At 38.8% G+C, this 72,089-nt stretch overlaps 3 protein-coding genes across 3 annotated transcripts; 1 reads left to right on the forward strand and 2 right to left on the reverse strand.

The window, feature by feature from the left end:
* Window positions 1–6,008: 6,008 nt before the first annotated feature.
* smyd2a (SET and MYND domain containing 2a) lies at window positions 6,009–19,730 on the forward strand. Its single transcript, XM_053510264.1, has 12 exons — window positions 6,009–6,347; window positions 6,477–6,540; window positions 8,324–8,434; window positions 8,735–8,795; window positions 10,570–10,694; window positions 12,201–12,268; window positions 12,360–12,462; window positions 13,167–13,277; window positions 15,514–15,637; window positions 16,865–17,039; window positions 17,146–17,254; window positions 19,379–19,730. The coding sequence occupies exons 1-12, from the start codon at window positions 6,190–6,192 to the stop codon at window positions 19,460–19,462; spliced, it is 1,293 nt and encodes a 430-aa protein (XP_053366239.1). The 5' UTR covers window positions 6,009–6,189; the 3' UTR covers window positions 19,463–19,730.
* A 1,762-nt stretch (window positions 19,731–21,492) lies between these two features.
* On the reverse strand, window positions 21,493–28,384 carry ctsba (cathepsin Ba). The gene is made up of 10 exons (XM_053509738.1): window positions 28,271–28,384; window positions 26,230–26,353; window positions 25,990–26,075; window positions 24,686–24,800; window positions 24,466–24,581; window positions 23,092–23,177; window positions 22,855–23,001; window positions 22,632–22,748; window positions 22,301–22,429; window positions 21,493–21,943 (listed from the first exon to the last, which is right to left on the reverse strand). Exons 2-10 carry the CDS (start codon window positions 26,350–26,352, stop codon window positions 21,870–21,872), a joined length of 993 nt encoding a protein of 330 aa, XP_053365713.1. The 5' UTR covers window position 26,353; window positions 28,271–28,384; the 3' UTR covers window positions 21,493–21,869.
* Window positions 28,385–36,656: 8,272 nt separating this feature from the next.
* On the reverse strand, window positions 36,657–39,351 carry LOC128536116 (protein delta homolog 1). The gene is made up of 5 exons (XM_053510277.1): window positions 39,027–39,351; window positions 38,765–38,825; window positions 38,323–38,453; window positions 38,022–38,163; window positions 36,657–37,698 (listed from the first exon to the last, which is right to left on the reverse strand). Exons 1-5 carry the CDS (start codon window positions 39,091–39,093, stop codon window positions 36,948–36,950), a joined length of 1,152 nt encoding a protein of 383 aa, XP_053366252.1. The 5' UTR covers window positions 39,094–39,351; the 3' UTR covers window positions 36,657–36,947.
* Between the last annotated feature and the right edge of the window lie 32,738 nt (window positions 39,352–72,089).

Genomic DNA, 72,089 nt, shown 5'->3' on the forward strand with positions numbered 1-72,089 from the left:
TTGATACTCGTGCTGTTAGACATTAGAAGGTTGGGTTTTTTTTTTAGTAGGTATAATCATAATTTAATTTTAAAAAAAAATTACATTTTAAAAGGCACATGAAAGCATAAAGAATTTAAATAGAGTTGAAATTCATTATTTGATTGTGACTTAAGCTGCATCTCGGGCGGGTGTGATGAAGACTTCTGGCATGACAGTCAAAAGAAGATGCCGCTCCAGCTGTTCGAACATAATCTTACGTGCCAAGTTTCTCCTCAAGAATTCTTACACATAACCGGTTATGGTTTTTTTTCCTCTTAAAACCACTGGGCCACCTGAGGCCCCCTCTCCCTCCCCCCTCAGCGCCGAGCAGACGGGCTTCTTACAGTTGGGCTGAAGCAGCATCTTTGCATTACACGAACAGTCTGCTTCATAATCAAACACCATCTGTCGCTACATCTGAACCTGTTTTAACATCTGTGCATTCTGCAAAGCTGTAAAAAAAAAAACTGTTCCGAACTTTCACAGTTCACTGAGCTGGATGTGTATATTTACAACCTTTAATGCATCTTTGCGCTACTTTTATGAGGTGCCCCCACTCTCTCCTGGCTAGGGGGTTGTAAGGGGTACCAGTTGTCCTGCCACGAGTAGCCAAGCGCAGATGCACGCTATGGCACAGAGGCATGCAGCAAGAGGAAGATGGAAGGAGAGCTTAAAGTGAATGAACATTTTTTCGCCAAGTAACAAACCGTTGTAACCCGTTCTGCCTCTGTTGAGGAGCCTTGAAGTTGATCATGCTTGACGTTCTATTAGAGGAACTGACACTACAGACTATTAAAGTCAATCAGGAGCATGGCTGGGGTGAAACTAAAGTGCATTCTAGGAAATTTAGGAACTGAAACATCTCTCGCAGGATGATTCAGCTGCTACATCACTACATCCAGAGTTTGTCTTGCTTCGGCTTCAGACCCAGTGAGGGGCAGAAAACAGCAGCGTACGCACCATAAACCATGATGTTGCATTGACACATGCACAGAGAACGCATTGGTTATGACTAGAAGAAGAAGAAGAGAGTTTTTTTTCTTTCTATATGTGTGAATTAATATGATCTCTAATGATGCAAGGCACTTGGAGTAGTGTTATTTCAATAGCATCTATATATTAATATTAATTGCTCCAAGATTATTATGCTTTATATTATTCGCTACAGAATAATTATTGCTAATAAAAAGAAGAATTATGACTTCAAACCTTGATCAAGAAAGGATGTCTGAAATAGAAATGATTGTCTTTACAATTAAAATGTTATTAGATTCAAAATAGGAAATCTTTTTTTTTTTTTTAAACATGCCCAAAGTATTATCATTTATTTTACTATTACTGTATTTAATTATTTAATTAACATTTTATTATTATTTACTCATAGTCACTTTTTTACAGTTACATCATAAATGTGTTTGTATTAACATTCACATTCATAAAATGCATAATAATCTATTCATAACAGACCAAAAAGCCTTACACTATAAAAATATACTTTAACTAATTTATGGTGTCTGTTGATGCGCTACACAATTTATAAATATATTCTCTGCCAATAACAGGGGCACACAAGCACACACATTATGGGCATTATATCTTTATGTGTTTGAACTGTGGAAGGAAACCAGAGCACGTGGAGGAAACCCACCAATCACACAAGAACATCCGATCGAACCCTCAACCCTGGAAGTGCAAGACCACCGTGCTAACCAGAGTGCTAACCAGAGTGCTAACCAGAGTGCCACCTATTTACTATATAATGAGCAAAAGGAATTGGCAGTTACTGTACCTGTGACCTGAGCAGTTTCACAACAGGAATCTATTTGATCCAACTATTGTTGGAAATTAAGTCGTATACACCCATAGAATAAAAGTTGAAGTGTTGCTGTTAAAAACATGACATTTGGTCAAATTTCTATAAAGTAACAAGTACTAGAGTTTAAAATGATTAAAAACCATCTACTGATAACCTGCACAGATTTATGAGCAAACATTTACATTACATTTATAGAGATTTGTCAGTTCATCTCACAGGTTTCTGCAGCGTAACAGAGCAGAGACGAGATCACTTGGTGACATCTAGTGGCAATTCAGTAATGTCTTATTTCTCTCAATGTGAAAAGATTGTGCAAAGTCAATATTCTCAAGGTTGAATTCAAATATGCATGCTATGTTAATGTTTGTTTACTGGTTTTACCAGATCATAGTAAAGATCCTTTAGGTTGTAGCCACACACACACACACACACACACACACTTGCACAGATAGACACAGGAAAGTACATAGATCTACCAGAGATTATAACTAGGAAATTGTCAGCACTCTACAGTTTGTCTCCTTTAATAACTTGGATTTGAAGACTTTCAGCACTTCAGGAAGCTCCGGCTACTATAATTATTTCAGCTCAGTTTTTCAGCTTTTCCATTTGTGTGACCACCTCGATTAAATCCCAGTAGCTAACTGCATTATAATTAAAACACTGATGCTCGCCTATAAAGACTAAAAAAAGACCCGATTTCACACAGTTCTAGACCCTCAGCAGATCACGGTCTCTCCTGCATTCTCTTCAAACCACAAGCACAGCTTAGCAACCCTCATAGGAGAAATGCATCAAGACTCCTCTGCGTTTTGGCCTCCTGGTGGTGTAATGAACCGCTGACATTTCTGCTTACCACTCTCCAACTGCTTCATGGTGTTCTCACACCGACAGCACAGCCATATGGTATTTAAGGGAGACGACAAATCACTACCCCATTTGCTCTGGATAAAGATGTCCATTGGAGATACTCCATACTAATCATTCAATTATTAAAAATAATGCTAACAAGGATTATCCAAAAAAAATAAATCTCACAAAGTATATTATTAGTATTATTATTGGCAGCCATCGGTTTGGCTCCAATAGAGCTTTAAGTACCAGAATTAAAAAGTATCATGTGTGTAAAATGAAGCCGTGTCGTCTTTCCCAACAAAAGTTATAACATATTAAAAGCCTCTCTGGTATCAATTACGCAACGTTAGATGTGAAGTACAGTATCAGTTATCAGGTATTAAAGGTGAAGCATCAGTTAGTTATCAGGTGTCAGGTCGCCAGGTACCAGACCAGGGATCAGCTTGGATTCAACGCCTTGATGTGGATGGATGGATGGATGGATGGATGGATGGATAGATAGATAGATAGATAGATAGATAGATAGATAGATAAATAGATAGATAGATAGATAGATAGATAGATAGATAGATAAAAAGTTTTTTAAAATGACACAAATATCAATTTTTACAATGTCTGATACTTCAGCGTTTTTAGATCTTTGTGTCAGATCTTACTCTGGCATACTGACGTATAAACCTTTTATAACTTTTTATAAGTGTTAAATTACATTATATTTATACCAGGATGATTTGCAGTGTTGTTCTCAAAGGGTAAATAAAGTCCAACAAAGGGTTTATAACAAAGTATTGAGATCAAATTTTGTTATTGACCAAATACTTATTTTCCACCATAATTTACCAATTAATTCATTATAAATCCTACAAAGTGATATTTTGGATTTTTTTTTCTTATTTAGTCTTATAGTTGAGGTAAACCTACTGTATGATAAAAATTACAGCCTCTCTCATCTTTTTAACTGGGAGAACTTGTACAATTGGAGGCTGAATAAATACTTTAGCCCCCTGATAGATAGATAGATAGATAGATAGATAGATAGATAGATAGATAGATAGATAGATAGATAGATAGATAGATAGATAGATAGATAGATTTAAACCAACTAGTGCAAACTGTTTTCAGTCTTGTTCAAAATAAACCGTGTATGTGTTGAAATTATACAGTGTTATTAGGTTTTAATAAAAAAAAATAATAATAAAAAACCCAGTTAGGGCAGAAATAAAGGTAGAGAAACGCCCACTGGAGGGTTTCCCCCTTTACAGCGGTTCCGCTAGCAGGGCTTTAACACTGCGGACTTTAGGACAGCGCGGGTATCTGGGGGGATGCATAGGGTTGCCAGATCTTCCATAGAATTAAGTTGGCGTGTAGACACAATATAGACGCGTGTAGGTGGATTTAAATGTAGTTTTAAAAAAGTGTTACTGCGACTTTCACCAGGAAAAACCTTTAGAAAAAATAAAAGAGTGACTTTAAAATCATAAAAATAGGAAATGACTTATTGTGGGCATTAATGGATTTGTCTGATTTATTAACATTTATTAATTTATATAATAGATGAGTCTGTTACATTCAGTATATCTGTATGCTCTTTATACAGCTTTAAACCTTCTTTATGTGTGTGTGTGTGTGTGTGTGTGTTTATTAATAGTATGATTTTAAAAGTGTGATTGATTTACCTTATTGGAATGAAATCATGTAAAATCTTTTAGGACAGTAAATGTATGTAATTAATATAATGCAGACAAATTACAGTTGTTTGTTTGTTTACCTTTAGAATGTGCATGTCTCTCAGTATTTGCACAGAACTGGAAGATTCATATATACGTAATTTATGTGAAATGTGTAAAAGTCTCACACTCATCTTATCTTCTATATGGCTTTATCCTGTATTCAGGGTCACCGAGGGGCCTGGAGCCTATCACAGGAGACTTAGGGCATGAGGCGGAGTAAACCCTGGACAGGGCACACACACTCAAACACTACGGGCAATTTGGGAACACCAATTAGCCTAACCTGCATATCTTTGGACTGTTGGAGGAAACCGGAAAACCCGGAGGAAACCCACCAAGCACGGGGAGAACATGTAAACTCCATGCACACAGAGACGGAATCAAATCCTGACCATGGAGGTGCAGGGTGACTGTGCTAACCAAAACACCACCGTGCCACCTGTCTAAAAGTCACTGTATATTATTATTATTATTATTATTATTATTTTGATTAAGATACAAAAAGGTCTATCTAAATAAAGGAAAGGTCTGTACTTTGGTCAGAATTTACTTTTTTAATGATATCTTTTACGTTTAATACATTAGAGGACCAGAAACCAGTATCAGAAAAAATAAAATAATCTGTTTGTCTGTCCATTTGTTCTATCTGTCCAGCCAGACAGTTTGTCACAGCATCATGCAAAACTGGCTGAAAAGAATTGAATGAAATTATGAAACTGTGGCAGTCTCTATAACTACTTACTTGCTTATTACTAGATGTCCATCAAAAATTAAGCTTTGTGCCATAAATAAAATCAAAATATCGAGTGGAAGTGATGTGCAATTTTGTGCTCATAAACCACAAGTTTTTACAGTGTACTGTGCGTGCGTCAACCTGTGGGCGCGTCTTAAACTCGACAGCTGGACAGAATTAAATAAATCTCCCGCAGTCCTTAGATCTCCGCCTGAAGTTTAATCTGCACCATCAGTGAATCTAAATGTGGAGTAAAAGTGATGTTATGAACAGTTATGTGTGGGGAATAATAATCTACTGTAAAATAATCTACTAATGCGCTACTGTCTCAATGTAAACAAACACCTGCACCAATAGATATTAATTAGAAAAGATAAAGTGAATATTTTGACTGGGATTAGTTCATATTTTCACTTTGGCTGAAATAACAGCGCTGAAGTGGTATAAGTGAATTTTAACACGCTGGAGTGGTTTTAAGACAAAACTTCATCTTCATCTTTGTGATTCACTCTCCGATTACCGAACAGGGAGTGTATTTGTCTGAGCACCAAAGAAGGACAACTTAGTGTAAACAAGGTGTAAGATACTCAACCTTACAGAATGGGATTTCTTTGTATTAATAAGTTAGACAGAGAGTTCTGCTGTACAGAGAGACACACAGACATGGACGTGGGCTTCAACCTCTAATAATAATCATAATAATAATAATAATAATAATATCACTGATTACATTAAAGATCAGATTATTTTTTTTATTTAACATTTTCTTTTCAGTTCTGAATGATGGGTTTTCATTGACAATTGTAGGGTAATATATGTTGACGTGGCAACCCTGTCCGTGCCGTAGCCCCGCCCAGCCTCTCCTCTCCATGTGCTGCTCTCGGGTAGAAGCTGCTGCTGGACTTTCTGTAGTTATTATCTCTAAAATCTACTAAACTCACTCTCCCTGGTGTCCGCGGAGGGCAGTTTAAACTCCCCCGGCCGTTAGCGGAGGTGAGAAGCGCTGCTCGCTGGGAGACACATGTAGTGAGGGAATGGAGGGCTGTGAGAGATTCCTGAGTCCGGGGAGAGGCCGAGGGGTCAGGGCGACCAGGCACTTCCAGGTGGGGGAGCTGGTGTTCGCCTGTCCCGCTTACGCCTACGTGCTGACGGAGAACGAGCGCGGCGGACACTGCGAGTTCTGCTTCACCAGGTAACCTGCACGGCTTTGGGGCTTCCGCAGTTTCACTGAGCTGGGCGCAGCGTTCAGCCCCGGGCGTTAAGGTCGCTCTGTGAGGCGGTGACCTGTGTGTGTGTGTGTGTGTGTGTGTTCTCTTCTCAGAAGTGAAAGGCTGTCCAAGTGTGGAAAGTGTAAGCAGGCCTTCTACTGCAATGTCGAGTGTCAGGTAAGCGTTAAAGACACAGTTAGATTTGTACACAGGTTTTGGAGAAGACGCTGAAGTTTTGAAGATTCTGTTTTTGTTCCAGTTCACCGTTCCACCTTAAATGGTTGCAGATACCGTGTAGGGCCGCTAGAGGGCCCTTCAATAAACAGTTGTTATGTATTAAAAAAGAAAATAAGTCACCCCACGGTTTATGAAAGTAGCGGCCATATAAGGTACTGCATGTCACGTGATGGTGTGAGTGAGGGTTTATAAACCGTGTGGTGTAAAGATACAAAGAAACAAAATGTTCTTTACAAGTTACAATATGATGCTAATAATAATAATCAGGTGTTATAACTCTATGTAATAATTAGTATAATTAGATAATGTAATAATGTTATAAGTATATATACGCACTCGAAATTATTCACCCCCTATTTAAAATTAGTTAGTTTTTTTGGCCAAAATGACTAATTTGCAGCTGTTTCTAATAAATCTGCAACCTTTAATGTTTGTACAGTAGATACTATATAAGGTTTACTTTATAAAATCAAGTTTTATACACATTAAATAATTCTTACAATATTGTTACAATAATAATAATAATATATTATACTGAATTGTCAAATATTTATTGCTTATTTGTTGATAATTATTTATATAATATGTTATATATTATATAATATATATAATAAATAATCATATATGTTGTTAATCATATTTTTATATATTTGGTTGTATTACAGTTGTATGGCTAATGTGATGATTATAGTGATAATAATGTATAATTTATAAGTGATTATATATAAATAATGTGATAATGAATGTTTTATGTTCACCACTTGCGATAAAAAATTAAGTATACCTAACCTGCTGTATTATGATTATTAAACCCACTAATGACTTTTAAACCCCCTCGTGCCGGATCCTGATGGTATCTTCCTGATTCTTCGTTCTCTCGTATCACAGGAACGTGTCGTGTCATTCAAACGTATCTGAAGTCGACGTTATCAAACAGGAAGTGGAAGGAATTCCTTAGCAGTGCTCTTATGTCCCTGACTCCAGAGTCGGCTCATGTGTTCAGTAACTCGATCTGGGGGAAGTTCTGGGGCTAATAATAGTCTCGCCTGTTTTAGAATGACGGCTCAGTCTGGGCTCTGTGTGTTTCTTTCTTCAGCGAATCCCGGGTGCCGTTTGAGGCTCGCGTGCACGCGCGACGTTAATGAGCAGCTGAGTGAAGACGTGGGAACGATTACAAGAGCCACATTTCACTGCAGATGAACAGCAACTTAGATTTAAATGATGTGATGGAAACTGTTCATGAAAATCACTCGGTCTCGTATGAAAACATGTAGTGTTACAACAGAATTCAGAGATCTAGCACTGAGGCATCGATCCAAGAAGCAGAGTACACCTACACCACGTGCTGAAACAACTCGTATCCATGGTCTCTGGGCCAGGAACCAGAAATCTGAGTTCTGAGAGTAAAAACTCCCTTTATTTCTCTATATAATCCCCTGATACACTAATGCACATATCCCAGTGCTTCACTAGTGTTTGGACACCATCAAGGTAAAAAGTTTTCCCAGTATACGTCTGTCTGGTTCACGTCTGGAACCGCAGCCTCCCAGGAAATCCTTTAATGACTTTTCCAAACATGTGGAAGTGTCTTGGAGCGAGATCAGGACTGTACGGGGGACGTGGCGATGACTCCCAGTCGAGTTCCCGTAACGTGAGTGTGAGTGGTGTTGATGAATGAGTGTGTGAACAGTGCCTTAAAGCTCTTTATTTTCCGTGGCTTTAGAAAGGAGACTGGTCCATGCACAAGCTGGAGTGCGCTGCCATGTGCGCGTACGGAGAGAACTGGTGTCCTCCAGAGACGGTCCAGCTCGTCGCAAGAATCCTCATGAAGCAGGTGAGCCGAGCCTACATGTAGGTGCTGTTACTCAGGACAGATACGTTTATGTTTCCCAGTAAAATATTCCTTCTACTTTTAGTTATTTTATACGTTACCCTTTTTTGATTAAACATGTAAAGGTGCAGACGGTCGGCTTTGTGTCACGTCATTTCCGTCGCCCCCTAAATGTCATGGATGTATTGCGCTGCGCTCGCTGTGATTTATTTGAACTGCTTTTTCAATACTTTTCTGTAGTACTGATGGCAAGTAATTATAGTCTGTAATATAATCTGTCATTTCCCCTCTTTTTTAAATCAGAAATGCCAGACAGAGCCGACTCAGTCAGAAAGATTGTTATTGCTGAAAGAATTTGAATCACGTGAGTATTCCGTCTTATGTCATGTTTATAGCCGAGCCTCATAGCCTCCTGACCACAACCCAGCATAAAGAAGTTCAGGTTTAGTTCAAAACCAAATAAAGCTAAAGGTTTAAAGAGAATTGCTGTTTGTTTTAGTTTGTTCAAAGGTTCTAAAAGTAAGGCAGCTTATAAATGTATAAAATCCACAATTACAGGAATACAAGGTACAGAAAGAGATGTTATATTTATTTTTATTATTTATTTATTTTGAAAAATCTACATTCAGTGCTCGTTTAAGTGCCGAGTGAAGAGGCGACACTTCAGACTTTGTTTAGAGACAGCCAGTGACCGCGCCGGTAAGTTCATTCCACCAGGAGAGAGAGAGAGAGAGAGAGAGAGGAGTACTGATGCGTGTCTTCATTGTGTCGTGAGTTGAGCTGAGGTTTGTGGTCTGAAGCGAGCGTGGAACACCATGAGGTTTAATAATCAGGCAGCCGTGACTTAAATCTGATTCGTACAACTACAGGAAGTTAATCAACACACCATGCAGCTGCGTTTGTTAGCAAATAGAGATCCTAATCTACCGGAATTATAGTTCATGCATAGTATTGTCGAAAAGACTCGACACTTCTTATTCCTTTATTAAATGATGTAGATTCAGTTAGCGACAGGCTGCAAAGTGCTAAAAGTTACGATTAAAAAAAGGTTATTTATGCAGCGACCTCATTTCCCCTCTCGTCTGTTCCAACCCCTCAGCATTCAGCAGTTACTGATCACCTCCTGATTATCTCTCATCATCTGCTCCTGATTATCACTGGGCCAGGACTTAATGTAGATGATTTTATGCGTGAATAATTCATAGGTCACCGTGTGGCCTAACTAACAAAACACATTCCTCAGGTACAGGGACTGGAGTAAACACAAGGAGAGACAAAAATGTCCTTCAGGACCCCTGGAGAACTATTCTTCAAGGCTTTGAATGGGTAGGGGCGATATGAAGGGAGGCTGAAAGGAGCTATATCAGGAGAAGGTCAGGTTCTGCCACTGACATTGTGTTCATACGCCAACTTGAATTAAGTTTGTTAGTCACAGGAGTCTGGGCAAACTTCATGAGATCGGCTCCTCTCGTTCCTCATTCTTCTCGTATCCGGTCATGAATTGGCTCGGGCGTTGGACTCGTGCTTACAAATCAAAGCAACTGTATTTTGTCATTTTTATTATTATTATTGTCAGTACAGAACACTTTACACCACCTATTTATCTATTCTCTGATTATAATAATCTCACAAAACAGTTTTGAGAGATGGAATAATTAAATGATTTATGAGATCTTGTTGTTTTTAGGCGACTGAGATGAGAATTAAATGTTAAACTGAATGAATCATCGTGTTGTAAGTGGGAAATGTCAGAGCTATTAGGCAGAGGACTTTAAGTGCGGCAGTAATTTACATTTACATTTAGGCATTTGGCAGACGCTCTTATCCAGAGCGACTTACATTTTTATCTTATTACACATCTGAGCAGTTGAGGGTTAAGGGCCTTGCTCAAGGGCCCAACAGTGGCAACTTGGTGGTTGTGGGGTTTGAACCTGGGATCTTCCGAACCGTAGTCCAATGCCTTAACCACTGAGCTACCCCTGGTATGTAACTGTGACTTTTGTTTTTGTTTGTTTTTTTTAAATTCTTAACAACAAAAGAATATACAGTATAAGCACAGAGATGCCTTCATTAATGTTTAATAAATCGTCGACTTGAACTTTTACACATATTCATGTGGTTTCTTTTATTTTGTCAAGATCTGGACAAGATGGACAACGAGAAAAACGAGATGAACCAAACTAACATTGCTGCACTTCATCACTTTTATTCGAAGCATCTGGATACTCCTAGTAACGATGCTCTTGCAGAGCTTTTTTCCCAGGTAACTCACCTTATAATGTTTATCGGTGAGTTTAATAATTATAGTGATACAGTAATCGTTGTTCTATTAAATTACAAAAAGGGCATGGTGTTATGGTTTATCTCCCGATTAAAAACTGACTGGGAAACTGACCAGGGAAACTGCGAAGCAAAAAAAACAAATAATAAATTGACGACTTGTCAAAAAACCTCACTGATGCATGATTTCCCTCTCCCATAATAAACAGTGTCTTATTTGTTAATAATTTTTAGGTTAATAACCATCGGCACTGTTTAACCTTATTATAACATGAATGAATTAATACAAAAAAATATGTCATTTTCTTAATTACATTTTATTTGTATAGCGCTTTTAAGAATGGTGATTGTCACGAAACAGCTTTACACGATTAAAAAAAGTTATGGAAGTCTGTATGAGATGTGAGTGCGTGTGAATCAGAATGATCAGATCATCCCTGATAATCGAGCCGAGGGCGAGGGGAAAACTCCCTGAGATGGTAATAGGAAGAAACCTTGAGAGGAACCGGACTCGACAGGGAACCCATCCTCATCTGGGTGATAACGGAGAGCAGGGATTGATCTGCACTCATACTGTGTGTTAGGAGGCTGGAAGTTCAGTATAACAGGAGATGTGGAGAAGTTTGTATGAATTTCAGTCATGAACTATCGAGCGACTGCAGTCACGAGTCCTCAGAGAACAGCTGTCCGCATCAGCCGAGGACAGGACCGTCTTCGTAGAAAAGTGGAACCGTCCCCAGTCACCCCACGCATCCCTGACAGACCACACGAGGCGCCCATGTGACGAGATCTCCAACCAGAAGCGGGGCACCAGGACGAGTCAGACAGCACAGTGAGATGATATGTACAATTTATTGTAGGTAGCATCATAAAATTGCACACGTACTTGTGGAGAAACATGTGGAAATGGCTCTGCAAGGACGGCGAAGGTTTTAATACCTCCTAGCTGAGTTTCTGTAATGTGCAAGTGCAGTTCCCACAGACAGACGCGACTTTTGGCCACAAGTTATGCGTCAAGGATCAGGCGTTCCACACGTTGAATGTTCATGATGTTCATGACTACAGTGTGTTTCCTGAGCCACCTCAGCCTGGATCGTCATTCACGGACGTACGGCCTTCTTTAAAACATTTGCACCGTTTAAACTGCGACTAAGAGTCTCATCACCGTACTGTGCTTGAAGTCTTCTGTAAATGTCAATCACTTTTCTGCCTTCATTTACCAGAAATCCCAATCTCATTTTAACTTAAACTGCTAACATACAAAGAAAAATCAGTCATCTATATCACTGAGCTCCTTTAAGTGAAATTCTACGCTAAGAGCTAAGCTCTGTAGTCTGAGGATTGGGTTCACTGAGCTGACACAGTCTGTGTTTTATTTGATTTGTGTAAGACTACAGAAAAGAAATACATTCCACACGGGATCAGTAAAGGTCTTGAGTGGTCGTGTGGACACACTGTTGATGTAGATCACTTGTTCTCTTTGTCCCAGGTGAACTGTAACGGCTTTACCATTGAGGATGAGGAGTTGTCTCATTTGGGCTCTGCAGTCTTTCCAGAGTGAGCAGTTACTCTCTTCATCACAATCTATTAATATTAAAATTATATTCTTCATGTATGTAGCTTTTTTTTTTTTTTTTTTTAATCACAGCGTTGCTTTAATGAACCACAGCTGTAATCCGAATGTGATCGTGACCTATAAAGGTACAGTAGCAGAGGTTCGTGCTGTTCAGAAAATCAACCCTGGAGAGGAGGTGAGTGTGAGAGCTGCTTTTTAATTTCTGTCTCGATTTGACCAGGGGTTGATGGTTCAGGAACATATTGTAGTCCCCGACTTATGAACATTTGAGTAGGAGAATTTCTGCAGATTTGAACGGATCCCGGTTCTACAAATATATGTTCTATATATATTTATAGGTTCTACAAATATATGAACAAGCCAATGCAAACTACACTGCAGTGCACCAGATAACAATATTTACAATTATATAAAATATTGTCAGTGTGTAAGTGAATGTATAAAATGTCTAAAGTCCAGTATGTAGCATGTAGCCTTTAAACGAGGTCAGCTGACCCCGCTGCGTCGCTGGAATTCCGCTTGTGATTTGAAGGCGCAGTTTTGTGAGAGTATAATGTGAAACCAAAACACTAAACGTGTGTTGTTGTTTTTTTAATGCTTTTACATTGTGTATCTTGATGTACAAGACTCACTTTGTTTGACTTATAAACAAATCCGTTTTGCGAACGTGCTTCCAGAACAGAACTCGTTCGTAACTTGGGGACTGACTGTAATATCCACAAAAAGACAAAATAAAAAAAGCGTCACAGTAAATAAATTATGCATAGGACTGTAATATCTGTTATGTTTAAGCACATTTACTAAACATTTGTAGGTGCTTATGGTTCAGCTGAATGTTTTATCATAAACTATAAATTTATTTATTTTGTTTCCTAACAGATTTTCAACAGTTACATTGACCTCCTGTATTCTACCGAGGACAGGAATGAGAGGCTGAAGGAATCGTACTTCTTCACCTGTGACTGTACAGAGTGCACCACCAAATCAAAGGTTTTTATTTTTATTTTTTATTGTGGTATCTAATAGGTACAATAATAATGCACATTAAAGCATTATCGTAATAAAGAGACCCTTTGACCTGGAAATTTTGACACCGACCAGTTCACTTTACATCAAGCAGAAATACTTTTGATCTCACCTCACCGAAACCGTCACCACACTCACTCGAACACGCCCTTCAACACAAGAGCCCTGCGTACAGTGATACCAGAGAGCTGCTGCACCGCGCCGTGGACTCGTCAGCGTCCTGGGGGTCGACCAAACCGGCCACAGTAGCGGGTTAGATCGGTAGATCTGTGCGATACATACTCTTATAGTCCCTTCACTGTCCTCACCATGACGACGTGCGTCTGCTGCGATGTCCGATTCCAGTTCTCAATAAGGATGCTTGGATTGTTTCCTGCAGTGACAGAACTGGTTTTCTCAGGCCTTTTGGAGTTAAAAGCTGCCCCTGATCACACGGTTACACACGTCCTCTAATGCTTTTATGCAGAAAAAAAGAAATTCGACTCGGACCTGAAAATGTGAGTCAAAAGTTGGTCAGTGGACCTTTTTATGAACAGTAACATCTCAAAAACCTCTGGTGAGATAAAGGTGAGTAAACAGCAGCAGAAATAGTTTAATCATCATATCTAATATAATTCATTCATATCTCTTGCATGTTTTTAGTTTTCTGTTTAATCCATGATTAGTAACAGGGTCTCTTACAGCGTTCACAGGGAAATCAGTTCAGCGTTTCAGATCTGTGTGAAGCAATCATACTTACTTTTACACGACAACAGATTTTCTTGCGTTTTCTGCATTTTGTTTTATTTATTTTGGGAACAGTTACAGTCTCAGTTTGACGGAATGTTAGGATTATAACTCACGAAAAATAGGAAAGAAGGTTGGTTTAGTCTTTAAGATTTAACAAGTACCATTTTCCAGATGTTCCTTTACCTCCTGTCAAACTGAACCACTACATCTGCAAAAAAAAAAGTGATAAACAGCTTGTCAGGAACTCAGTATAAACCAGTAAGGATGCGGAATTGTCTCACTTGACATGTAACTGCCATGCTTTGCTTAATTTTCGATATGTTTGAAAAAAGCCTGATGAGGTCGTGGTCGAAACACTATGCTGAAAGAACGTAACCTGATTGGATTACTGGTTTACTGGATTAGTAGTGATAACTCGATTTGCTCTGGTGAGCGTCTAATCATGTGAGTGAAAGGAAATTAGAGAACTCGACAGTGACGCTGCGGCTAGGAAGCAATACCCTTATGATAAATGCGCATTTTTCCAATTTCACCCCACTCCTGTTGCGTTCTTCAGAAGAAAAATTTTAACTTCACATGGCCTTCGTCAGAGTGTTGGCTCTGATGTGTGTCAAAAGGTCGGCGGTTTGAGTCCCAGCTCCGGTAGGTTGCTGCTCTTGGGCCCTCGAGCAAGGCTGTAGAATGGGCCGACCCAGCGCTCTGGCCCAGCGCCCAGCTCCCCTGCCTACTAACAAAAATGGGATATGTGAAGAATAAAGAATTTCACCGTGCTGTAATGTAATGTTTTTATGGCTTTTTTTGTGCCAATATATGTATATATATATATATATATATATATATATATATATATATATATATATATAATTTTTCATGCGTTTTAACTATTAAGGACAATATAATGTACTAATTTTGTGACATAAATATTAACGTAAATTTAGCTACTTTCCATATAAAATATAATACTGTATACATTTTTTAGTGCTGTAGAGAAAACACAAAGCCACCGTGTAGAGGGAAACTTCGGCTTGGGACAGTAAATTATTATTGTATTTACCCTACAAGTACTGATGCCATAGAAGACACACTTGCATGAATTACAGCACATATCGGGGTCACATCAGTGTTTTACATTCTGGCATTGAGGGAGACTCAGCAGTACAGTATACAGGTTTACCTTTACATTATTTTTTTTTAGCTGAGTTTGAAATGAAATTAAAGTGTTTTGGGAGCAGATTTAGGGTTTAAATTATAATAATAAGCATTTATAGATATGGTTTTTTGACCACATCCAAAATCCGTGTTTTTTCACAATTCACGAGTGCTTTAGGAACGTAACACCCAGGGTCTTTTAGGGGCCGACTGTATATGTATAACATACCTACTTTTTGACTTTCAGCCTTTTACAGTTCTGAACTTTTTATATCGATATTTAATTTTCTCGCTTTTTGTTTTCTCGGATGTGGGTTTACAGGACAAGGCTAAAATGAAGATTTGTCCGAAGCTTAGTAAGTCTCCAGAGCCGGAGGAAATTCAGGAAATGGTGCGGTATGCCAAGAACATTATTGAGGAATTCAGGAGAGCCAAGCACTATAAGAATATCCTTACCAGTCTTTCTCTCTCTCTTTTAACACACTTTGTGGTTTAGGATTGTGTACACGTGTGTGACATTCTGCCGTAAGGTACACGGAATACTAAAGTAAGAACTGTAGCAATATAAGGCACAAGTAGTATAAATGTATAAAAATCAAACTTTTGTTCAGATGTTTTCCACAATATACACGTTAAGGCAAGGCAAGTTTATTTGTATAACACATTTCATACACAATGGTTATTCAAAGTGCTTTACATAGAAGAGAAGAAAATCATCATAAAAAAAATAGAAAATAGTAGCACTAAAACTATTCAATTTGATTTAAAATAAAAACAGTTTGTAATGGCTTTTTTAAAACTAATTACAATTTGATTTAGAATCAAAATAAAACAGTTGAAAATATAAGAAACATAAAATACAACATGACATGACTACTGAAACTAAGGTCTGTCTCCAGAATCACCCCAAGCTTCTTGACTCAATTCTTTATTGTTTGACCCCTAGAGTGAAGGTATGCATTCACCTTCAGAGCTTCATCTTTGTTTACAAATGTAATGACCTGAGTTTTCTCCTTGGTAATTTCATCAATGCATTGGCAGGGGAAGTCATTTGGAGATAAGGCTAGGTAAAGCTGGGTATCATCAGCATAGTTGTGACAGGCAATTTGGTTCTTTTTCGTTATCTGACTTAGTGGGAGCATATACAGGCTAAACAGGAGCGGGGCAAGAATTGAGCCTTGTGGGATTCCGCATGTCATGTACGTCCACTTAGACTTGTGCTCTCCTATACTCACATAATAAACAGAAAGCATTCCTCTAAGAAAACATGAAGCTAGAACACAGTGTTTTTTACTTGATCCCTGGTGGTCTGACTGTTCATTCTGTGACATTAGTGATCAGTACAGAGGCGCTAGTGTTGCTAACTAACTGTAGAGTTAGTAACCAGCATGCACTAATCATTAATAAATATTATGTAATTAATTAAATTATTTATTCAGTATTAACTCATCAAATTTTCATTAAAAGTGTTTTTTCTTAAGGTCACTTCAGAATAAAATCACTATTATTTTTATAATAATTTATATTTAATTTATAAAACATTATTTTAACACGTACTGTTACAGAAGGCACCAGAGTGCAGGACAACTCTCTCTCAACGTCTCTCTCTCTCTCTCTCAACGTCTCAACATGTCTCTGGTCATTGATTTGAACAGTCCTTGACTCCACAGCACCCCCCAGTGACCTGCTAGAGATCTGCGAGTTAAGTCTGGAGAAAATGGGATCCATATTTGACGACACCAATATTTACATGCTGCACATGATGTACCAGGCCATGGGCGTCTGCCTCTATATGCAGGACTGGGACGGAGCCATGAAGTACGGAGAGAAAATAGTGGAGCCCTACAGGTGGCATGGATTATTTATATTAATAATGTTTGACGTTAGTAATAAGAGGACCGCTTATACCGCTTGTCTAGACACTGACAGTTTTTTTTTTTTTTTTCCTCCGCAGTGTGCATTACCCTCAGTACTCTCTCAACGTGGCGTCCATGTACCTGAAGCTTGGAAGACTTTATATGGCACTTGAGAAGAAAACACAAGGAGTGAAAGCTTTAAAAAAGGTATCATGTGTTTTTAAAACTTAAACTGAAACTCAAGTCTGTAGAAAACTTGCAGCAACTTAGCTGCTGGTGCTGGAGCTCATGGGTGTCGTATTCAGTGATGTAATACATTAGCTACTCTTAGACTCCTTTACATTGTATGTTCATGTCAAAGGTGTGTAAGTCAGACCTACGAACTAATCCGACCGGAAAACCTTCGGTGACGGCCTTCATTCACATGGTATATATGTAATGTAAAAACATGACATCACCGAGTGTTTTACTCAGAACGACGTGCAGCTCGTCAGCATGTAAAACCCAGTCAGGTGTCTTTAAGTACAAGTCGTTAAATAATTAGCAGCAGCAAAAATATTTAGTTCTATTCTTCTTTCATTGGTTTTTATTATAGATAAGCAAATTTAAAAGTTATTTTGTGTGTGCAAGTTATTAGAACATGAAAATGTCCACCGTCAGTAACCGTCATATTATAAGTGCCGCTGACAATATAATTATTGAATAAAGGGCGTGGCCTCTCCAGATACTACAGCACATCTCTGTAGTACACTCAGAACAACACACACTGGCCCTTATTATAGTAGTGAATACTTTCCATGTAGTGTAAATCAATAGAGCGTCATGTCTATTACATGACAATTTTTAGCAACCAAAGAGATTAGCAACCAAAAGTCTTGTGTAAATATTTCTTGTGAAATAAATAACACAAACTTTTAGTGCATACATGCAAAACCCTCCATTATTCTTTTGCTTGAAGAAAATTTTAGATTAAATCCAGCTTGATTCTGTGTTTACTACAGAAAAATAAATATTTAGTTTAAAAAAATGTGATTAGAGAGTCAACACCGACATCCATGCATCAGTGAACATTTTGATAAGTTCCCAAGATGCCCTGTAGGGGGAGCTGGTGAGTCGTTTGGCATTTCGATCCTCCAGTCTGCTGAACGAAACCATGTGAGGAACAGAGACCGATAGACCAGCAGTGTGGCACCGTTCGTCCACTCGCCGTAGTCTGTGTGTCATTTCCTCAGCTGAACTCACTGAAACCTGCTTGTGCTGTGAGATGCCACAGTGGTGCAGCAGATGTTGTGATGGTGCCTGTGCCCAGGCTGGTGGCACCTTCACCCAGAAGTGTTTAAGATGTTTACTCGTGTCAGTTAAGGATTCCTCCCTGAATAGATCCGACACTCTTGGCCTGGTCACCTCTGCCTGCCTAAAGAGCAAAAAAAGGTTCCAGGTTAAGCTGTTGATGAAACTCTTTTGAACACGAGAGCCTCTAGTGCACATGCCTTGTACGCTCCCAGGTGGAAACGTTTCCACGAGTGGTGTGCAGGACGTTATTTAAATCCAGCATGGTAGATATTGCAGTACATCAGAGCACGATGATGCCTCATAAGTTTGCCGCAGCCTCTGTGAATAGATAAAGTTCCCCTTTTTTCTCAAGAATGATCGAGAGCATGGTCCTCTCACACTATCATGATGTTAATAGATGTTGGAGTTAAATGAGTCTGGTGCACTGGGTCGAGGTCGAGGTTTCGTCCTTGTACTGATACCACCATAATGGTGGACGGAGGAACTCACTCACCAGTTCATTTTTGCTTAAACTGGGACCCAGTTGAACATCAGCACCTGCTCCAGTGGGTTTCATTGGGTTTGTTACACACAGTGACTGGAAATGACAATCAGCCTACTGTACATGTCTGCATGTCTTTGGACTGCGGGAGGAAACTGTGCAGAGGAAACCCCCCAATGCACAGACGTGGTTCGACTCCCAGCCCTGGAGGAGCGAGTCGCTAACCACTACGCCTTCTTGGGCCACTTGTGGTGTCCCTGTGTTTAAGATGTTTAAAGTTGCATACGTTCCTCTTAATAAGGGCTCGGCAAAAGTAATGCGAGTTTAAATGAGACGTGTGGAGTGTTTTCTGTATTTATCCCAGGTATATGTATTGCTTCAACCTTTTGATACCAAATTCTGTAAAATGTATTAAAAGATTTGAAGATCATGTGAAGATTAAAGTTACTGACTGAGATCTTAAACCTTTTCACTTTGTTGTTACTTGAAACTCCTTTAAAGATGTAAAGGAAAATTTTTTTTAAACTTTATTCGCTTTTTGCTCATTTTAATTTCAGGCTCTTGCAATCATGAATGTTTCGTTTGGAAAGGACCATCACTACATCGCTGAGATAAAAAAGGAAATGGAAGAGCAGAAGTAAAAGAACGAACCTCTGTAAATTCAAGAACGGCTCTATGGCATGCTAATCTCGTACCTCTGCTTGCGCACGCACGCGCACACACACACACACACACACACATACTGTTTCTCTTTGGTTGTCATTTTAAGTTTTCATTTGTTTGTTTTACAAAGGACTCTTGACCTGGTCCTGGATATTTAGTTGGTTCTGTTGTCTGTCTGTACCATGATTACATATGCACTGTGTGAACAAGGGCTAATAATTAAACATTAAATATATTTGTCCTAAAGATTGTCTGAAAGTTACTTTAAGTTTCTTTGCTGTATTATTCATCAATCATGTTTGTTTGGATACAGAATTCACTAATGATTTAGTCATATAATAATTAGAAGATAATTTAACATGAATCAAGACCTGTATTTCTGATTCTAAATATTAATTGTCTAGATAGTGTGGCAGAAGGATGGCCTCGTTTAACTGCTTCACGGAGTTACTGGCTCAAAGAAATGTGGGACGACTTAAAAAAAGGATTAGTAATGAAATAAAATTGGGTGATGGTCATGTTTATATATAAAAGCATTGATGTAAATTTAATATTATTTTAAGCAGAAGTGGAAGCCTAAGTAACTTTACTTTGTGTAAGTGAATATTTCACACATTTGTATTTTTTTTAATATAGTTTTAAAATAATTTTTACTTTTACTACACTACATCATATAGGAAATATCTGTACTTTTACTTTCATTTCCTTTGTTACGTGCCTGTGTAACGTGTTGGAAATCAGACGTGAAGCTGGTCATGAGAACAGCACTACATGTTCGAGTGAGAGGATTTACTATGAAAAGGGAAACTGAGCCAATACAAGCACTTCTTTTAACTTATGCAAATTTGAAGGTGAGTACTTTTTTGTGCAAGTATGAATGTAAATGGATGACGTCTACTTAAGCATATTTTGAGTACGGTTATACAAAGTAATCTGCTAAATGTCAGCATAATGCCCTGAGACAAAATATTTTTAAAATTCTGCTGCTTCATTGTTTTTAGAACTTTTTGTCAACTTTAAAGGATGCGTTACTTTTGGCACGACACAGGACTGATGTTAGCGCTCACAGTCATACATTACAAGAAGGGCAGCAAAGAAGCCACTTCTCTCCAGGAAAACATCAGGGACAGACTGATATTCCGCACTAGGTTCAGGGATTGGACTGCTGAGGACTGGAGGAAAGTCATTTTCTCTGAACATCAAAAACATCCCCCGAGAGCAGCTTCTCACAATCTAAGAACATTTCCGGTCCACGTCCAGGAAACTCCTCAGTCCTTAATCCCACTGAGAACTTCTGGTCGACACCCCACGAATTCAGACAAACTTCAAGCACTGAATATGTAAGAATGGGCTGCGCCATCATTCAGGGTGTGATCTTGAAAAAGGTCATCACTGTAAATATCTTTACATAAACTTAAAGGCTTTTATTGACTAATACATTAACACTTGTGAAACGCTTGTAATTATACTTCAATATTCCAGAGTAACATCAGACAAAAAGATCGAAAAAACACTGAAGCAGCAGACTCTGAAAATTAATGTTTGTGTCATTCTCAAAATTTTGGCCCCCACCGTGTGCAATCTGGAATTTAAGTAAAAAAGCTATAGTGAAATATGAAGACAACTTTTAAATCACAAATAAGGAAACTCATTTGGACAAGAGTTTCAGTTGTGACCCGCCTTCTGCACCAAGTTTGCCAGGATCAAGGGGAGGGGGAGTCTAGGGGCCTTTTTATTTTTGCTCACACACAGCCTTGGTTGAATGGCTGTAGATGGCTATCTAACGCACATTAGAAGTACTTTTGGCGAAATGGGCACTCCTCTCTTTCCAGTTCATCTTCTTTCAGAGGGCCTTAATTCTGTTTTAATCATCAGTCCAGACTTTCCACCAGGTCTCTGAAACCATTTCAAATAACCTTATTTTTGCATCTCAAATAACTGTTTGGTAATTTTACCCAGAATGTTCCATTCAAAAGATTAACATTCATAAGAAGATGGCAAACGCATCTAGTGTTGTGTCCCTTTAATCTGCACTTTCAGCATATTGGAAGACATTTGCAGAAGTCCTTTTTTTGCACAAATAAACTGCATACAAGTAATATACAGTACATACAAGTAAAACTGTGAACCATTTAAGAAACGGGATTGTGTACATTTTATTTGAAATGTCTGCAGAATCACTTAAAAAGCAACGTCCGTTTATTAATTCAACATACAAAAAAATAAAAAGCATAATCTGCAACCTGAAAATTCTAAAATGTAATTAAATTTTTTTTAAAAATAAGTCTTGAAATACTAAACACACGATTTTGCAAAATTTTGTCCCATTACATCATTGCTGCTTCTTCTGAATAAACGATCTTCAGTTTTCTTCACACACAGGAGTTACTTGGGGATCCCAGCTACCATCTCCGACTCGATTCCACAGTGATCTGAACCTCTCAGGATCTTGAAATAACCTGAAGCAGCAAAATAAAAATTAAAAATTAAATAAATAGATTAATGAATCACTAGAGTATAGGTCATGGTATTTTATGATCCACTGTTTGTCCTTCACATTAGTTTGCAAGAAAATTCTTGCTGCTTCGGCATTACATTTTCCCTTCTACTAAATATACACAAACTTTTCCTAGTGAGAAGTAGTCTGAGCATCTCGTTCATCTCATCCAGACACCAGAGAGCAAAGATCTGAACATTTCAGCTAATCTTTCTTGGTGTCCAGTACTCACTCCTACATTTAACTCTTTCGAATGTATTTAATATTGTTAAAATCTCACCCAAGCCTCATTAAAAAAAAGAAAAAAGCAATTATTTACCATTATCGCCCCAATCGGTGTTCCATGAGTTAGCAGCCAGCCAGTAGGGGGTGCCGTTTTCCTCTCCCCAGCCCAGGATCTTGATGGCGTGACCTCCTAATTCAGAGCCAGTGACGTGCTGATAAACACCTGGAACATCAGACAGAAAGACCACCATGAAAGGCTTATACAGCAAACACAAGGTCTTGGGCACTAAATGTTAGATATCAGCTCTAACAGGTGAAGAAAACGGCTGTTTTCTTCCCCAAAATGTCTTATTAGGACCCTGCACTTAGGACCCCCCCCCTCCCCCCACAGTACTGCGGTATTCAAGTCAAAATTCATGGCTCACCAGACTTGTACAGAAGAAAGTCCTCATACACAGTGAAAGCGCCCTCCACTGGACCATTCTTGTAGAGCTCTTGCATTATCTGAGTCTCATCAGGTTCAATTCTATAGGATTGTTTTCCTACAAAAGTGAAATAAGCTGCAGTTAAAGTCTCCGACTCTACAAGGTTGAACTGTATTCAGTCTTAAGTTCTCTAACAAACATGTCTAGAGGTGTAGGTTCTTACCGAAGTGCTTGTCCTGCTGGTATGAGAGACTGTAGCCGGGTTCACATTTCTGGTCACATTCTGGCGTGTCTCCGCCCTCACCGGTGCACGGAGGGCGAGAGCCGTTGATGTGATGCTCACAGGGTTCAATAGTGTACGGACGACATCCTAAAGAACACAAAGACCCATTGGAAAAAAATAATAATAATAATAATAAAGACTTTAAGATGTTAAACATGTGGACGATTATACACTTACCGATATGAGAGTCATAGAGTCCACCCGTCACCAGACCCTGAGTAGTCCAGTAATCCCAAGCAGCAGACGGGTATCCACCGTTACATCTGGAGTGATAGAGCAGAGAAGTGATTTTCGGGTCCCAGGTGTTGACCACTTATTAAAATACATCTTAAGATAATCAGAAATACAGTGGCTTGCATTTTCTTTTCTGTGGGAAACGGGTTCAAAAGGTGTGCGCGGGTGTAAGGTTGCTGACCCCTGGTCTAAATGACGTAATTAAAAATAATTCACATTTATGAGGTGGACATCATGAATCCAGATGGTAGGTTTATATTTTCATACAAACACACCAGACCGTCAGCATATCTGCATTAAAGTGCTTAAATTGTCAAGTTTAAAATATGCCCCTTTTTGTCTCTCAAACTGATGGTAAACTGTGCAATCTCTTCGAAAACACCAGACCGGTCAATTCACTCCAACACCAGCGTCACAAACAGCTTGAGCTTCTCCATAAGTTAGAGAAATAAAAGCCAAGGATTTGCTCATTCGACACGTCTGCAACATGAAACTGGTGACTGCTGCAAGTTTCACTGAAATAACTGGAAGTTTGCTCGTCAAAGCGTTGTGGTGTAACTGGACATTTACATCACAGATTAGACAAAGTTACTGATGTGCAAAACCAAGAGAAGCATCATATTCATCCAGGAACAAGTAATAAACACTCAAAATCCAACTTTAATTTAGTAACAGCAGAAAAACTGTTATACTTCTTGTGATTAAATTAAACTCTCCATTTCTACTACTTTACCCAACCAACAAAGCTCATATGGTACATTAAACTTAAAATCATTGCAATAATCCACAAAAGAGATAAAATGCATGTTAATGAGTGTATTCATCTGTAAAGAGTAATTAAGACGCTTGTTGCCAGTTTGGCTGCGATACGTCCGTGTGAAGGTCTGCAGGTTTTTTTTCCTGTAACTGAAATTATCTGAAGAGGAAACGAATGCTTTCTCCCCCCCTCTCCTACATTTCCTTCACAATAAGCATTGCAAAAGATTCAGTTATCCCTTTGCCTCAGAGTTTAGTACCAACTTTGGGCAACATTTCAAAAGGTGTCGTGGTTAGCTACGGTTGTTGTTCCAGCCAACACTGACGCCAGGTGCCGTCTGTAGCCATCAGTTACTAAAGTGATTCTCTTATCAGTTATAGTGCTAAAGTCCATCGCTCATGAAAATGCCAAGTGGTATCAAACGCAAGGCTTTAAATAAAGTGCTAGAATAACTATAAGCCTGGGCAAAGACTCCAAAACTGACACACAATATGTAATATGAACCCAATGTCCCTCTATGGTGTGTGTGGACCCCTGATAATTAAGGTTTGCTCACTCACCCCATCCCACAATCAGAGCAGCAGGTCAGCAGGTCCTGGGCAGAGATCTCCACGCTCACTTTGCCTTGACTGTGGATGCAGATTCGGTCGGAGATTGCTTCAGCTGCTCCAAACGCCTGCAAGTCAGGTGCAAAATTACTACTTAACTCACAGGATGGGAAATCTAATTTAAGATCATAGAAAATTTGGTCAAAAAAATAAATAAATAAAAGGCACATACCCAGCATGACCCACATGAACCCTGGTCTCGGATTTCCTTTAGAGTTGGGCAGTTGGGCCACTGCTCTCTAGGATCGAAATTCTTAGGAAGCTTGACTGTTCCAGCGTACTGAACCCTACATGCAGACCAAAACAAGGCACTTAATGCAGTGAGGCAGGTCAAACGTAACGACTATTCATTAAAAAAATGGTGCAAAGACAAAAGTGGCAGCTCTGCTTCAATTTCACCCCCCATAAGTAATTAGCAAAACCGTAACTCTAAAAAACACACGAGGTTTGGGTGGACAAAACGCCATGTCTCGATCATAATTTGTATAAATAAAAAGAAATAGTTGTTACAAGTTACAGTTAAAAATAAATAAATAAAGTTTGCATGTAGACATTAGAGCAACAGTATTTGTAACAAATATTACCTTGGATAAAAAGTTGCTAACTTAAATACAAAAAAGGCTCATGCAGGAATTAAACAAAAAGGACTTTAAGTTTCATTAACATTATAATTCTCAGAAACTTCCATTCTAAACTAGAGTACATTAATTATTTTCCTTAATCAAAAATTCTGCTTTATTGGACTTTTAGTTTTGCCGGAAAAGTGATCGTCTCCTCTGAAAAGAGGAAAAAACATGTGATTCAGTCATCACAAGGGACATGTAATGCAAAGCCAGAGTAACGCTTCCCCTTTCGTTTGTATGACCTTGCCATTCTCACATTTAGCAACTTCACACTGATCTACACATCATTCTCAGATGATCACATTTATGATGAGGATGCAGTAAAAAGGACGGAAAAAAAAACTAATTCAATTGAATACAGGACTTTAAATTTAACTTCCTGCAGTGACTTACAATGAAAATTACAATACATTTTGTTTATGCTTTAAAAAGAAAAAAAAAAAAAAAAAAAAAAAACTGTTTGACCAGTTTGTTTTGCAGCAAAACAGTGCAGATCTCAGCCATGTGGAATAACTTCCAGTTTGAGAGACACCAAGCATACAGTACATTAAAGAAAAGTTCTGGAGATTAAATCACTTAGCCTCCTGACTTTAGTCTCACTCTTGAACTTTCATCTCCGTGAGAGAAGGAAGCCAGTCATATGATTGATCATAAGGCTGAAGCAACCTGTGACAGATTACCCACAACACATTTCCTGCTTCACTAGAACGACACTATTGTTCCTTATCTTCAGCAACTCCAACTGACTCACCGCTCTTACAGACTCTGCATACAGTCATACCGAGACACGTTAAGGAAGTGTAGTTTCACAGGTACAGTACGTCCTGAAGGCCCTGGACAAAAATATACTCACATGACGGGGAGTTTGGGTCCCTTCAGCCACGTTCCACACAACTGCTTCACATAGCTGTAATCCACCTTCCCAAAATTATGTCCAGCCTGGAGAGAGGATCAGACAAAGTCCAAAGCTTGAAATCTAATCCAACAATTTAAAAGTGTGAAAACTTGTCTTACCACAACATATCTGCTCGTATTACAGAGTTACCCTCAGGCTCTTACACACACAAACCGATTAAAAAAAAGCAGCACTTACTGTCCATGTACTGTTAGCCTTGTTGATGTAGTCGACCATCTCAGGAGAGAGCGGACGTAGATGTGGACGAGCCCAGCACACGGCCAGTGCACAGGCCAGGAACAGCAAAGACAGGCACTTCATCCTAACACACAAACATGAAGCTTGCATTTAATGAACACGCAGAGCTGCCCAGCACTCCTGATCACTCAGTTATAACTGCACTAAAGAAGTCAAGATTATGGGCTGAACATTGAAGGGCTCCGTTTAAATTGCAGTCATGCAGACAAGTACTCCGTCTCTCATGGACGACTACACTGAGAAACCAGAACACAAATCTAAGAGGCTTTGGGAGCTTAAGGCAGTTAGGGCAGGTGTATAGTTAGCTTGATACCTATAGGTTGAAATAGGGTAAAAAAAAATAATAATAATAAGGCTTGATATCTGATCATGCTCAAGCCTAGAACGGACCAGATTAAGGTCATAACCTGGCACTCTATTGCCTACATTTGACATCCCGGGACGTGTGCCAGAGGAAAATGGAAACTGCAGACCTTCCGAGTACTATTGCTTTTAAACTCTCATGTGACACATTACACAATCTAAACTGATAAGGGTGGGGGAACATGCACACGCAAGTATGAAACATTTAATATTCTTGTCTTCCAGAAAGGAATGTTCAAGACTGAAAATAATGTGAAATCTATAAGTTAATGGCGTGTGCAAAATGCTATTAGAGGGAAAGATATGGCGCGTAGTTACGAGAGCAATAAAATGGTGTGACTACAGCGGTATTGTACATATTTTAAAATGTAAAGTTAGTCCTTGTTTATGTGTAAATAAGATCTGGCAAACATGCGCATCATATGCAAAGGTGGTTATTAGTGTGAAGAAAAACCAAACCAATCGGTTCAACACTGTCACTTTTATTGACAACTTTCCTAGCGTGGATTATTAATGCATGTGGTTAACCTGGAATGTTTAACGCAGATAAAATTACCAAGGATCTTTATAAAAAGCTTTAAGATGGAAGTTTTGATAAAAACACAGTTGTGTGCTCGAGCCACCTTCAAGTGGAACCATTTCTACAAAACATTAGATGTAAGACGTGCTAGTTTTGGCTCAGCTGGCCGAGGCTCCAAGTTGTTTTCAGACCTGAGGATCCAGGTTCAAGTCCCACCGTATGGTCACACCCCACGGTATGCAGCACCAGTCCCAATGGAGGGATTTTAAATTTAACATTTGTTAAATGTTAATGTCTGAGACAGGATAGAACGGCATATAATCTGTATCCTGTAACCAGTTTGACATTTATTTAATTTAACTCTGCTCATTTACAATGAAGGTAAAGTTGAGTATTTAAAATAGCAAATAATCATGATTAATCACAGACTATGGCCAATTTAAATAATGAGATTATCTTGGAACTTTTAATCTAGTTAATCAACTGACGGCACTAAAACAGAAGTTTAGCATAAAGGTTGCATAAAAAGTTAAGTCAAGGTTAAATACAGTTCAGTAACTGCTGTAAGTTGCAGAGAGGGGTTTCTTCTGTAAATCTGGCAACCCTGTTTCATGACGTCATCGCTTTTGCGTGGGTCTCGCTGACAGAAAACTCCACTGCTGTAGGAAAACGATTAAAACCAACAAACACTGATGTGTTTTTCGGCTCTCAGTTATTTATAACAAATATATTCCAATTTGTTTTAGTTAAAGTAATAAAGTCACGTGTGAAGCCTGTTTGTATGTTATTAAACCGCCGCGCCCAAAGTTACGGTTACAAGCGGTTAATGCAGTGAGATCAGATCACGTGACCAGAGCAGCAGCAGCACGATCACTTAACCTGATTAAAGACTGTTAAAGACTAATAACATGGTCTGTAAACAAGGAATAAAAAACAACAACAACAACAACAACAACAACCTGACTCAGATCTGATTAAATACACACACACACACACACCACCCCCTCCATGTGCTTTACAAACACTAAGTTAAATCTCTGACTCTATAAACCCCATAAAGAAGCCGCGAGCTGGTGTTAAAGAGACTCGTCCTCTTACCTGGACCACGTTCACTTTGTCTGTGTGTGTGTCAGCGTGTGTGCGCGCGCTGCTTGGACCACTTTTATACACACCACCCCGTGTTTTGCAGAAATCACGTGATTAGTCATGTGCATTTCTGTCGAAATCAGAAAAGAGCAAAGAAAAAACACGTGACTCTGGTCAAAATAAAAGCCTGCAAACATTTCTTTCTTTAAATGTTCATGAAAATATGTTTAGCTTTACAACCCCCCCCCCCCCATCAACAAAATTACCTTTAAGTTTAATATTACAATATAGTGTTATATCTTCATTATTATCAGATGTTACATTCCTACTAGAACTAGCCCCAGTCACGTGACAGCCTTGCCTGACTTGTAAAAACATGAAGTATATAAAATTGATATATTTTTGAAGCATTTATTTTGATCTGATTTCTGTAGGATTTTATGTTTAAAATACATAAATTTGGATTTGCATTTAGATGCAAATCCAAATTTATGCAACATATATATATATATATATATATATATATATATATATATATATACACGGCTCAAAAAAATAAAGGGGACACTTAGTCCTTAGTTTGACTTGAACCATGCATACACATACAGTATGAGAGGCGTTCAAGTCAAACTGGGACAAAGTGTTCCCTTTATTTTTTTGAGCAGTATATATTTTTTCTACTGCTTATTGTATAATAAAATCCCTTTTATTTTGTTTTTTTTTATACCTACCAAAATCTTTTAACTACGAAACATCAATTAGCCTAAACCTCTTTTCACTGCGAGAAACCAAAGGTTTTTGTTGGTTTATTTTTTTTTCCTTGGGCTTTTTCTTTTATCCTAGGCGTCACACCTTTGGATCATCTGATCAATAAAATCTAGTGTAGATTTTACAGCAGATGCTCATCTTATCGCAACCTTCCCATTTCCTAAGTTGCCTAGCCTGGGACCAGCACTGCATGTGTATGGAGTGTAGGGTTATGGATCTTGCCCAAAATGCAATAGTGGCACCAACCCCCTGGTCAGCAACCCAAAGCTTCAACCACCTGAGCCACCACTTTTGTACCTACTGTACCTGCTTTAACCAGATTACTTAGAGAAATCCCAAAAAGCACAGGGAAAACATACAAACTCCACACACTTACAGGCCAGGGACAAGATTCGAACCCCAAACCAACACGAGCAGAACACTGAGGCTGCAGAAGATATGCAGTGGACCCTGGTGTGGTTCCTGACAGTTGCAGTTCATTCAAGTAGGGATGTGATGTCTGTTGTGAGATGTTTTTTAAGAGAAGCAAGAAGAAAAGAGAAAAATATTAACAAAAGTTAATTTTGAAAAGGTGGTTTCCAATGAGGAAATGTTACCTGATCATAAGGGGGTTTCCAATGATGTTTGCAATATTTAGGAATAATATGCAAGTCAGCGTGACACTGCAATTTTGATGCACACAACATTAAAGTGATTTGATGCTAAGAGCGTGCATATTAAGTGGTCAAAGAAAACAAAAGGCAGAAAAACCCGAACATGGCGCAGTACTGTAGATTTATAAAGTGTGGCAGTGAGGTGAGAGGAGATTTGGTGACATCATAAATATCATACAAGTTTAGGAAATAATATCATATAAAAGTATATACTAAATATAATATTTAAATATTTGCAATGTATATTTGTTCCTCTAACACCCCCCACTCCCTACACACACACACACACACACACACACACACACAGTGACATCCTTACATATACATACTGAGATTATTTGATCATTGTCCCAAAGGTTAATTATAAGAACCCTAATTATCATACAGTACCCTGGGATGAGCTGCCTGACCGAGGACTCATCCTGAAATAATCTACAATGTGTATCTTCTATTTGGTTCTTTGATCATTAGTTACACTAATCATTATACACTGTACTGTATACAGTATGTGTTATGCAGGTGAGGAATTTTGCATCAAGGAATAAATTGATAAAATAAAGATTTTTTTATTTTAAAAATATACAAAAATGATAATTGATATCCAGCATTTAATTTTGTAAATTTGCTTTGTGGCAGTTTTGCTTGTTAAAAGCACTATGCAAATAAAATTAAATTGAATTACATTGAACTGAATTAACTCAAGCATTCGATGCCTCTGACTCTGTCACCTGACCTGTAAGTTTTCTTTTCTCTTGTTTGTACTTTCTGTAAAATAACATTTAAAACTAAATACCAGGTAGTTATTTTACAACAAAATATAAAAATGCAATTTTTTTTTTTTTTTTTTTGCCAAGTTAAGGAATATATTTTCACTAAACGATGCAAAAAAACTAGTTCATGCTTTTATCACCTCTAGGTTAGACTATTGTAATGCCTTACTGTCTGGTTGTTCAACTAGATGCATAAATAAGCTTCATTTAGTCCAGAATGCAGCAGCGAGAGTCCTCACTAGAACCAGAAGATACGAGCACATCACCCCTATCTTATCTTCACTGCATTGAACCCCTGTGAAATTTCACATCGATTTTAAAATACTACTGTACTTTTCATGTACTGTATAAAACATTAAATGGTCTTGTGCCGCAGTATCTGAGTGAACTGCTAGTGTCTTATGATCCGCCACGCGGCTTTAATAGGCCAAGAAGAAGAGGGAAAATGGGACCTATGTAATGTAATGTTACCTACTGAATTAACTGACTTTAAACAACATGCAAGAAGAAGAAGAATAGAGCAAAACTAGACTTGCGGTTTATATAAACCTTTGTGCTAACAGCTCAAGCAACTGTTTAATAAATGGACGATGACATGCAGTAGGAATGTCACTCTATAATGAAAGCTGTTTTAGATCAAGGCAAATACTGTAGAAGACTCAGTAATAACACTGAATTATTTTTTCTATTTAATCTTCTATTAATAACTAGGTGGCACGGTGGCATAGTGGTTAGCACTGTGGCCTCGCCCATCCTGAGTCGCAGGATTAATTTGTGCCTCAGGTGTGTGTGTGTGTGTGTGTGTGGAGTCTGCATGTTCTCCCCATGCTTGGTGGGTTTCCTTAGGGTACTCCGGTTTCCTCCCGAGTCCAATGATATGAAGAGTAGGCTAATTGTTGTTCCCAAATTGCCCATAGTGTGTGTGTGTGTGCCCTGCAGTGGATTGGCATCTTATCCAGGGTGTACCCTGCCTCATGCCCTAAGTCTCCTGTGATCCCCTGTGGCCCTGTATACAGGATAAAGCCGTATAGATTAACGAATGAATGATTAGTAATAAGTAGAAGAATACTCTTTAGTCAGATAATTAATTAAATGTATTGGAAATTAATATTTAAATCATAAAGATAAAAAAATCTCCGGTTTCCAGGGTGCGGTCATCTTTTCTCGAGAGCAATCATGCATTTTAAAACATTGTCCAGGGGAGTGGCTTCATATTTTCTTTATTTAAATCCATAAAGCTGCTTCAAATGAAACGTTCAGTTCTGCTATACTCCTGTTTTGGGTGTTACAGTGAGACACTATTATCTGGAGGTTGAGGAAGCCTGTATATGTCCGCCTACCCAGCAAACATTTGGACATTTGATGACCGTTGAAATGATGTCCCTCTGACACGTCCCGTTATGGTTGAAAATAGTTAAAAAATGAAAGTTGAATGGACGTGTTTAACGTTATGTTTGACATCTGTCATAAATTGTTAAATTTTTTGCTTGGAGGGTTTATATTGAACAACCCCTTAGCTAAAAGTCAAAGTAACAGCTATACATGCAACCCCAGACAACTGTAGACGTGTTCAAACATCTTTAAATGCATTTTTAGGAAATGTTTTGTGTCACATCTTTTAACCAGTTAATGACTTCCTACAGCGACTGTTTCTGGCTGGGGACACTACGTCATCGTCGGACCAATGTTTGCTGGGTACTCGCATTTTCAATTGTCTCTTAGTCTTCCAGATTAAACAGATGAGAAAAGTAATCCTGTTTTAACTGGGTCTGTGGATGAACAGTCCTGGTGCTTGTGTTATCATGACCGAGAACCTGCTTATGTTGTCAAATGCCATTTCATTCATGAGTGGAATGCAAAGTACATTTATAAAAGCGTTTTTTGTTTTTTTTTCACTTAGTGAGCATAAAGCACAGACCTGGGGTCCAAAAAACAGAAATGAAAGTCATTTTTGACTCAGAATGAATGATGCGGTTGAGGTCTGAAAGGCAGAAGTGAACTTTTTCACGCATATCTATGCTAAAAAAAAAAGTACTTATGGAAACATTGATAATAATTAGTAAGCACTAAATCCTTTTTAAGTCTAAATCCTTATACATTATAGCAGTGTAAAACTATTTTTTTCCACCCTGTGGCCCTGGAGCGGAGAAGATTAAGGGCCTTGTTTCATGTTGCAGCTCAAATATATATATATATATATATATATATATATATATATATATATATAGAGAGAGAGAGAGAGAGAGATGTGTGTAAATTTCCAGGTGTGGAGACAAGAACTATTTACACACAGTACATAGTTTTTTTCTGGGTTGCTACAATTTCATTTCATTTACAAAAAAAAAAGGGATTGTCAGAGCTGACTCCACTTTGTTCATGTCATTTCAGTATTTACATTAACATATTTGCATTGAGTTTAATCATGTAGACCTTTTAATATTCATAGCAAAAGGAAATATGATAAAATAATAATAATAATAATAATAATAATAATTAATAAACAGCACTACTACTACTACTACTACTACTAATAATAATAATAATAATTAATAAACAATATAAATAATATTTTTTATCTTAAAAAAATATTTTTGTCTTAATCACATTTATTATCCTTTGAGTGTTTTATGAATATTAAAAATGCTACATAATTAAACTCAATGCTAATATGTTAATGTCCCTGGGAACACTGATAAATCTGATAGTGCTGCTGTATCTCAGTGCAGCTTTCGCGTGTGATTGACGTGTTCACACGGTTCACGCAGATGTAAGTGTGTGTTAATCACGAGCCGACACGTCGGCTTCAGTAGACAGACACGCGATACCTGAGATCGAAACACGACTGCCCCCTACAGGTAATGTACGTCACGTGCACGGGAACTTGACCGCGGCCCGCGCGCTGCCGCAACAGCTCGTGAGATTCCTTTCCTCGAGACTCTGTTCCTAAAGTCACTCGTCTATAACTGACCTCTAGGCGCAGACACACCGTCCTGTCCGTTTATTTAGACATAACTGAACGGTTAGTTTGATTTGTCTTGATGTGTTTGTGATAACTCACATTAAATGTACATTAAACATTATGTTCTCTATATAAAATCGCAGTGAGCTGTGAAAATAATGTGATTTAAAGTCGGTCAAGTCGAGGTTTTACCTGGACCTGCTTTATTAAAGTTAAACTTGTTATAATTAAAACATACATTTTATATTGAAAATTATTATTATTATTATTATTATTATTATTATATTATATATTTCTTTTAAGCCATTTATTTGGAGTTTCTCGCTATTGTCTAAGATCAGTTGTAGTTTCTGCTCTTATCATTTCAATGTTAAACACAGGATACTCATTTGTTCATTAAGTTGCACCCTTTCACCAGGTTTTAATTAGGACTCGTCACTTCTAGTACTTCTCACATTTGTGCAGCTTCACCATATGAATAACATAAAAATAAAACAAAAACACATCACACATGAAGATCACTTGGCTGCTCCACAGATATTGAAAATTAAATGATTGAATAGTCAGTGTCCTCTTACACCAGTATTCTGTCATACAGAGTCTGTTTCAAACACTTCCACTGTATACGGTGTGTAATCTGCCCTTACCCCTACCCCTTTTAAAGACTTTTAACATTAACCATGACACACAACTGTACTTTAAACATCATCATGATCTGTTTATTATTATTATCATTATTATTATTATTATTATTATTTTAAAGCAGTGTTGCCACAAGATGGCAGAAAAACACCACAGACATTTTGACTGCAGCGTTAGTAAAACTACAAAACTATATTTGCATGCATTTAACAAACATAAATAAGAATCAAGGCATATTTCATAATCAAGGAAGTTCATATAGAACCATAGTTAATTTTAAAAAAATCAAAATCAGATTGTGCACATAAAAGAGGCCAAGAACAAAATAAAGACGTCATGGCTACAAGGCAAAATATACCAAATGTTCATTTAAATTTTAAAAGATCTGTATTTATAACTGAGTTACCTCAAAAACTTATATTCACACTAATTTTGTAGGCTAATCTGACAGGTGGAGGTGCATGTGAAGTAAATAAATAAATAATGAAAATAATTTAAGGAAGTAAATGCTTTTATTGTGCTGTAAAGCGGATTCCTTGAGTGGCAGTGTGTAATGTAGCTGGTACAGTAGAAGCACACATGCATGGGTGTGTGTGTGTGTGTGTGTGGGGGGGGGGGGGGGGGGGGGGGTTTAATAAGAGGGGGGTCAAACAAATAAAATATAAAACGAGTTATGCAATTAACAGCTATACAAAGACAGTAAGTGAATTCAAGTATACTATAAGATAGATACGATACTTTACTGATCCGGGAGAAAATTCCAGAAATAAGTAAAAAAAAAAAAGGCTGGATATATATTTTACTTGTTGGACTTTAAAGTTCATGCTTTATGTTTAAAATGTGATTCTGAATCAAATTAAAAGCATGTAACATTATAATTAATGTATATAACAATTATCATGTAACATGTATGTAACATTATAATTACAAAATCCAACTGACATTAAAATATTAGCTAATTAAAACATTGGTAGTCCATTTTATTTTTCCTTTCTTTCTTAGCCCAGTAGATTTCTTCTTCTTCTTCTTCTTTTTCGGAAGATTCGTTTATCCTCAGTATAAAGCCTGAATTAAATATTTATTCCTCACATCTAAGATTGAGAATTACGCCATATTACACTGCCACATACATCATTTCAAAATGTATCTATTTAACATGAGTTTAGTCACTATCAAGTCCAAACTCTCATCTCATCTGTTTATTCCTTTACTTCTTGTGACGTTTACACCACTTCAAGTTAACTCCAAAAAAATGTCAGGTGAGTAACGGTGGAAAAGCCTGGCAATTAATAATCAAGGTAAACTAATTCTAATGTTCAGATCCTTAAACCAATATTTTAACCATTGCTATGAATATTTTGTTTATTATCCTTCTGCCTGACACTTTCACTCATCTGTCTTTATTGGAAGAAAAGAGTGTGGTGTGTGTGTTTTCCTCCAGATTTCTGTATGAGGAAGAGTGCTGAGCCTGACTTCTTGTCAGAGCATCCTGCCCTGATTGCTCTGTGTGAGGGTGTGTATTTTTAGAAAAAAAATATAAAGCTGTTTTCATTGCTTTTCCTCAATGCTGCATGAATAAACAATGCAGCTCATAACTGTGAATATAAGAAAGATTATTTCTTACCCAGACTGAACGGTTCTTCTATTTGTTTTTGTTTTTTTTTATTATATATACAAACTCATTCGTCCATGTTCAAAGCCTGTTCATTCATTTTTAATATAAATCGTCTGGTTGAGGATCTCAAGACATGGACATTCTTTTTTTAATTAAATTTTTTATAATTACAATGTTTTTAATTAAAAAGTGCCATTTTGTCAACCAGCTTCATGAGCGATCCAGGGGCTTTCTAGGGTTAATTTTTTCCTTGGATAAACCAAGCATTTGTTGGATGCTTCTCCTTTATTCTAAATATAACCTGCTGGTATGGTGAAGGAATTTAACCTAAAATAAAATCTAAATGTAGATAGCTGTGTGTTTAACAGGATTTGAATAATGATGGAATACACTAAAACATACCTCTAGTTTTATGGATAATTGGATTTATATGCAGGTTTTACTGTGGCTTTTATATATATATATATATATATATATATATATATATATATATATATATATATATATATATATATTTCCCCCTCAATTAAATGTATTCTGCTTCACTATCATGTACTGAGATGTTTGTGTCGAATTCTCCTCTACTGAAATCAATGCAAATTCTATTTTATTATAGAGATCTGTGTTTGTTAAGGTTACTATTCAGACCATTTATTGTGCCATTTTTTAAATTTGCAAAAATATAACATCTTTTATGCTTCAAGAAGTCTAATAAGAAGATTTATTTTTATTAAGACAGAGCTACATATGAGCTATTTTAATTCATGTGTGCAACCACTATATATGTACAGTAATCTACAAAAAGGTTCTTCTTAGCCTCCTGAAATAAATACTTTCCTGAACATTTCTCCAAAAGACTCCAACGCTAATTACCTCACTCACTAATTCTTATACTGCTTTATCCTCTACAGGGTGGTGGGAGACCTGGAGCCTTTCCAAGGAGACTCGGGCATGAAATACAGCCAATCCATTACAGGGCACACAAACACACACACACACACACACACACACTCTTTCACACATTACGGGCAATTTGAAAATGCTAATTAGCCGACTCTGCATGTCTTCGGACTGTGGGAGGAAACTGAGGTACCCAAGGAAACCCACCAAGCACAAAGAGAACATGCAAACTCCAAACACACAGAACCAAGGACAGAATTGAACCCTTAACCCTGCCACTGTGTCACCCCTAATTACTTAATATTGATATTTAACAACCTAAAAGTAACAATAAAATCGTTGCTCAAAAAAACCCAAGAACAGGGGTCTGGTGTTGCAGGTGTTATATGGTTGTGTAGTGCTTCCCATAATTGGTCAGCTTGATTTTCTCAGGCAGGATGATATGCACAGAGTGTTCGTTGTCATTCGATCTTAGGAGGAAGTCTCTCTGTTCACGCATAAGCTTGCTATACTTGGCATTTGCCAGCCACGTCTCACAGCGATTGAAGTAGATGATGCTTGTGGTACCCAAGACCACCAGGCAGGTGAGCAGACCCAAAATCGCAAAGCAAATAATCTGGCTACGTGTGACCAGTGGATTAGAGTCATGCGTCGTCTCTTTCATGGTGATCTTGAGGAGCTCGTGCTCAGGGTGTCTCAAGAGCTTGTTGAAAGGATGAGCAGGGAGGCTGTGATGCTGGGGAGGGTGGCTTAGGTTTGGTGATTTAAACTTGGATTTAGTTTTAAACTCATGGATTTGGACGTCACAGGAAGGTCCTGTTACACCACGTGGACAGATGCATCGGGTTCCACCGCCAGTCTCGGTTAAGCAGGTACCCCCGTTGCTACAGGTGCTGCCAGAGCATGAAGCCAGACTGATGTTGCAGATGGGACCCGAGTAAGCAGGAGGACAAATGCATGTGTAGGCTAGTCCATGATTAGTGCACGTGCCACCGTTTAGACACGGGCTAGACCCGCAAGCGTCGGCATCGAGCTCACAGAAATCTCCAGTGAATCCAGGAGCGCACAGGCAAGACGTGTGGGCGTCAGATCCGTTATTATCCACACAGGTTCCACCATTCTGACACGGAGAACTGAAAATAAAAAAAAGGAATAAAAAAAAAAAAGAGAATTCTTTAACCAAAACAAATAGAAAAAATACTAATAACTAAACTTTAACATTTTGATAAATACATCTTAGAAAAAGCAGTTGGATCAATAACTTGATCAATATTATTGGTTCCATATTGTGGATTGTTAAATTAGCCTGTTGTTGAATCGCTTGCTTATGGTGGCCAGTGGATGATAATATTACTGTACAAAAACACTAATGGAACAACAGTACTGATAGAAATATTTACAGCATCACCACAAATTAGTCTTTCACTTTTTCATGATTGAACAGGATCAGTGTTACCCGTTTATTAAACACTGCCCTTTCTTCATCTGGCAGTTTCTGCCTGTGTATCCAGGAGGACAGATACAGAGATATCCACCCTCGTCTGTCTCAACGCAGGTCGAATTGCCAGAACAGGGCTTCGCTGAGCACAGGCGGCTGTCTAGAGACAAAAATAAATAATTAATTTCATCTTTCGTTGCATACATTTCCTTACTCGCTGCTTTACATTAATTATCCTGCTTAGCCAAGGTCAAACCATGCATAACCGCCTGAGCTAATCTAGAGGTCCACAGATTAATGACCAATTACTGGGTCTCACCCCGGTCACACTGGCTGCCCACCCAGCCCTGCTCGCACACACACTGCCAGGCTTCTTCACATGTTCCATGAACGCAGCCGGGCAAAGGAACGCACTGCTCACATGTTGTACCCTGCCAGCCAGGGTTGCACCTTAAAAGAAAAAAACATCATTTAAATGATAATGTATGGAATCATTCGTAATATATACTGTATATATAACTGACTCGCGTGAGTAAATCTCAGCTCTATACGATTGCAACAGTTTTTCTCATTTCTCTAAAGACATTAGACATCTACAGTATGTGTACAAGATATTTATAGAGTTTTATTTTTGGCTTCATTTTTCTATTCTCAAGTTTGTGAAGTTAATACACATATAGTTCATGCAGACGCATTTATCCTGCTGCTTCAGGCAGGAAATCTAAATATAGCATGTCAGAATATTTAATGCCTCAACATACCTGCACTCTCCACTGTCACAAACCCCTTTATTGAGATTGCACCCAGAGTCACATTCTGCAGCTATAGAGAAATGCATTTAAAAAGAGAAAGAGAGAGAGAGAGAGAGAGATGATGTGAAAGATTCAACATGGTCTAAATGATCACTGCGCGTTTTGGACACACAGACTGTTTTAGGAAAATCCATCCGACTTCATGCATCTATATCCTGTCTGATGGAGGGATGAAACCAGACAGTAACATTTAGATGAGGAGGTAATTTACCTTCACCGAGGGCAGCAAAGCTGAGCAGAAACGAGCAGGAAAGCGCCAGGAATCCACACACACACATCCTCGGGTTTGGGTTTAAGTCCTTATGCACCTGAAGCGCATCTCAATTACGCAAAGTTCACTCTCACCTCACACACACACACACACACACACACACACTCAATACACACTCAATACACAACCTCTGGCAGACTGTGATAAAGACACTTCCAGATGTGTTCGGTCCGAACTGTGCGCGCGACACTGGAACACCAGAGCGCGTGGAGGAGGAGGAGACACACTCACAGCCCCGGAGTGGACACGAGAGGAGACACACTCTTAGGAGACACACTCACAGGAGACACACTCTCAGGAGACACACTCACTCTCGGGGTAGGAATTATTCGAATTCTGTTTTTGAAGCTGCAATAAATCCATCAAACACAAAAGCACAGAGCTTTAGGAAGAGCCGATCGTGCACAGGAGCGCGCGCGCGGACACACACACACACACGCGCGCGCGCACACACGCGCACATCGCAGCGCCGAAAACTCCTCCCAGTCTCTCACCACTTTCAGAGACTAGAATGATGGAAGGGTCCAACACACACACACACACACACACACACCTCCTGAGTGATGAGTGTCAGCTGACAAAATATACAAAATGTTCCTTCTCTGCAAAAAAAGTCCAACTCCAAAATAGAAAAATAATAAAATTGTCTCTCTCTCTCTCTCTCTATACAGTATATATACCTATATATGTGTACATATATATACACACACACACACACACACACTGTATATTGGCTGGAAGTGAGTGGGAAGCAGGGTGTGCTGGAAGCAGAAGAAAATGTGCAAGCATTGAGAATGAACAAATTTTGATGGCTGGAGGTCTGAGTCAGAGCAACTCTAAAACTGCAGCTCTTGTTGGATGTTCGGGGGTCAGGACATACCAAAAATGACCGAAGGAAGGAAACACAGTAACCCGGCCACAGGGTACATGGACCGTGAAGTCGGATCCAATAGAAAAGCTTCTGAGCTTCTGTAGCTCAATCTTCCATAAATTGCATTAGAGAAATAAGAACAGATGTTTTGCTCCAACAAGCTGCAAGGTACCTACAGATAAAATGTATGTAACAGCCTCAGCAGCGACCTCATTTCCCCTCTCGTCTGTTCCAACCCCTCAGCATTCAGCATCAGCAGTTCTTAATCACCTCCTGATCATCTGTCATCATCTGCACCTGTTTCTCACGGGCTCATGTCTTCTCTCTGATTTTTACTGGTTCATGCCTCATGGGACAGATTCCAGCAGCCCCCATAATCCTGTATACAGGATAAAGTGGTGATCACGATCAGTAAGTTTAACTCTACTGTACAGTATGTGAAACCAGAGTCAGATATAGATTAATGAAGACATACTGTACAAGCATATGTGTAACGTATTTCTAAAACCAGTGAATGCTGACCAGTGTATAGTACTGTGGGGTATTATAAAGCATAGTGTGCAATAAAACGTGCAGCATTAAAATTACACAACACAAAGCACAGTGAAAATTAATACACACAACCATATTTTTTTTTTTCCGAAGGCACACAATGAACATCTGGGTACTATAATTATTACCTTTCAAAACCAATTTGTGTAAAAGGAAGACACTTTGCATGGTTGCAGGTAGATAACCCATAATTTGTAATCTTGCCAAAAGCAGACAGATGTAGCCAGGTAGATGATGGCAGTGTGCAACATTGATCTATTCCCAGTAGTGGTTTGAAAATGTCAGCTTTTCATTTTCTATATTAAAGGAGAAGCATGAGCCATTGATTTGCTGTTCTTTGATCTCATGTGAGATCTGTCTTTCATGCACCCCCCCCCCCTCCCTCCACACTCCTAAGGATGCTCCAGACTGGATAGCGAGCTGTGAGAAGCTACTTCATTTATTTGAGTGATCGCCAAAAGGACAAGCGGGAAATAAACAAGCGAGTTGAGAACTGTGGAACCATGTCAGATCAAGGTTATCAATCTTCATCATACGTAATTACAGCTCCAACTCTGAGGCAACAGTAATATTGTTATGGTGTATTACAGGGTAATATTGGGCTAGAACTCAGCTCTTGCCAGAGCTGCTGTCAATAATTTCTTAAACGACAATTCATGCAGCGATGCAGTAGGTAATTATATAAATATAAATAATGATACATTATAAACTCTTGTTTTAAAAGATGTCACACAGAAATCGTATTAATCCAAATCCAAATTCGGTTGTACCCCATGGGATGCGCCAGGACAAACAAGTCGGCACCCAAAGAACCCGCTGCCCATGTCCTGACGCAAGACACTACGGCACTCAACACCCAGTCGTGTGGAGTCATGGCCCAAGGGGTCTGAACTGCCCCAAAACCTAGATGGTTTTAATGTTAATGGTTTTAAATATACAGTATTGTTGATCGTGTACTGTATAGGTAAAGTTTCCCTGGGCTTAATAAAATAAAAACTAAATGTAACAACTAAAGAGGCATGAGTACTACTACCGTCCCCACCCCCCACCACCGGACTCTGTTATGCTCACATTTAAAAAGCCTGAAATTATATATTTATATAGAGTCTTTTAACATAACTGTAACAGGTATGCTACCTGACATAAAAATCTTATTAACAATGTATCAATAAATATATCTGAAAGCATATTAACTATTCGTGGTAGCATCAATAAAACTGCTTTCCACATGGGTAGCACAGTGGCACAGCGGTTGGCATTGAAGCCTCACAGCACCAGGTTTCCTTTGGGTTCACTCACTGACAAAAGCTGCCTCAATATGACACCAGATGCCCCGGTGTGTATGTGGGCATGGAACCTTACAATCGACCGGAATACCACCTAAGGTCCTGCTATTGTGACGACCACTCTATTTCTAACATTGTTACCCAACTGTGCATTATGTTCTTTATCATGCCCTTGAGAGAATGTGTGTGTGTGTGTGTGTGTGTGTGTGTGTGTAGCTTTAAGGATACTCTTTCTTGTAGCTCAGAAAGGGAACATGTGCTAGTTATTTAAAAAGAATCTGTCTTTAAATATTGTCATGACCCTGTGCATTTGAATCATTAGACATATTGAAATAAAGAGGTTTTATGGGACTTGAGACTTCTCTCTCTCTCTCTTTCTCTCTCTCTCTCTCTTTCTCTCTCTCTCTCTCTTTCTCTCTCTCTCTCTCTTTGATGATTATTATTCTACAACAAACCCCTGCTTACAAAGCTCTTGAACACGTTCCTTCACGGATTTAACTTTGAAGAGCGGATGAACAGGTGTACAAGCGGTGGAAGGATGCAATTACGGAGGTTGACACTGCTGCTCAGTGCTGTCAAAAATCCTGGAGCATCCATGCTAATGCACCATCTTACTCTGAGAAGCATTTATTTAAAAAAGAATCAATCCGCAGTTTACAGTTGTACTTCAGTCTCATTCCACAGATGGCAAATAAAGATTCCGACAGAGCTGTGATTATACTGATAATTAGAATTCAGTGGTATAATTGTTTGTTTAGAAACATGTGACTCTACTAGGGAGACATGTCCTGTGGTTAATACACTGGGAGGAAGATAAACTGGAAGTTCTTTCTTTTTTTACAGTTAAGCCAACATTCAGGATTTTGTAGTCTTTCCTAAGAAACATTTTCTATATTTCTATATGGTAAGCATTCAGACTACAAACTGTTCACTGTGCATAAAAATCTTCAAATGTAGTTTAGTGTACTACTTGCTTATCTGGGAGCTGTTCATGGTCATGACAGAAAAAAATTAGCACAAAATACTCAAATAATTAAGGACTGTTTCGAATTAATTAGCCTTCAAAGAAATGAAGGAGATATGGAAGACGGCATTGCTACTGTTCTTCACACTGCATTAACCGCCTTGAACACCAGGGGAACTATGTAAGAATGATCAAACATGCCACCCTTGGACTCTCCCAACCCACCTGCCACAGGATTAAGGACTTTTTAACAAATTCTCACCGATCTGTTAGACACAGCTGCCACCTCTCCTCCACACACAGCACTGGCATCCCACAGGGCTGCATGTTGAGCCCATTATTTATGCCCTCTACACCCACGCCTGTGCTTCAACCCAACTCGCCGACAACACAACTGTTGACTGATGACGCAACTGTGGTTGGTCTCATCTCAGAAAAGGATGAAACAGCCTACAGAGGTGAAGTCCAAAGACTGGCAGTGTTTTGTTCAGAAAACAATCTAATACTGATCGCCACAATAAAGAAATATACTCATCATAGACGTGTGGTCCTGCGCCTGATCCAATATACATCACTGGAGTCTGTGTGGAAAGGGGCTCTATGTTCAGATTCTTTGGTACACACATCACTAATTATCACTCCAGGAGTGTTGGTAAAGAAGATATAACAGTGACTCTACTTCCTCTGCCACTGCTCCACTGAGAGCGCGCTGACGTATTGTATCACTGTGTGGTACACCAGCTGCTTGGCAGCTGACAGGAAAGCCCTTCAGAGGGTCATCAACACGTCCCAAAAAATCATCGGCCGCTCACCACCCTCCCTGGAAGAGCTAATCAGCTCTCACCTCCATGACAGAGCAAACAACATACTGAAAGACCCAATCCACCCTGGACACCATCTGTTTGACCTTCTGCCTTGGCAGACGCTTCAGGTCCATCACATCCCACACAGACTCATGAACAGTTTCTACCCCAGATCCATATGAGAACTGAACACTAAAAAACACTGGCAATGAATGTTAGGAACGGTTTGCACTACACACACTCACGACTACACATTTTACAGATTCAACTAAATCTGTACATAAGACAAAATAACTACCCAACTAACAAATGTGTGATATTTTCATATTCTCAGTTTTATTTTAATTTTAATTGTGTAAAGTATATAAGCTTGTTCACAAGTGCAATATTGTTAAATACAAAATCTCCACTGCTTTAGTATCTTAATAAAACAGTACTAATAACTTCTAATATTTATACACTTTTTTCTATTTCTATGCACTATATGGAGTGATGCCAAATTTTGTTGTACCCTGTGCAATGACAATAAAGAATCTATCTATCTATCTATCTATCTATCTATCAGAAAATATATATACAGTGGGTACGGAAAGTATTCAGACCCCCTTAAATTTTTCACTCTTTGTTATTTGGCAGCTATTTGCTAAAATCATTTAAGTTCTTTTTTTTTCTCCTTAATGTACACACGGCACCCCATATTGAAAGAGAAACACAGAATTGTTGACATTTTTGCAGATTTATTAAAAAAGAAAAACTCAAATATCACCTGGTCCTAAGTATTCAGACCCTTTGCTGTGACCATATATTTAACTCAGGTCCTGTCCATTTCTTCTGATCATCCTTAAGATGGTTCTACACCTTCATTTGAGTCCAGCTAAGTTTGATTATACTGATTAGACTTGATTAGCAAAGCCACACACATGTCTATATAAGACCTTACATCTCACAATGCATGTCAGAGCAAATGAGAAACATGAAGTCAAAGGAACTGCCTGAAGAACTCAGAGACAGTATTGTGGCAAGGCACAGATCTGGCCATGGTTACAAAAAAAAATTCTGCTGCACTTAAGGTTCCTAAGAGCACAGTGGCCTCCATAATCCTTAAATAGAAGACGTTTGGGACGACCAGAACCCTTCCTAGAGCTGGCTGTCCAGCCAAACTGAGCTATCGGGGGAGAGGAGCCTTGGTGAGAGAGGTAAAGAAGAACCCAAAGATCACTGTGGCTGAGCTCCAGAGATGCAGTCGGAAGATGGGAGAAAGTTGTAGAAAGTCAACCATCACTGCAGCCCTCCACCAGTCGAGGTTTTATGGCAGAGTGGCCTGACGGAAGCCTCTCCTCAGTTCAAGACACATTAAAAAACATCTGAAGGACTCCAAGATGGTGAGAAATAAGATTCTCTGGTCTGATGAGACCAAGATAGAACTTTTTGGCCTTAATTCTAAGTGGTATGTGTGGAGAAAACCAGGCACTGCTCATCACCTGTCCAATACAGTCCCATCAGTGAAGCATGGTGGTGGCAGCATCTTAAATGATTTTAGCAAATGGCTGCAATATAACAAAGAGTCAAAAATTGAAGGGGGTCTGTATATATATAAACAGTGAGGTCAAAAAGTATTTGATCACCCTGTGATTTTGTAAGTTCTCTTACTTAGAAATCATGGAAGGTCTACAATTTTCAGCATAGGTGCATTTCCACTGTGAGAGACAGAATCTAACAAGAAAAATCCGGAAATCACATTGTATGATTTTTTAATAATTTATTTGTGAAATACTGTGTTAAATAAGTATTTGATCACTTGCTTATCAGCCAGATTTCTGTCCCTCAAAGACCTGATATTTTGCTTTTAAATAGTCCAGCTACACTCTGCTCATGATTCTAAATTAGTAGCACCTGTTTGAGGTCGTTAGCTGTCATAAAGACAACTGTGCACCCAACAATCAGCCAAAGTCTAAGTACATACATGGGGTATCAATGATGCTAAGAATGGTGAAGAATCAGCCCAGAACTACACAGGAGGAGCTGGTCAATGTCGTGAAGAGAGCTTGGACCATCGTTTCCAAGGCTACTATCAGTAATACACTAAGACGTCATGGTTTAAAATCTTGCAAGTCAGCCCATCTTGCAAAATCTTGCAAATCAGGCCCGTCTGAAGTTTGCCAGGGACCATCTGGATGATCCAGAGGAGTCATGGGAGAAAGTCCTGTGGTCAGATGAGACCAAAGTAGAACCTTTTGGTCTTTACTCCATTCGCCGTGTTTGAAGGAAGAAGAATGATGAGTATCATCCCAATAATACCATACCTACAGTGAAGCATGGGGCTGGAAGCATCATGCTCTGGGGGTGTTTTTCTGCACAGGGTACAGGACAACTGCACTGTATTAAGGAGAGGATGAACGGGGCCATGTATTGTGACATATTGGGCAAAAACCTCCTTCCCTCAGTCAGAGCATTAAAGATGGGTCGTGGCTGGGTCTTCCAACATGACAATGACCCAAAGCACACAGCCAGGAAAACCAAGGAGTGGCTCCGTAAGAAGCATATGGACTATTTAAAAGCAAAAAAAAAAATAAAAAACAGGTCATTGAGGGTCAAAAATCTGGCTGATAAGCAAGTGATCAAATACTTATTTGACACAGTAATTCACAAATAAATGGTTAAAAAAAATCCTACAATGTGATTTTGTACAATGTCTCTCACAGTGGAAATGCACCTATGCTGAAAACTGTAGACCCTCCATGAAGTAAGAGAACTTGCAAAATCACAGGGTGATCAAATACTTATTGACCTCACTTTATATATATTCTATTTCTAAGCATGTCGATGACTATAATGTATTAAAACATGAATATACAACATAAAATCTAAGTAGGGCCCAAGCACAATTTTTTTTTTTTAAAAAGCATCATCAAAACTTTTACCAAACTCATAATGTGATGCTTTTTTCGAGCATCCAGGTCTTTTTAAAGTGTCTTAACATACACAAAGAGCACACAGGTTCTGGGGCATGTGCTTGGGCCCACTCATTACTTGCAACTATATGTACTTTTTAAGGTATATTATATATATCATTATATAATAGGTTTATTATAACTAATAAACAATCAATTATCAGAACAATTATTAGTGCAGCTACACCTAAAGCTATGTGGGAGGTATTATAAAATAGAACAAATGCCATCTGTCACGAACACAGAGTGGACCGGGTATATTTTTCACATCCCTATGGCTTTAGTACAGCATTTTTTATGAGTATTAATTCTCTCTTTCTCTCTCTCTCTCTCTCTCTCTCTATATATATATATATATATATATATATATATATATATATATCAATCTATCATACTAATAAATCTGGAGCAGGTTTGCTCTTTGCTCTTGCCGATACAAAGGTCACTGTGACAGAGAAGACCACATCTTAAAATTATGGGTTTCAATTGAATTCACTTCTATTTTAATTTGTCTAGTGCTTGTGTCAAAGGTTATATCATGGACTTTATAAATTATGCTCCTTTTGATACAAGCAAAAAGGGCACCTTAATAAAAAATACACACATAGATTCACACACGCACACACACTCACATTGATTATTCAATGTATTATTATTGCTTCACAAACCTCGGATCACTGAGCTGAAGTGAGCCTCTAATTAACAGTCATGAATTGTTTTACTTGTAAAATGTTTTTCTTTGCAAACCTGCGTTATATACTTTATACCCTTGTGTGGAAATTAGTGGGCGCCACAGTGGCGTTGCATTTAGCACTGTGACCTCGCGTCTCCAGAGTCCAGGGTTCATGACCTGCCTCAGAGTTTGCATGATGTCCCTGTGCCTGTTGGGTTTCCTCCGGGTACTCTGGTTTCCTCACACGTCCAGAGACATGCTAATTGGCGTTCACAAATTTCCTGCAGTGTGCCCTGTGATGGATTGCCGTCTCATCCAGTGTGTACCCAGCCTCGTGCCCAAAGTCCCCTGGGACAGACTCCATGCCTCCTACGACCCTGAACAGGATAAACAGTATAGAAGACACAGTCAGGAGTGATAACAAACACACAGACATGACCCAAACTGCCTAAAACATTGGTTCAGGGTAAAAAAAACCCATGTCTGCAAACAGTAACTAGCATTTTCCATTCACCCATTTCAGCACAGTTAGCTTGCAACAACCAGTTCAGGGTCTGATGCATTGAGCTCCGTGCTTTGTGCTATGAGCATGCACTAAACTGTTTTTGATTACATGTAATTCATTACATGATAGGTCTTTCCAATTCGCACCCACCTCCTATCTCTCCCTCCATTATTAGACAGCTACCACAGAGGGCAAATACAGTGTTCTTTAAATATGTAAATATTCTAAAATCCTGATATTTGTTCTAATGGTCCTATAACATGCATATGCTCTTATCTGGTCAAGCACTTGGCTCGCCTTTTATTCATGATCACGACAAGCCAGACCGCATGAGCTTATATAAATGCTTCCACGGTTGTCATAGGAACCGTGCATGAAAGGTGATCCTACTTGAGGAATGTGATGCAACCCATAGTGACCACTCATTCCAGATATAATAAGCCAAGTCAAATGAGGAACCTAAAAATATCCACGTGGGCTTAATGTGTGACTCATCAGGACAAAAAGTGTGAAGGTGTGACATGATAGATTTCTCATTAGAGACCTTTCTCACCAATAATTATGTTTGACCTGACTTATCTTTAGTGTCCGTCTGTCTGTCTGTCTGTCTGTCTGTCTAGACCTGTCCCTGCCTTATTTGAAGATTGGTAAACTAAATGTGCAAGACTTATGGTTTTACTGTAAGCGTATGCATATATATATATATGTATATGTATGACAGAATCAGACAGTTTGTGTTACTACATGAGCCTTAGAGATTACGTCCCTGGTGGTCTAGTGACTAGGATTTGCTCTCACCGCCATGGTGTGGGTTCGATTCCTGGTCATATATATATGCATGTATAGTTTCAGCAGAAATTAATATTATTAGTCATCAAAAATCGCCCATAAAAATAACCATGACAGCGATGATATCTGTTCACCTTATTACTCCTGCAATGGAGCTCAAGAAATGACTTTTCATTTATTCAATCATTCATTCACACTGCGATATGATTATATGTCACATGGCTACTACAGAGCCATAACTGTGGGAATTAGGAGTAAAGGTCACCTCAGGTCGAGCTCCAACGGTGAGAATGAATCTGCAGTAAATTGAACTCAGTGTATATTTAATGTATGTACGAGATTATACACAACACTCATTATTTTAATAACAGTCTTTAACGATGGTGTTCCATTGTTAGATAGCCGTTATGTCTTTAATCTTCTCCTGTTTAACACGGCTTGTCAGAGAAGAAGTTAACTGAAAGAATAATAATAATAACTTAACAATAAATTAGAGGCCCTGGCTGCCGTCTGTCACTTTTCATCACACGACCTGCCACTCGACTGTGTGCACGTCGTCACGCTGTAGTTATAGTTTTACACCCCACTGGAACATTGTGCAGCAGAGCAGCAGACAGGCCGTGTATCCCTTTCATTCAGAACAGACCCCCTTATGAAGGATGAATGAGTTCTGCTCAGTGGAATGGTGTTGTTTAAACCACAATTTCCTTTACGACCTCAATTTCTTCCAACCTCAGATGCAAGCTGTGATGTAACAAAGAATTATAGGCAATAAAATGCTTTTTTTCCCCCCTCGATGTTAAGATTGGGTTGATAACATAGCTGCATACATTTATCTTTTGCTCATTCCTTCTCTTCTTCTTCTTTACTTTACTTTTTTCTGAACCAGGCACCTGATGGCTTTGACCTTTTCTTACCCATTAGTTGGATTTGGAGAGCATCAGGACACACAAACCACCAACCAAACTAATTAATCTTGGGTGTGTGCAGACTGGGTTTATGCTGTTCGTAAAGATTTTGCACAAACCAAAAAAAAAAAAAATGCAGGCTTATATAAAAAAATTATAATAAATAAAAACAAAATACTATATTGTGTGTTTGGACTGGGGTTTATTTGGTGTCTGCCTATTTCACCCATACCTAAACCCATGTCTGGCCAGAGTGACACCTGGGGATTATACCCAAAACCTCAAAGTACCTTGTCTGCTCTGTCTGCTCTCTGAATAATCTGGTCTGATGGGTTGGGGGCATGTTGGGCCCACAGTAGTCAAATGCCTGGTCTGTTTATTCAGAATGTCTGTGACAGTGAGTCGTTCATACATACAGTAAGGAGACCAACGGATGTTCTTGTGCGTGATCTTGACTTCACCTTCAGATGTCTATAAGCCTTGCTGGTACAGTAGGCATCTCGATCATATTTCCCTAACAACCTCAGGGCGATTGATTACACCAATCTAATCACCGACACTGATGCATGCTTTTGCGATATGGCTGACAGTACGCATTCATCCAACACTGTGTGGCTTCTTCATTTCTGTGGTTGTTTCTGTCGATGTCCCTGCTAAATGTAGAAGACCTACATGATATTCAGTCTACTAAACAAAGAGTAAGGAATATTTGCAAAGTTTCCACAAATTGCACAAAAGCTTGACTTTTATAGACTTTTTACCTTTATGGAAAGAATCGCCCGTGGTCTCTGGGTGGGACGTGGTGTCTACACTCTCTTATATTAATCACTGCAAGTCTAGCCAATCATCAGTGTCTGTGTCCTCGGCTTTCCTTCCCTTTCGTTTCATTCCAGTGTGTAACGTTTCCCCATGATGCAGCAAAAAGAGAAGGTGGAAAAGAAGCGGCTGGCTGACGAGATACTGTCAAGGTCAACTGTACTGGGGAGGTTAGTACAGTACAGCATGAAAGGAAGCATAAAATGCAAAGCAACCTTGGCCAACAGGTAGGTCAGTAGACTGTCCAGCAAGTGATAGTTGGATATTATTATAAACACGAGTATCCTTGGTGGCTCATCACTAAGGGTTACAGCACTCTACTTATTTCCTTAAATCAGTTCACTTTACTCACTGACAAAACGAGAAGGACAAGTGATGTTTTATAGACTCGCGTGTATAATCATGATAATGGGGTGATGACTTTGCAAGAACTTTAGCAAACTGTTAGTTTAAACAGTTAGCAGTCCAGAATGAAATGAAGCAAAGGTATAGGGTTTTTTTTTTTCCCTGAAATGAACCATACTTTATCCTTTGCCTGGATTTGACACATTATTTATCCTTTCACTTAGGTATGGCTTTCTAGTTTCCACATTTGTTTAAAAGTAGTAATAATCCATGCTGCTAGAGACAGAAGATAGGTGTACAGTAGGCGTAGGGTCTTCCTGATCTGCTCCACATTGCAGTGGCGAGTGTAAAGGATGAGGGTATGGAGGATATCCTCTGATCATTAAAACCACTCCCTGACAGCCAGCCTAATTTCAAGAACCTGGTAGTTGCCCACGGTTGTTTATTTTTGGCTGCTGACCGTTTCTTCTCGATAAAAGTATGCTTTAGGATGAAGGCTGCTTCCATGCCTCTTAGGAAAACGCAATCCTTATTTCGACCTTAGAGACATCCATGTCCCCAGTGAATAGACGGGGTGGATCAGGTCGCTGAAGGAGAAATGCTTAGATGAACCTGTGCTTGTGTGAGATGAAAGCCCTCTTCTGCAGCAGGTGAACAGGTTAATCAGAGTAAAGGCCCCTTGAGGAGAGACGCGGGGCTGTGGTGCTGGAATTCTTGATGAAGCACTGGTGGTAATCTGTAAAACCAATTAACCTTTGGTAGTGAGTCTGGGCTATAGGTTCGATCAGGTGTTGAATATACGCAATCTGTCTCGGTTAGTTAAATTATTCCCGGAGTTAAAAATAAATTAATAAATAACTATATTTACACAGCTCACCTTATATGGCAAGTAAATGTTCAGTAAATACTGATGGTTGTGCGCTGGCCGGTAGAGTCCCACAGATTGGAGTGGTCAGGTATAAATGTAATAGTATTACGTGTTTTATGACCTTATGTTCTTGTGAACCTACTGTATGTAATGATTGAAGAACTTCAACAACATCCAACGTATGAAGCAGTTATCCATGTTAATTAATCTAAATAAAGAGATGAATACCTGATATTCTGTGCTTTTCCAATAATTTATATTCCATGCACTCAAAGGACAAGACCTCAGAGACTGCTGAGATTTGCTATTTATTGTTTTACTAATTGCGTTTTTTTTTTTTTTTAGTTAATTTATAACTCAGACGCAGTGGCCTTGTAAAGAGACAGGGCATAAATCAGAGATATTCTTATCTGAAAGCAGGGCTATTTCTTCTGTTGTTGCTGGATATTGTAGATATGTAGGCTGTACTAAAAATAGCAAGCGCATAAACAAATCAGTAAGCTAACATTACATTTAATTCAGTTTATGTATCTTTATTTAATATGATTCTCTTCCCCTCTGGCTTTTGGAAAAGCATCCCACTTCTCATATATATGCAGGAGGCTGTTGACATGGCAACAGCTCAAAGCACAGACACACATTCCAGGTTTTTCAGCTTTTAAAAAAGAAAAGGCACACACACACACACACACACACACACACACACAAATGAGATTGTAACTCACACATATCTCCCAAAACAAGCACTTCTTTTCAGTAACAGCTTTATCCCTTTAAATGTTGCAGTGGATCCAGAGCCTGTCTCAGTAACACTGGGTGCAAGTTCACGCTGGTTGGTGCACTCGTCCTTCACACACACACACATTGACACATAAACACATTCACATACACACACACACGTTGACACACTCATTCACACCCAGCAAACTTACCCAAGTGTATTTTCTTAGACAGTGGGAGTAAATCAGAAAACACTCATAAACCCCATACAAACACAGGGAAACACTTATAGGTGGTGCTGAGGGGTGCTGTAGTTACCCCTGGGATAGATACTGTATAGCACCAACTACCTCCAACCCCCCCCCCCCCCCCCCACCCCCCAAAATAAATGTATTTTGTTTATTTTTGATTTATTTTATTGAACGATTTATCCAATTTCTGACCTTGTGTTCACATCCTATTAGCATGACTGCATTTTATGTTTTGTAACATAGGCATTAATGATACTAACAAATAATCTTCCCTTCATAAACGCAGTGTTTTGTTTTTTAAAGCTGCGTATACAGTATACGTGTGCATGTGTGTCGGAGCCTTCCTGAGCGCCCTTGACAAAAAGTGAAGTAGCGCCGTGGCTCCAGCTAAAGAAAACCTCTGGTGTCGCCCCTACAGACATTAACCCAAGCTCACCATGGAGTTGGCTGATCTCTGATGGTAAGTGCTGACACTGGAGACTCCTTCCAAAAAATGCTAAATATGAACAATTATATTTCGTAAATTCATTCAAGTCAAGTGTCTAACTTTAAATGGTGCTTTAAATGGTTACAACTGAAATTCTAATGTATTAAAATAAACACATTAATATAAACCCACGATATATAAATGTTAGGTCTCAAAACAAAAAACAAACAAAACAAATAGCAAGTTTAAAATGATAAAGCTGCGCATTCCCTTTTCATCTGCAGTACTGCTGTCAGACTACGCTAAATTATTTATTACATTTACTTCAGCTATTTCATTTTAAACATATTTCAATGTGTTAAAATTTCCTTGCTGTATATTGCACATCTTTAATGTGTATAAACATGTTTGTCTTAAAGCAATTTAAAACATTAATGCTCAAGGCTATTAAAAAAATTAAAAATGCAAAAGCAATCAAATGCACAAAAGCACCAGAGGGCAGTGTAATACATGCAGAATTTAATTTTGTAGAATTATTTATTAAGGGCCTTAAACACTGTGTGCGTTCACAGCTCAAGTTTGGGCTTTATTTTGCAGTTCCTGAAGCTTTTAAGCAATTTCCCTCTGGGATTAATACAGTTCTTTGAATCTTTTGGCACTGCACCATATTGTAGACCGATCCGCTGTAACATTAATCCCAGCACAAGGTGAACTCAATAACATTCATTATCAATAATGCACCGGTAAACTTGGGACAGGGTCATGAAAGACCATTGAAGCACAAACCACTGAAAAACACCTACTGTAACTGTGGAGACCCCTGCAGTTACTGTTCATGACATTATTAAATATCATACTGGAAGTGGAGCTGAACCCTCCACATTCATGAAAAAAATGAATGCATGTATACCCGTGATCAGAGATCATTTAAAAGCTCGAGTGCATCATGAAAAATCAAGCTTGAGGCACTTGGGGGAAACTCTAGTCCAGGAAGCATCTGTAGCAGTGAGCCCCCTGACTCTCATGAAGACGGCCTTCAAGGCGACCATAAGCCCTTCCTTCAGCTCTTTGTGAAGTCACTATTAGTTCGCCAGTCGACAACATGCTGGAGCACCCGGACCTGAAAAAAGTGGTGCACAGTGAAGAAACAACAGAACAACAAGCACAGTTTCAAGCACGGATGTTCTGCAAACAGCCACAGTCCTTCCTGTTCAGTCGACAGCTCCACAAAAAACCACCAGTGGATGCTGGAGGCGGACTGAATGGAAGAATGGAGTCACCATCCTGGTGGTGCTGAAACATGAAATTCTGTGTAAAACTGAGCAAATTTGCCACACAGATGGTTGACATGACTCGACAAGTTTACGGCGATGCTGCAATGAGTCGTTTGAGGTGTTTTGCCTGGCACGAATGCTTCAAGAGTGGAAATACGTCATGAGAGACAACACAACCGCTTCAACCCCAAACCCCCTAATTTTCACGTGTGTGTTGAACATGTGCCGTGTTGAAATACCCATCCACGCTTTTATCACCACTCGCATTGATTACTGTAATGCTCTGTACTTTGGGGTTTCTCAGGCAGCATTACATCGACTACAGCTGATCCAAAACTCTGCTGCTCGACTCTTAACGTCTACGCGTAAAAGAGAACATATCCCTCCAGTTCTGTCTTCTCTTTATTGGCTCCCGGTACAGTACCAAATTAATTTTGAAATTCTTTTGGTCACATTTAAATGTTTGCATGGCCTTGCCCCTCCCTACCTCTCGGATCTGCTCCAGCCCTATGCCCCACCCCGGTCTTTCAGATCATCAGATAAACTTTTGCTGGCTGTTCCTAAAACCAAATGCAAGCTTAGGGGTGATCGGGCGTTCTCTGTAGCGGCACGCAAATTGTGGAATGACCTTCCCTTGACTATTCGTGAGGCCACGTCACTGAGGGTGTTCAAGTCCCATCTTAAAACTCATATGTTTTTTTTTCTAGCATTTAAACCAACATGAGATGTAGACTAGCGAAGTAATAAGACCCAAACAGCACAGTATTAATCCATACTTATTTTCTAGAACCACACTGAGACTCGTCCGGGCGTGGCTGTCTGCAGCTGCCCATTCTGATTACCCATGCACAAGAAAAACGTTTTTGAGGATGAACTCAGGGCAATGTTTGATTGCATAGTTGTAATTATAGAGTCCCACAGTGATTAAAGCAGCCCAGAGATCTCAGGACCCGACTCTGACTGCTACAGATACGCCTGTTTCTGTTTGTATTATAAAAAAAAGGCAACGCAATATCTAAATTTAAAGCATGTCTAATGCCCGTATAGATGAAATGCTTAAACGGATTTTCTTTTTTTCTTTTAAAGACCAAATGTTAACCAGTGCCAGTAGAATAAAACTGCTCTTCTGCTGAAATGTTTAACAGTTGTTATATAAAACAAATTTAAAGGTGATTTGTCACATGTCTGTTTGCAAATATATATCAAACTCCTTTTTAAAATACTTTGTATCTGTATCAGTATGTGTCTGAATAATAATACTGTACATGCACATTAAAGGGTCTAGATGCTGATAATAGTAATAGTACTATAACATACGGAGTGTATTGCCACCTCCCTGTCACTGAGGATGATCTCCTGAGCCTCACAGATGGTTTGCTGTTGTTGTTTTATTTTTTCTCCACCCCAAATGTCTTCATCATTATCTGAGTGTGTGCTTTACTGACAGTGCAGAGTGTATTCTGGTCCTCTGGCTTTCAACACAGTACAGTGCTACAGTATAATAATAACAATACAGAATTTTAGAAATTACAATCTTAGTCCTGTTATTTCACCTGTTTGTCACAAAAAATACAACAATGTGATTTGGCAAAAACATTATATGAATTATGTGTTTACCATTTGAAAAATTTACATTTACAATGCAGTGCTCTAAGTAAGTGTACAATCTACAAATCAATAAGTAGTGTTCAGATTTAACCCACTTTACATTTTTGACCTGGAGCTCTTATTCAAAAGCCAAAACAGTTAATAAACAGCACCAAGCTAAACTATGAGGACAAATATTGCTTTATATACGATATAATTATGATACATGGCCATCAAACCCAGGCACTCAGGCGCTATTTTTACTAGGTTTACTGGAAAGTTTAATAAAAATAAAAACAGGAACCTTACAGTACATAAACACGCTTGTACAAATGGTTTGCTAATAAATCCATTCATATCAGGCCTGATAAATGACTCCCAAAGGCCACAAACTGGATACAAACAAATTGATCTGTAAATCATTCCATAAGAAATATTATGTTCATGAAAATGTAATTAGATCGGAAGAAACTTTGCATCCTGCCCTCTCCCGCTTATGTAAATCTATATATAATGAAACTCACTAATGTGAACCTCAATTAATTGGCTTCAAATTGTGTGACTGAAAATAAGTTACTGCATTTCTCTAAAAAAAGAGTAACGATATTAAGACACTGCTGTTTTTAAAAATAATGCATGCTGACTAAAAAATCCATTATTTTTGGATAACTGCACATGTTTCTGTTAATATGTTCCAGCTGGCAACAATTCTTTTATTTCTAACTAATGCAGCGAGTTCTTGTATCCATTGGCTATAAAAAAAAAAGAGACATTATTGTGTTTCTGATATTGTGTGAATTTCCCATGCCTCGGTCTCTTACACCTCTCCTGTTCACCTGTTCCACGTCGTATGTCTATAAAACCACCCCTGTGTTGCACGTCCTCATTCCTTATATTTTAATGCCTTCTTTTGTTTTTACTAAAAAATGCTACATGCTTCCTACTGTTTGTCTGTCCCTGGATCTCCATATACGTAACCTAAAGTAAATGTTGATGACTTGGATGTATGTGATGCATAGTGTGCGACCAACCAAAAAATTAAATATGTTGTGTTTCTGAGAAGTTTCTCACGCCTATCGTGTGCGTGTTTGACTGCGGCACTCCTGACCTCGGTAGCGTATCGCAACAATTTGCTCAGTTACCCAAACAGTACAATCATTGCAGTCCACAGGCAAAACTAGAGACATAAATAAATATATGTTGTATTACAAGAGGAAACAGTGACATAACACAGTTCCAATAAATAATTGATTTTTGATCCTCAGATTCTGTACCACTGCTAACAGCTCTATCACGTGGTACCCAAGATCAATACCTTGCATTAAGAAGCAAGTGACCTGGAAAGCTAATAGTTACAGCATATCAATATGTATGTAATCAGCAAGATGATTGTCAGAATAGAATAGTCTTTCCTTTTGTACAACCATTTGGCTTTTATCATAAACAAAGTAGGGATCATACAGAAAGTGGATCTGTTCATCCACCTTTTGTATAATGTACTAATTGTCACATATTGGCACTAACAAAACAGATTGAGTGGTCAACAAAGTATGTCAGCCTCCTAATCAGAGCCTTGTTCCATGGCACAGACAGCAAATCCATTTAGGGTGAATGATGGCACGGACAGGGGTGGGAAAGCAATGAAATCTATGCCCTGCAACTGACAATGGTCCACTTCCTTTTGGACTCAATCTGTGATGGTGTGGCTTTCAGACCAAAAATGCAAAAGGGATCGTCAAAACCAGAACAAGGCATCACTATAAATGGATTTATTTTCACACAACCACAATTCAGAACATTATTTAATAGGCAGGATGGTGGCTCATGTTCTTCCATTGCTTCCTGTCCTGTGTTTTTGGCATGGCAGAGTGACCCAGAGGAGGAGGAGGACTCCCGTCCACGCTGTTCATCCAGCTTCTCGTCTCCTATCTTACAGGGATCCCTTACTAACCTGCATGGACCTGGATCAATCATCAGTCACAAAGAATCGATGGTAAGCTCAAAGAACTCAGTCTCAAGCCTACAGAACTCTTTACCCAACATCAAGAGATTTTCTTCTTCTTCTACAATTAAATGCCCTAAACGTAGCTCATGTAGTCCGGATACCAGCTTCCACAGTTCCAGTACCAGTTTTAGAAGCTCTAGTTCTAGTGTGCGGAGTGAAAGCTTAAGTGAGGATGACAGCTGGGAAACAAGCAGTTGGAGCTCAGGAGCCACCTGTCTTCTGCGAAGCTCCATCAAGCAGCACAGCGAGGAGGTCTTTAGAGTCCGTGCCAGCTCAGGCAGTCGGCCTAAACCAGCGAGTGACTCGGAGTCTGGCCAGCAGGACATGGACCATCAATCTGGTGATAGGAAGTCAGACAGTCAAAAAAACTCAGAACCCATGGAATGTAAAGTTAATGTGCAGAGCGAGAACTGCAGTCATTACAGCTCTGCTGTGTCAGTACAATTTGAAGAGATGATTAAAACCAAGCTCAAATTTTCTCAATTTCTGAATGAAGTAACCTGCAGAGTACTGGATCCTAAAAGTCTACAGGCTTTTGGTTTAGTTCCAGAGCTATCATCATCTCTGACCAACCTGTCTCACTCCTCTCCTTTTTCCGCTAAAACGTCAACTCTTTCAAGCTCTCACTTTGGGTTAAATGGTGACCCTCCACCAAACTGTAGGGAGTCCAAAATGAGGGACACGGTTCCGTCTGTGAACCAGTGGAAAAAGTGCACACCAAGCTTCAAGGTTCTGGATACCACTGATACTCAGAAGAGGGCACATAAAGAAACACTTATCATGGAACAACAAAGAAAAAAAGACTACAGAGTACAGAAAGAAGATGACTTCAAATCCGTAGACCCTAGAACCATTAAAAAAGAACATCAAAGAGAACAGGACAGGAAGAGAAGGACATTGCTGGTTTCTTCCAACCTGTCACAAACAAACGATGTTGGAAGACAACACCCAAGGGTGATTTCAATCAATAAAGAGGGCATTCTTAAAAAACCCTACTTCTCGTCCTCAGCCAGGACTGTTAACAGCGATTTAGTAAGTACTTTTACCTGGTGTTAAACTACCAGCATTTAAACTTTAAGCAAATTAATTTTAACATGACCGCATGTTAGGGTGTATACAAAAAAAATGAAAACATGCTCAATTAAACAAAAACAAGAATGACAACATAAAATAATGAAAAAGAATAATAAATTAATAATGAAACATTAGTAGGGGCAGATGGCACAACCTAATGACTTTTTTTTTGCTAAATAAACAATTTCTCCTGATTTTTTTAGCAACTTTCACAATTGCACAGGAAGTTATTTCACAGAAAGTTAGTACAGTAAAACCTCAGATTGAAAGTAACAGAGTTTGCGAGTGTTTTGCAAGACGAGCAAAGATTTTTAATAAATTTTGACTTGAAAAACGAGCATTGTCTTGGCACCATACAAGTATCATGTATCATGCATGCGCTTCTTGTTTTAACGCCGAGCGTTCTTCTTTCTTCTGCGCTGCGGAATTGTGGGTAATCGCCTACCCTGCTGGGTTTTAGTGCTCATCTCTTACTGGTATAATCAACATCCGTGCATGCGTGTCTATAACACTGTGACCACGTGTGTGTGTGTAAAACATATTTTATTTTGCATCCGTATGCATGTGCCACACACAAACAGACCCCTCCTACTTTCGCCTTCACACACACACACACACACTCACACACACTCTTTCTCTCTGCTCTACACAGAAACACTGCTCTGTCACGATTCTTTTTAAAGGTAAAGTTTAGGTTAATTAGTTTGATTTTTACTTTATAGCAGTGATTCTGTTAGTGTGTCACTCAATCGAGTGTCATTAGAGAGATTTCTGCTGTGTGTGCACGTGTGTGTGAATAGAGAAGAGGAAGGGTAACTGTGTAAGACGAGAAGGGGAAGCGGGGGAGGGGCTCCTTACTTTAGCTACACACACACACACACATACACACACAGTGTCTGCACATACAAACGAAAACACTTATCTGTCAAGATTTATTTAAACTTTTTTTTAAGTTAAAGTACAGGTTAAAGTATTTTATTTTCACTTAATATTTTATGTTAATTATTTTTATGTTTTCATTTTTTGGGCTGTGGAATAAATAATTTGAGGTTCCATTATTTCTTATGGGAAAATTCAAATACATGAAAAATGAAAAAATACATAAGGAATTCCTGCTTTTTTATATATTTATATTATATTTAACAATATACTTCATAATATATTGAATTTAATTAAATATATCAATTATTTATAATATGCTTATGCAATATGCTTATGGCTCATTTGCTTATGCTCTGACATGCATTGTGAGCTGTAAGGTCTTATATAGACATGTGTGTGACTTTCCTAATCAGGTCCAATCAGTATAATCAAATACAGCTGGACTCAAATGAAGGTGTAGAACCATTTTAAGGATAAACAGTGGACAGCACCTGATTTAAATATATGAGGGTCACAGCAAAGGCTCTCAATACTTAGGACCATGTAATATTTCAGTTTTTCTTTTTTAATTAATCTGCAAAAATGTCAACAATTCTGTGTTTTTCTGTCAATCTGGGTGTCATGTGTACATTAATGAGTAAAAAAAATTAACCTGGCTGCAATATAACAAAGGGTGAAAAATTTAACAGGGTCTGAATACTTTCCGTACCCACTGTGTATATAAAATATATATATATATATATATATATATATATATATATATATATATACATACACACACACACATACACACAGTGGGTAACTCGAATGTTAATGTTGCTCATCCTGCTGCTACCATTAGGGGTCGCCACAGTGATTTTGAGTTTGGCAGAGGTTTTATGTTGGATGCCCTTCCCAATGCAACCCTTCCACTTTTATCTGGGATTAAGGCCCACAGTATGTGTGCCCTGAAGCCCCAGTGGCTGGCTGTGAGGCGTTGGCTGGGATTGAACCCTAACCTTCCACATGGCAGACGAGATTCCTACCAATAAGCCACCGATGGCTTCAATGTACATACAGTAAACATACAGTACCTTACAGTACATATAAAGTCTGACATGAGAGTGTGTCAAACACTAACATATTTGAAATAAAAATAAGATGTGCAAGGGTTTAGAAGTTTTACCTTTTCAGATTTTATTCATTTAAACAAAGAACAGTTTTTTCAACAACAAAATGAACAAGTTCAAGTTTTGTCATAAAAATGATAAGCATATTTATATTATAAAGATATGTTTATCTCCTTTAATTTGCTATTTACCGTATGCTCTCACCACTCATACTGTATAAGTCAGACTTTACTTATTGTGTCCCAGGAAATGAGGAAGCAAAATCTTCACAACATTCTAGGATTTTTTTTTTTTTTAGATGAGAGAGAATTTACTTTTTGTCATTGTTTTCAAAAGGTGGCTTAGTTGTAATGCGGCATATATATGGCAAAAAAACTGCTAAAAATAATAATCTGTTGATAATAAATGGTGTTTTTAGAACTCTTGTATAAAAGCAATATCACACTCGAGGTTTGTTGTACAAAAATATCTGTTATAATGACACTGTGATATCTTCAGTACTCGGGCTGCATCTTCGTGTGTACGACCACATCACAGCCGTGCTGATATTCAGTACAACAGCACAACCTCAAGCGTGATATTCCTTTTATACAACTGTCCCACAAACACCATTTATTATCAACAGATTTCTTTCTTTCTTTAACTAGTTATTTGGCTCCGCCCACACATACTCTTCTGCGCATGGCGGAACTAACTAACGGCGACTGGTGAAGCTGGTGAGCGACAGTTAGTGAACGACAGTTACTGTTGAGGACAATAAACCATGGAGGTGGTGGACAGTCCTGAGAAACTCACCAGATTTACTTTATATTTACACTTATTACACTTTAGAATATCAGCTTCATTAACTTCCTAGTTCCAGGGTTGAATCCAAAATAGTGTTAAATGGAACACTATCGCACTATGTATGGTGTAAAATTTCTTGTTCAATTCAATTCAATTTAATTTTATTTATATAGCGCTTTTAACAATGGTCATTGTCTCAAAGCAGCTTTACACAAATGATGTGAAATAAAAATAATAAATGAATTGTCTCTGATAAGCAAGCAAGGAGTGACGGCGACAGTGGCAAGGAAAAACTCCCTGAGATGGTAATAGGAAGAAACCTTGAGAGGAACCAGACTCAACAGGGAACCCATCCTCATCTGGGTGATAACAGATAGAAATTATATAACATCATGTGTGTAATGCAGGTGAAAGTGCAATATAACAAAAGTCCTTTAAATTCTTTAAGTTTTTAAATTCTTTAAGTTTAGCAACCAAGTAGTGCCTCTGATCAGGGGTTAGAGAGGGATTCGTGATTTAGCCTTGTGTTAATAGCTAGCTTAAGTAGGTACGTAGCTACAGTAGGTACGTTTCTCGCCTGTAATGCAGAAGGCCCAGGCTTGATTCCCACCCAGTGCCCAAACCCCAGCCACTGGGTGCAGTACCAGACTGGGCAAAGCCCGGATAAAATAAGAGGGTTGCATCAGAAAGGGCATCTGACGTAAAACCTGTGCCAAGCTTATGTGTGGACCGCTGTTTCGACCCCTTGCTGGGAGTAGCCGAAAGACCATCAAGCTAGCAAGTTTAGCAAGTAGGCTTTATTGTCACTTCAATCATATACAGTTAGTACACAGTGAAACAAAACAACGTTCCTCCAGGCCGAAGGTGCTACATACAACATCAATTTACAATATAAGTTAACAGAAAAACTAAACTAGCTAACTAAGAGGCCTAGTTAGCCGGCTAGCTGAGACAAGACTGCCATGACAACATACATTTACAACATAAATTAACAAAAACTAACTAGAGAGGAACTATCTTCATTTTTATATATATATAAAGTGCGCGTGCAAATGTGCAAACAAGAGCGGCAAAGTGACAGTGCGACAAACATGACATTACAATAGTCTTTGGTGTTTCGGTGATGAGTTTAGGCAGTGGGAGAAGAAACAGTAAACGTTCCGTGAAGTAGCAGCAAGAATTTCAAATAGTTAATGCAAAAAAGGTTTACAGGTTGGTGTGTACAATAGTTGGTAGTGTGTTTGTGCTTGTGTTGATTAATCAGTTTGATCTCAATGTTTTGAGGTAGTTGAGTTAATCAACAAAGCTTTGTAGCTAGCATTAGTCCTAAACAGAACAAAAAGGACGGTTCAGAGGTAATTCAGAACGATTTAGAAGTGATTACTGCAGAGAGAGCGTGTTGTTTCTGGCAGGCAGCTGCTCTCTCCTCAGGACTGCGGACCGTACAGAGTTAATTACACAGTTAGCGTAATTAATCACTGTAGAACACCTGGGGTGCCAAGTAATATGTATGGTTAAACATATTATGTGCTGTTATGCTCTAATATCATCACTCTTGTCCGATCAGATTACTCAGGTGGAACTGTTGTATAATTAAGTCTATCTAGTGCTTTAAATAGGCCACCTACTTTGGTTAAAATTTTTGAAATGTTGCTTCATTGTGGGCAAAAAGATGATGATCAAAGCAGTACGAGGTTGGATTTAGAAATTTACACACACAGCTCAATGTCTAAAAAATCTTATAAGTAAAAAAAATATGTATACTTACAGTATATGTATATGAATGAAAGAAAGGAATGTATCAAGAACACACATGATTCATGTCGGATTTTTGCAGCAGACCATTGCTCACAAATGTGGTGATATAACCAAACGTACATGCTGCTTAACTATCACCCCATTTTTTGTTGTTACCTACTGCTTTATATGGTACAGGATTCTGCAAGCAATTACTGGATGTTTTTTAAATTTGAAAGCTGCATTAGTTGTTAGTATAAGCTTACAACTAAAATCTGCTGAGATATACCCGGGTCCTGGTCAGGATCATGGTGGATCTGGAGTAAAACACCCAGAAACCTTAGATTTGAGGAATACACCAGGGATGGGAGACACTGACCATTTATTCACACATTAATCTAGAGGAAAGTTAGACAATCTATAAAGTGTTTATGTTTTTCAGCAGTGGAACCCAGAGAAACTCTCAGACACTCCTGGCTAGATACTTGGGAAACATACACAATTGTCATGTTCCTAGTGACAACCTGTGAACACCTGCCATGTCTGGAGCATTTGAAGGAGATAAAACCACCAAAGTCGTCTTAGTCTTAGTCAAAAAAATGAAACAACTGAATCATAATGTCAGACTGTAACACTGTGTTACATATAGGTAAGGTAGTTCTCAATATTATTTGTGAGTGTGTGTGTGTTTGTGTTTTTGAATCATTTGCATGTGTTTAAACAAGGGTATGTGCACATGAGTGTTTTCGATTTGGCCCATGAAGCTGAATGCTGGGGCGCATTTCTCAAGAGAACTATTGAGAAAAAATGTGCATTTGCTCTCTGTTATTTAGTAACCATGGCTACATGCGACAGTCAGTAGGTGCTTTAAAGGTGGCATTGGCCATGAGTACAATGTGTATGTGTGCATGTATGTGTGTGTTTGTATATACAGTATACAGTACTGTGCAAAAGTCTTAGGCTTTTTTTTTATCTTAGTCCTATTATACTGTATGCTGTACCAATTTTGTTATATATGTTTATCATGTCTGCATAATTATGTACAAAATCATTCAGTATTTCCATATATATTCCATATAGACCAAACTCGCTCATCCATGCCTGTATGGACCTTGCTTCGTGCACTGGTGGGCAGAACATCGTCCCCAAGCTGTTCTCACAAATTTGGGAGCATGAAATTGTCCAAAATGTCTTGGTATGCTGAAGCATTAAGTGTTTCTTTTACTGGAACTAATTGGACAAACAACCCCACATCATAATCTCATTCCACCAAACTTTACACTTGTTGGAGAAGTACTGTTCTCCTGACAACTGCCAAACCCAGACTTCGGATTGATTCATGACCTCAGACAACATGTCTCCACTTCTCTAGAGTCCAGTGGTGGTGTGCTTTACACCACTCTGTTCAATGCTTTACATTGCACTTGGTGAGTTGGGGCTTGGATGCAGCTGCTCAGCTGTGTATACCCACTCCTTGAAGCTCTCTGTGCTCTGTTCTTGAGCTAATTTGAAGGCCACATTAAGTTTGGAGGTCTGTAGCTATTGACTCTGCAGAATGTTGGTGCTCTCTGTGCACTATGTGTCTCAGCATCTGCTGACCCCGCTCAGTGACTTTACGTGGCCTAACACTTTGTGGCTGAGTTGCTGTTGTTCCCAATAACTTCCACTTTGTTATACCACCACTAACAGTTGACTGTGGAATATTTAGTATTAAGGTGGCATCCTATCATGCTATGCTGGCAACCCTTTCTTTCATAAATGTTTGTAGAAGCAGTCTGCATGGCTAGGTGCTTGATTCTGTACACCTGTAACCATGGAAGTAATTGTAGCTCATGCAAATTGTAGCCTCTTATTCCTAATTGTAGTGGAGATGAGTGGTACCCAGTGGGGTCTTCTGCTGTTGTAGCCCATCCGCCTCAAGGTTGTGCGTGTTGTGGCTTCACAAATGCTTTGCTGCATGCCTCGTTGTAACGAGTCCTCGGTTGCACTATGACATCAGCACTATGTCATTATAGTGTGTGAAGAGCCCTATGGTTTTTCTAGGAATGATTTTTTTTTCACCATTTTGGGCTTATTGGGGGTATCAACATGCTTAAAAACCTATTGGCAGACATTGAAATCTGCTGCCATTAGGATGGCAGAAAGTCTGGACCCCGGGCGTGACTCAGGACCCTCACGCGAGATTTTGCTGCATAGCTCATACACACTTGCACGAATGACAGCTCATTGAGCTAAACAAATTTCACATTGCATGTCATGGGCTCAAATCAACAGAAGGTCAGTTATTTTGTCCGCCAAAACACACCCAAAGGAATTCAATACACTCTTCCAAAGGAATTATGCAGTCGACACCGAACCGGGCCTATGTGATCTAACGACAGTGAGGATGCAAATTTTTGATATTTCAAACTGGTCAGCTGTGCTAATGCCTTAAACATACACCAAAAAGTGGTTAAGAACCTTCTGTGGAACATCATATTGAGTGACATGACATTTAGTGACATCACATTGAGTGACATCATAGTTTTGCCCGGGTGGTGATGGCGCAGGGTGCTAGGGCCCGCTTATTGTTGCTTTCAACTTTATTACTTATTATATTATATTATATTATAAATATATAACTATATTATATACAGTTTTACTAAATAGAACTGAAATTCTTTGTACTTCTTTCGATAAAGCAAAACCCAGTGTCCATTACAAGGGACATGTTATAACTAATAAATAAATGACAGTTAAAAAAAAAAAATCTTTGAGACATGTGTCTGACATCACACAGACATGTTATATTAAAAAATAAAATTAAAATTAAAACTTTTTTTCGGGTCTCAGGAGGATATATATATATATACTCACGGGCTACTTTAATAGGAACACGTTTACCCCTGCGTGTTTTATGTTTTTATGTATGTTTTTCAAAGAGCAGAGCCGTGCAGATACAGATTATGAGCTTTAATCATTCAAATGTTGAAAGGGGAAGAACATCTGATTGACTGAGATCTGACTGTAGCATGGTTGTCGGTCTCAGAAATATCTTCTTGGATTTCCACATAAACCAGTCTCTAGTGTTTACATACAATGTTGCAAGGAAACAAAAAGCATCAATAAGGTGCCAGCCTGTGGGTGGAAACTCATTGTTGTAGTTAAAAGAGAATGGCCAGACATGGAGGCAATGGTACAGTAACTCAAACAACCGACTGCGTTGTAGGTGAGTGTATACACACTGTAGCCTCAGATCCTCGTTATTGGCAGACAGGAGTAGACCCTGCCTCCAGGTTTCGCCTCTTGTGCATTTTGATTCACTTTTCTGTTCCCCACGAGCCTGTGGCAGGAGAACGTTCAACTGTGTGTAAAAATCTGTTCTAGTTGGCTCTGTCTGGTGAGTAAGCTCACCGCAGCCTAGCAAGGGATCACTGTCAATACAACAATGAGTCATTCTACTGTGTGTGTGTTTGTGTGTGCGAGTCTATCGTACTGTTTTTCCAGATCTCATATGCTTAGGGCTTGTATTGATTTGGAGAAATGTGAAAAAGTACTAGTTTAAATCACGCATATTTTTGTGTTACAGCATAATTTCTTACAGTATATATTTATAATAATTGCAATATCATAGCACAATAGTTTATTTCCTTTCACTTTCTACTATATACATCTATCATCTATATACACTATCTATGTGATACTATATATATCATCATTTCATCAGGACATTTTTTTTTCATGTCATTGTGTATTCCGCATCACCCAAATATGCTAAAAGTAATTAAAAAAATAACGAATCAACATTTAACATTTAATGTAAACTGACATCTCTGTGAATAGTTATTGCATGTGATGCTTCCTAAGAAGTGCTCGTTAAAGATTAGCAATCTGATATGGAAAGCAGGTAGATGAGTAAAGGAAAAGGTTAACCGCTGATCTCTGTTTGATATTTTATTTCTTCTATTTTGTGTAAGGCCTCTGATGGAGCGACACATGTCATTAGGTAGGTTGCTTTCTTTTACTTTTCCTACATGCTGTTTTCTTCCCCTGCTCCCTCCCTCCATTCTCTCACTCTCTCTCCCATTATCTCTCCCCTGCCTCCATCTGGACTGAGGTTTTTAGCGCTTGCTATAGCAGCTCTTTCTGCTGATGAACTGGGAAGGCTAGTTCTGATGCATGTTGCTCAAAAAAGGATACAGACACATGCACACTGTGATCTGATCTGAACATGAGACGTAAAGCTCACAAATGGTAAGACAAGGAAGCCTTGCATGCATATATATATGTGTGTGTGTGTGTGTGTTGCGAGTGTTCTAAGGATGTGTGTGTCCCACAGGCTGTTGCACTACATTATGAATGAAGAAGCTTGTCCTTTATTCTCTTTGATGGTCTGAGTTTTATCTCTTTGATACAGCAGTGTGATGCTGTAGTAAATAATTATTTGACAAAAATAAATTGCAGACTATTATTTATTATGTGTGAGAGAAATAATTTTTGTGTATAGATGGAAATGATCCTTGTATTGAGAGATGCAGCTTCACATTTGTGTTCTGTTCATTGTGGTGCTACAGTACATTCTGGGTAATGTTTTCCTTTTTTTCTGTACCATAAAAACTAATAGTCGCACTAGTACAACTTTCACCAGGTCTTCAGTCAATGTACATAACTCTTATTAAGGGGTTTCTTCAATTAAAAATGTCGAAACTATTAAATTTTTTTGAAATGTGACTGGCCTAAATGCATTAAAAGTTTTGCTAATCAAGTGTGTAAAATTATCAGTAAATAATTAAGCAGGTCCATTAATTAAATACATTTACATCGCCATATAGTGTTATTTAATACAAAAGTACCACTTGTTGTTCTTTACCTATTCCCAAACTATGGGCAGCTCTGGTGGTTAGTTTATGTCTCAGGAAGCCCATGTCACAAAACTAAATGTCTAGCTATGTTACTAATCTATTATCAGCACGTCTCTCGAAGCTAAAGACTGGGTTACATGGATTTTGACAATCTAACCCATGGACACTTGCATACTCTGATATTAAAATAAACTTTCTGCATGTACAGTAAATGCTTAAGTTTCAACAAAACTGGTATTATTTTCTTTAAGGCGGTGAGCCAAGTCACAGCCCAGGCATCAGTAAGTTCAGTTAAGTTAAGCCTTTATTTGTCACATACTGTACAGAGATACTTTGCCATACAAATTGAATCCATTCCAGAGGCGAGTTCATAAGGCGAAATTTCGTATTGTGAAATGCACTTTTCCATAGGAAATAATGTAAATGCAGATAATGCGTTACAGCCAATATTACGAATTTCCAACAATCATGTGTTTGCATCAAAAAAATCAATCAAAACGTTTAGAAAATACATGTAAAGTAAGTAAAATATAAAATAAATAGACATTTAACCTTAATTTATGATTTCTCTTGGCACTGACGGCTTTAAAAACTAAACTGAAAGCGGCTTTCCTTTTCTTTTTGCTACTGTATCTGCTTCTTGCCTAAAATGCCAAAAAAAAAAAAAAAAACACAAGAACTATGTAAACTCGCTTTGCTTCTATTTTACTGACACAAACATTTTAAACAGTTTCCAGACATACCCACGATGTAGGCATACTGTAAGTCGGCGTTTGGTTCACCTTGGTTTAATTGCTCATATGCCGAAAATGCTTCCCATGCCGAGGTACCACAGTATACATTACTGCACAGTGAAATTCTTTCTTTGCATATCCCTGCTTGGGGGCTGGGGTCATAGTGCAGGGTCAGCAATGATATAGTGCCCCTGGAGCAGACAAGTTAAGTGTCTTGCTCAAGGGCAAACATTGGTAGCCTGGTGGAGCTGGGGTTTGATCCAGAGCCTTAACTAGCTGAGATACTACTGCCCCATTGCCATAATTGTATGGTGGTTTTAACAATGGTCACAAACTAGCTTTAAAAAATAAAGCAATTAAGTTTTATTATAATGTATAAAGTAAAATATCTGAAAGTAGCAATTAGATGATTTTTTTCTAAAAAATTTATGAAGCCAACAAACAGCAACTGGTGGCAAGGAAACTACTTTCAAAGGTTACCTAAACAAAGGACTCAAATACAGTCAAATAAAAAAAAAATGAAACAATATTAATTCAGTCACCTGCTCTCAGCCCAATAGGGTATGGTTTTCACTTACTGAATTCAAGGAGAAACACAGACCATCAGCAGCAGAAAGCACCTGCAGGAAAGTCCTGCCAAAGCATCTTGAGAGAGGAACACAAGTTTATCATGTTCACTGGTTCCAGACTTCAGGCAGTCTTAGATTTCCTTACATATTTAATGCTATCATTATATTTGTACTTATGTTAGTTTGTACCATTATTTATGAGCTACAAAAATGGGGCTGTGTGTTCGAAGGGTTATGCCATACTTTTGTCAAACCCCTTAAGTTAAAGATGAAAAGCTTGACTTTGTCCACATCTTGAGTGTTTCATTTCAAATACAATGTGATGGTCTACAGAGGCTCAAGGACAAAAAGGTCTTATTGTTCCAATATTTATAAACCTCACTGTGGTACTGTAAATCTATTTTACAAAGTTTAAAGAAATATTTGATAAGGTTTCAAGGAGCCATTTATAATTAGTTTTGGTAACCAAACCATGACACAACTAACTTGCCTAATAGTGCTGCATGAGACTGGAAATGTTTTTTCAGTATAATTCTCTGTCATCTGTTGGTGACATTCATCACCCTCTTCTCTCTCTCTTTGTCTCTCTCTTTCTCTATTTTTCTTGCCTGTGTGACTTCGCTTATCCCTGGGGTAAAAAAAATGTCACTGTGCCTGGCAGCAGGTTCTGGTCTCTTATTAAGAAGGCAAATAGCCCAAGACTAGAGTAGTGGATTAAGTAAAAAAAAATCTCACCTTAACATCCGGTATCAAAGGTACCAGAGGCAACAACACAGTGGAGCCACGAGAAAGAATGTGTGTGGTGTGTATGGGTGTCTTGGAGTCTAGCAGGAATATGGATTTAGCTGATAAAGGGAGAAGCCTTGCTATAGAAGCCTGGAATTGAAGGGGAAGAGTCAACTCTGGAAGAGTCACACAAGATAGCAAATTGGGGTCAGTTACTAAATGAGGCATTGTACCAAGTGATAAAATGTATGCTTCGCTCGCCTCCTTATTCAATTATCAACAATTTAAAGAAATTCATAAGTACTATAAGGTACAAGTACAAATTCTAGCAAGACTTGTTTATAGTCATTACATTTAAGCATTTATTGTATACAAGGGTATTCTTTGCAATTCTACTTAATGACCATGACTCTATGAGGCAGCACTATGAGGCAGGTTAGTTGTGTCATGGTTTTTCTCTATTTATTACACGTTTCATATTGTACACAGACTGGCCAAAAAAAAAAAATCACCATTTAAGAAGAGTCAAATTATTGGGTTGCTAGGGAGCATAAAGATTTGACTTTGGAGCAATGGAAAAAGGTCAAGTGGTCTGATGAGTCTAGATTGAGCCTATTCCAGAGTAATGAGCGTGTAAGAAGCAATGGATCCATCATGAACAGTGTCCACTGTACAAGCCTCTGGAGGCATGCATGTTGTGTGGCGATAAAATTCTAAGCATTTCCGGATTCAAAGTAGCACATTCCACAAAGACTGTCCTTTTGTCTGTCACTGAGAACCTCCATGCTGCTACAGTAGATCAGCTAAACTGTCATCTGGCCTTATCCTCCGGGACCTCTCAGCTGCAACTGACACAGTGAACCACAAGATTCTCTTGTCCATCCTTACAAGCCTTGGAATCTGTAGCACGGCATACTGTATTAATGGTTTGGTCCTATCTAAAAGATACCGAAAGGTCGCATAAGGTAACATGAAGGGGATCCACATCTGCTACATGCAGACTCTCTAGTGCTGAGGGGGTCAGGGGTATCTCAGTATTTACGGCATTGGACTATGGTTCAGAAGGTCCCAGGTTCAAACCCCGCAACCACCAAGGTGCCACTGTTGGGCCCTTGAACAATGCGCTTAACCCTCAACTGCTCAGATGTGAGTGTGAGATAAAAAAATTATAATAATAAGTTGCTCTGGATATGGGGCGCCTGCCAAATGCCTAATTGTAAATGTACTGGTGTCCCACAAGGCACCTCTTGATAAGGTCATATCCTCGCACAGCTTCATACCATTGTTATGCAGATGCCGCACAACTCATTCTCTCCTTTCCTCATTCAGACACTCAGGTTTCCACCCAGATTGCAGCATATCTGGCAGACACCGCATTCTGGAGACCTTATCAGCTAAAACTCAATCTTAGTTCAACCAAACTGCTATTCATCCCAGGCGATTTATCCTCCAGTCAAGACCTTGTGATCTCCAAACAATTGGATCACTCAGTTACTGCCTGCAATCTTGGGGTAACTCTGGACAATCTAACATTTTACCCACACATTGCTAACCTTAATGACTCTTGTTGATTTCTTCCTTACATAATCAGAAGAATTTGACCATTTTTCCTACACAGGCCACTCAGGTGCTTGTTCAATCACTTGTTCGTTCAAGACTGGACTACTGCAACTCATTCCTGGCAGTTCTGCCTCTGTCCACCATCCATCCTCTGAAGCTGACCCAGAATGCAGCTGCATGTCTTGTTTTCAATCTTCTCAAGTTCTCCCACACCACCCCACTTCTCCGTTCCTTCCACTGGCTTCCTGTAGCTGCTCACATCAAATTCAAAACACTGATGCTTGGCTACAAAGCTAAAAACATCTTTGCACCCACTTACCTCTCACTTCTAATCACACCCTGCACAGCACCACGTTCCCTCCGATCCTCCAGCACTGCTCAGCTGGTCTC

This window comes from Clarias gariepinus, chromosome 13 (assembly GCF_024256425.1).
Source record: "Clarias gariepinus isolate MV-2021 ecotype Netherlands chromosome 13, CGAR_prim_01v2, whole genome shotgun sequence".
Lineage (NCBI taxonomy): Eukaryota > Metazoa > Chordata > Actinopteri > Siluriformes > Clariidae > Clarias > Clarias gariepinus.

Excerpts from the sequence above, each read along its gene's own strand:
- ctsba (XM_053509738.1), bottom strand. The coding sequence starts at position 26,352 with ATGAAGTGCCTGTCTTTGCTGTTCCTGGCCTGTGCACTGGCCGTGTGC. Across the intron at positions 26,076-26,229 it reads AGGCTAACAGTACATGGACA|GCTGGACATAATTTTGGGAA; the intron begins GTAAGTGCTGCT and ends TCCTCTCTCCAG. Across the intron at positions 22,749-22,854 it reads CCAGCAGGACAAGCACTTCG|GAAAACAATCCTATAGAATT; the intron begins GTAAGAACCTAC and ends TCACTTTTGTAG.
- smyd2a (XM_053510264.1), top strand. The coding sequence starts at position 6,190 with ATGGAGGGCTGTGAGAGATTCCTGAGTCCGGGGAGAGGCCGAGGGGTC. Across the intron at positions 12,269-12,359 it reads GGCTCTGCAGTCTTTCCAGA|CGTTGCTTTAATGAACCACA; the intron begins GTGAGCAGTTAC and ends TTTTAATCACAG. Across the intron at positions 12,463-13,166 it reads AAATCAACCCTGGAGAGGAG|ATTTTCAACAGTTACATTGA; the intron begins GTGAGTGTGAGA and ends GTTTCCTAACAG.
- LOC128536116 (XM_053510277.1), bottom strand. The coding sequence starts at position 39,093 with ATGTGTGTGTGTGGATTCCTGGCGCTTTCCTGCTCGTTTCTGCTCAGC. Across the intron at positions 38,826-39,026 it reads CTTTGCTGCCCTCGGTGAAG|CTGCAGAATGTGACTCTGGG; the intron begins GTAAATTACCTC and ends ATTTCTCTATAG. Across the intron at positions 37,699-38,021 it reads GGGCAGTGTTTAATAAACGG|TTCTCCGTGTCAGAATGGTG; the intron begins GTAACACTGATC and ends TTTTATTTTCAG.